The following is a 72,089-nucleotide window of genomic DNA, read 5'->3' on the forward strand; positions in this document are numbered from 1 at the left end:
AATAGAGGTTTGTTTTTTTCCCCCTACACTCCTCTGCCACATTTTTGTAATGATGGCAGTAATAAATAAAAAAAAATTATCTCGGCCAAGGTTGAAAGATTGCTACATCTGAAAAACTTGTGACAAGTATCCATTGGTTTCTAAGGTTTTTTTTTAATGTCATACTAATAGACTCATGTGAATCCTAATGATAGTGGATTTTTTTGTGCTATTGTCATTACATGGACTATTATAACTTTGGGGATTTTGATACTTTTTGGATGTGCATTACCTGTTGTATTGCTGTTCTTTATAAAAAACTGTTATTTGTGAAAATCATTTGCACTCACAATGGATCATGGCCAAGTTTGAAGGAGGACATGGATCTCATTTTTTGGGTGAGAAACCTTTGTATTCTACCTTTCCTTAGCTGACATAGTGTGTCAATGATTTTAAGATATATTTTTTTGATTTTTAAAACTTTTATTGTTTTTGCTTGCATGTGCAATATACTATTTCAGTTTTATTTTTTCTTTCCTTTTTGTATTTGAAGCACATGCCACCAGTATTGAGAACATTTTCTTTAACTTTTTTGATTTTACAGTAATATAAGTTTAAAATATATTTGCTATAATATTAATGCATACCTCAAAAGCTTTAGACTATAAAAATGATGCTATTGATTGTTTAAAAAAATTATGGGACTTTGCTTAATGATTCTATCTGATTCCAGGAGAAGAGAATACAAAAAGAGCCATTGCACAATGCCAAGGAAGCAGAAAGCTAGTTGCATAGTGTCAATCAAGCACAAGGTCAAAGAGACCAAACCAATCCTACCTGGATTGATGGCATTCTGCACAAAGAGTGCAAGGACTTGATCATGTGTGAGACTCGAAGTTGTGGCTGTTTAACCTGTGTTAAATGCAGGTCTTCTTTGTACCACACACTCTTTATCAAATACATAACATTGATTATTCTGGCTTCATCCTGGCTCCCATTTGCTGCTAAAATCTAGTCCCTTTTCTGTCTTTCATAGTGTGGCAAACTTTTTGTAGTCCAGGCTACTAATTGGGTAAATGCATAATTGCTTAAATCCCTTTAATTGGACCCTGATTCAAGAACCTGTTATAGGTTTGTTTTCCTTTACTTAGAATTTTTACACATAAGACTTTGATAACCTATATTTCATCCAGAAGTTATTTTTTTCTCTTTTATTTGGATTTTTTTGATGTTTTTGATTTCTCTTGCCAATTGATTCATATATCTTGTAACTCAGCCATGCATCCCTAAGTGATCCTTGTGTTTTTCAACACTCTCTTCAGGGGGAATGCATTATTATTCTAAAATGCAAAGTTTAAATTCTTTTTGAGAGTAATTTTAGGATAAGAAACATGCTACTCCTCATTTTAGGATAAGAAACATGCTACCTCTCTGAATCCAGAAAATGAACTGTTTGGAGAAGACACCATGAAGATGCTTGTACAGACAACATGCTGCACCAGAAGATCCAAAGTGAACTTTGGGATGTGGTGATTTGAACTGTGTGGGGTCGAAGGCATTTGTTTTTGTATGTATACTCTTATGTCAAAGAGAACTGCCCACTAACTGACTTTTTGTTAATGTGCCTAGCAATCATGGGTTTGTTCTTTCCCCTTTTTCCCCCCAAATTACTGTAATTTAAAAATTGATTATGTTAAATGATCAAATTCAGGAGACTAGCCTCCCAAAATGATCATCAGGTGGGAATGTATAATTGAAAATCCATTACCCTAAAAAAGAACTACATTTCCCGGGAGCCCACTGACTTTCTGTCATTATATACTTCCTGTAGACAGGGGATATTGGGCAGTGATGTAGTGGGTCCAAGCTCCTTACTTCCTGTTGGTGAGCATGGTGGTGGTAATCGAGATTTTGAACTGGTTAATTAGCCATGGGCATCTAATTTTAATTTTTACACATATGAGGAGCTGGAGGTTTGAGAAGAAGAAATAGGAGCAATAGTCCATCTGAAGTTCTAGACACACTCCCATCATTGGCTGGGAAATTGTTTTCATATAGGATATTTGGATTCTCTTAGCTTTGTCTTTGCTTCATTGTGTGACTTTTGCTACATAAAAAACCCCAACTATATGGAATTATTATTTATTTACTTAAAATTTTATCACTAATCTCACCTTAAAAATGAGAATTACCCCTGTTCCTTCCCTTCTGGAATGGTATGGGCCATTAAGGGAAGAGATGAGAGAAGTTCTGATAAGGTTTATGAATGAGCCCCTTTCTCTTGAGGTTTTAAACTGTAGTGATTAAAATAGTGGAAGATATAAATTGTGATAGATATAAGAGAGGGTGAGTAAATTTGACTGCAGAAAATATGTTTCACTACAGTGTCTTGGTTTTAAAATCAAATATAAGGTGGTCGCCAGGGAAATATTCCCAATTATTCAAATACCCAAGTCAACTGGGTTTTATAGAGATTTTTAATTAATAATATAATGAGGAATTAGAGAAAGAGTAGGAAAGGAATAATTATGAAGGGCCTCAAGCTAATATGGCCTAGACCTGAGTCTTAAGAGAGAGAATCAGTCAGTCAGTCTTTTAACACTCACCACAAGGTCTGCCTAAACAAGGATTTTAGTGACACCAGGCCAGCTCCATCTCAGCTGACTTCACCAGATAGCCTTCCAGCCAGAGACTGTTCCAAAGGGCCTCTCTCCAGAGCCTCCAGAGGGACAGAGTCCCCTTAGAGGAGCTCCAGCGAGACCTCCTTAGAGATTGTCCTCCAAGAGCTTCCCTTCTCCAGAGCCTCTCTCAAGAGATTCTTCCCAAGCGGTCCTCATCAGAGATCCTCCAAAAGGATTTTTCTAAAAGGATATATCTTCAAGAGATTCTGCCTTTTCTTATATAGGGGTTTTTCTCCCATGTCACCTCCCCTAAGTCCTTACATCTACCAATCACTGTAGACGTTTTCCAAAGGACTGTCCATCTGAATTGCTGCTAAGTCGACAAATCTCCTCAGTAAGTCTGAACTAGTGAAAACACAGCTGAGTCAACTAATCTCATTAAGACGAAACTTGCCCGACCCTTTTAGGTACCTAGCATCTCATTGTATCAATTCTAAAAACAGGCCTGGCTCAAAGAACTCCTTGCCCCACCATAAGCATGGATCCAAGTAATTTCTTTGTTTAGCAAGGAGTTTTCTCTCCTAAAGCAGTCTTAAGTACGGTTGGAGTAGAGGTCCTCCCATTTCTGATCCTGGCGAGTTCTCACATTAAAATGGGGAATGTTTCTCAGTAGGGAATTTGTTCCAATTAAGAATTCCCCGATGGGGAAATTTTTAACATTCACAAGTCTGAGAGATTTTAAGGTTTACACTAGGCCTCAGTTTCCTCCTCTATAAAATTAGGGAGTTGGACAGGATCACTCTAAGGATCCTTCCATGCTTCTATAATCCTAGAGACAAATACTTTTGGGGAAAAGGTGCTAGGTAATCTCAGGCTATTATCTCCATTGTCCAAAAAGATGACAGAGAACTAGTAAGAGAGTAACCAGATGGGTCAACTTGTTGCTTTTAGTCATTTAGCCATGTGTAACTCTTTGTAACCTCATGGACCAACAGCTGTTCTTTCCCTGCCCCCCTGTCCCCTCCTGTAGCTAATGGGCAATTCCACTGGGTTTTACATGTGTCCTTGATCAAAACCTATTTCCATATTGTTGATATATGTACTAGGTTGATCATTTGGAGTCTATATCCCCATCGATCCATGTGATTAAGCAGTTGTTTTTCTTCTGTGTTTTTACTCCCACAGTTTTCCTCTGAATGTGGATAGTGTTCTTTCTCATAAATCTCTCTAAATTGTTCTAGATCACTGCATTGCTACTAATAGAGAGGTCCATTACATTCGATTGTACCACAGTGTATCAGTCTCTGTGTTCTCCTTGTTAATTGACTATATTAAAAAAAAAACACAACCCTTACTTCTGTCTTAGAATCAGTACTGTGTAATGGTTCTAAGGCAGAAGAGCGATAAGGGCTAGACAATGGAGAGTAAGTGATTTGCCCAGGGTCTCACAGCTAGGAAGTATCTGAGTCAAGATTTGAACCCAGGTCCTCCTGACACCAGGCCTGTTGCTTTATCCACTGTGCTATCCAGTTGCTCTATACTCCATTACTTTCTTATAGAAACTCATTGAAGTAAGAATGTCATGTAGTATGAAGCCCTTTGTTGGTGGGAAACCCTTAATCTAGACCAGAATTATTATTTTTAAGAATTAAATTACATTAAATTTTTATTATCATGCAAATACACTTCCATATTGGTCATTGTTTTAAGAGCACACTCATACAAAACCAAAACCCCCTAATAAAACCATAAGTAAACTGATGTGAAAGATAGTAAGCTTTTGATCTGTATCCACCTGATTCAACAGTTCTTGCCCTGGAGGCAGATAACATTCTGTCATATTTTGAAGATTGTCCTTGATCATTGCATTGCTTAAGGTAGCCAAGTTTTCAGTTGATCATTGTACAATATTGCTGTTAACAATGTAATCATCCAATTGCTGTACAATGTTCTCCTGATTCTGCTTATTTTGCTCTGCATCACTTCCTGTAGATCTTTCCAACTTTTTTCTGAAATTATCTTGCTTATAGCACAATAGTACTCCATCACCAACTCATACCACAACTTGTTCAGCCTTTCCTCAGTTGCCATCTTCTCACTTTCCAGTTCTTGGTCACCACAAAGAGAGCTTCTATAAATATTTTAGAACATAAAGTTTCTTTTCCTTTTTTCTGGATCACCTTAGGAAATAAACCTAATGTTGGTATTGCTGGGTTTAAAGGTATACACATATATAAAGGTATGCATATAGAAAGGTTTTATACTTGTGTATAATTCCAAATTGCTCTCCAAAATGGTTGGATCAGTTCGCAGTTCCACCAACAGTATATTAGTATCACCTTTTCTCCACACCCCATCCAACATTATAAATTTTGTCCTTTTATCATTTTAGTCAATTTGATAGGCATAAGATGAAATCATGGTTATTTTGATTTACATTTCTCTAATCAATAATCATCTAGAGCATTTTCCATATATTTACACATAGCTTTGATTTCTTCATCCAAAAACTATCTATTCAGATCATTTGACCATTTATCAGTTGAGGAATGGTTCATATTCTTATAAATTTGACAATTCCATATATATATTTTTAGATCTGAGAAACTGTCTATAATCCACCCCACCACCTTGCTTTTCTTCTAATCTTGGCTACATTAGTTTCCATGTGTACAAAACTTTTAAATTTAATATATTCAAATTTATACATTTTATATCTTTTTTGCTTGTTTATTCATAAGTGTTTCTCTTATCCATAAATTTGATAGGTAATATGTTCCCCGTTCTTCTAATTTGCTTATTATATCTCCCTTTATGCTTATATCATGTATCCACTTTGATTTTACCTTAGTAGATGGTATAAAATATTGGTTTATATCTAGTTTCTGCCTGACTACTTTTTAGTTTTCTAAAAACATTTTTACCAAATACTGAATTCCTATCCCCAAAGTTGGGTCTTTACTTTCACCAAACATAAGGTTATTCTAATATTTTCCAACTGTTTTGAAATTCCAATTCTTAGACTTCTTTCTACTACCAAATAAACTACTTGGAGAAGGGCACAGAGGAAGAGATGACAGGAGAGGCCTTCTTGGATGGGTAAGAAGCTGGTTTATCCAAGTTTCATTAGTACACTATTCCCAGCAGGCTGTATCTCAAAGCCATTCTGAGTGCTTTGATTATCTCCCTGGTTAGATGGAATATGGGAGGGCAGAAAGAGTAGGTCTGAGAATTGGGAAGAACTGGGATTGAGTTCTACTTAGAACATGGACTAGTTATGTGAGCACGGGCAAGTCATGAACTTTCTCAACACGTTAGGTAACTTCCTCAGACTCTAAGTTGCTGATCACCTGCCCATCTGCACATGTGGAGGGACTTTCTGCACACAGCATCAATTTCTAACCTTGGTGAAATTAGAATTCTGGACCAAATACTCTTCTTGAATTCACGATCACATTTGTGGCCTCTTCAAAGACCTAACACACTCATGAAGGTGGCTCTGGTGATTTAGAGGTGCTTTTGTAGGTCCTCAAATTCCTACCAAAGTAAACTTTAGACATGGGGGGAACTGAAGTGTAATCCAGTTATCACAGTTAACAATAGTATTAGAGGAGTACAGACCACAAATGACACAGCCATCGTGCATCCCAAAGGCACTGCATTTTCTGGCAAAAGCAGTGAAGATGGTAGCAGTATTCACAAGCCCCACAGCAGGTAAGTATGTATGTTCTCATCTGCCCTGGGATGTCAGAACAGGTGATGTCCTAACTGCCTTGGTCCTCTTTTCTCTCCTCCTACCCTTTTCAGGGATGATGGGAGTCCAAAAGAGGGAACAGTCATTCAACCCTGTGCCCATACTGAGAGAGTATAGTACTCTGGAAATCAGAGGCTCAGAAGGCTTCTAGGTTCAGAGGAGTATCTCTCCTCTAGGAGAGGGGACTGGGAGTTGGTGGTTGAGATGGTGGCTATGGATTTCCTTCCTTAGAGCTTGGCATTTGAACCTGGATTTGAAAGCAGCTTCTCAGGTGCATTAGGAAAGCCTCAAAATCTTTGAAGGAAGCAGTCTTTGAGAAATGAGAACCTGCTCAGGGTAGGAACTCTTATAAATATCTAAGTTCTGGAGCCTGTAGTGAGGAAAGGATTAGGGAAGAGGGGTGAGCAAAACAGCTTCCAATGGCATCTTCACAGCAGCAGGAAACTTCATTTCTGGTGAGGGAAGGAAAGAGAGAGAGAGAGAGAGAGATGAGTACAGAGGACATCAGGGTTTCCCCTAAGAATTCTTGGGAAGTTTCAAAACCACTCAGGGTCTCATGGTTGGAAAGTATTTAAGAGGCCATCTTTTCCTACCTCTTCCTGAATATAAATTCTCTTTGTCAGGTATTTAGTAAGCAGCCTTTCAACCTTTTCTCAAAGGCCTGAGTGAGAAGGAACCCACCACTCCCCAAAGTAGGTCATTGTACTCTGGAATACACATTCTGGGATTTATCGAAGACTGGGATATTTGGTGATGCACCTGGTTTCACCTCCAGGAAAATAAGATGCCTCTCTCAAATTAAGCTTATTTCCTCTTATTTAATTAATATGCTATTAGCTTGACTGATATCACCCTCTTAGCCTTCTTTCCCCTCTGATCGGAGGGCTAGAGAATGGAGTACTAAACTCCTCCCAATGCCTTTCTTTATGGAAGGGAGAAGCTGGATGTTTTTAGCTCTTTTTACTATGTACTTGCTTCTCCTCTCACTTTCAAATCCATAGAGCAAGAGACCCCCTGGTACCACCACTGCACCTCTTTCCTGACTCACTCCTTTTGTATGTTCTCTCCTTCCATTAAATTTGTAAGCTCTTTGAGGCAGGAACCAAAAATTAATCACATCCCTAGCATTTAACACAATGCCTGGCACATAGTAGGTTCTTAATAAATGTTGATTGTATTGGATAGCTTTAGTTGTTAGTATGTAAGGTCTCTCTTCCAGGTATTTTATAATTCTTTGAAATTCTTTCCTTACTTCTCCATCTCTTATCTTTACTATTTTCATACCCTTTCCCTTCAATCAAAACCTCTTTTCAGATTCAAGAATCAATTACTGTGTTACCTATTATTAAGGAAGAGTTGTATTCAACACAGGCAAAGCTAGAGAAATGAAGCTTTGACATAAACTAGGTGCTTTAAGATGGAAAGGTTCCTGAACATTTTGAATTCATATAGTCAGCCACCTAATCTGTCTATTCATATGGCTGACTTTGTTTCACAGTGACCTAAGTTGAGAGAAGTTAAAGGGTTTAGAAGATAGTGAATTGTGGAGTCAGGCATACCTACCTTCCGGATGTTATAGATCCAGTTGAGAAAGAAATTGACACGGGTGTACACACTTGGGAAGTTGGGTTGCCCACAGCCAATACCCCAGCTCACTATGCCCACTATTTGCCACTTTTCCTTGTAGTACATCAAGGGCCCACCACTGTCACCCTGGGAGAGAACAGAATGGAGTGAGCTTCCAGGAAGTGTGGGCATGTGAAAGTCTTCCCCACTCCCTGACCAAGCATATTCATTGTTGAGAAGCCTTTTATCTCCAGTTTCCTCCTCACCCTCCCCACCAGCTGGCTGATAGGCATGCAATGGATCCTCTGGGAGACTTGGAGAATCTGTGGGACAGGAGAGGTGTCATGGAAAATCTTATCTCACCAATGTCAACCCCAGTGTCCTCCAAGGATCTCAAAACATAGAGTGAGCCTAGAAAGGCTAGAACTCTTTTGGCTTAGGTTATAGTTCTCACTGGGTGCCTCTCTTTCTTCCTTGAGGTTAGGCAAACAACTTTTTGGAAGATGACTTCTGAATTCCAGGAAGATAAGATGGGTTGCATTAATGCATTTCCATAATTAAGGCATGATATATTCTCTTGAAGTCTCATTGAAGAGCTCCAACTTTCTCTACTAGCCATGAGGTTCAGAGACTGGATCCCTGCCTACATGGTCCAGTCATTCCAATTGCTCTGCAGTCATAAAGTACACTCTAGCCAGTTGTGTCAAAATTGTGTTCCCTAAATCACAAGAAGTACCACAGAGAGTGCTTTTATACCTGTTCCTTTTCTAACCCAGAATCCCCTATTCCTGTTCTGTTTATGCTAATCCTTTCCCCATCCTCCAGAGATCAAGTCCTGCCCCTCCCCTTTCCCCAACCTCAACTCTATGAAACCTTCCCTGAGTAGTAAGCAGGATGGAAGAAAAGTGGCCATGGTGTGGTCAGTGGATAGAGGATTGACTAGACCTGGGATTTAGAAGATCAAGATTTAAATCTTGACTCTCCCATTTATCAAGTTGTGTGACTTTGGGTAAATAATTTCATAGTTTGCCTCTCTCAGCCTCAGCTATCTCATCTATGAAATAAGGAGACTGAATCCGGTTGATCTATAAATTCCCTTCCAACTCTTAACATTGTGTTACACTCTATGACACTCTCCTTCTAACCTCCCCAGAATTTATGATTTGCACCACTCAGAGCACACAATGTCAATTTGATAAGCATTATTTAAATCCCCACTATATGCAAGTTACTGCTCTAGGCTTTGTTTTTTTTTTAAAAACCCTTACCTTTTGTCTTAGTATTAGTTATAGACAGAAGATGATCAAGGGCTAGGCAATTGGGATTAAATGACTTGACCAGGGTCACAGAGCTAGCAAGTGTGTGAGACCAGATTTGAACACCAATCCTGCCAACTTCAGGCCTGATGATCTATCCACTATGTACATGTTCCACATACTTTTTGTTGTCCTCTAGGACACTTCTTTTCCTTCCTCAATCATTTTGGTGCCTAGATCAAAGTTTTTCTTTCTACCCTAAGCCCTGTCATCCTTCTCTTTGTCTACATTGATGATCATTCTAATAACAATCATGTTAGTAACAGCAGCATTTGTTTTCCCTTTTAATACCTCATCCCCCATGTTCATCAATCTGCTCAAATCCTATGACATCTATCACCATTGTGGATGGGAGAGTTACAGACTACACTTCAAGGACTTGGTTTGCAGGAAAACCTCATGCAGGAAGAGAATGGAATATTGTTATCAATGGGGGATGGCCCTTGAACCTCTAGCCAAGAAAAACAGCTGAGCAGTTGGAGAGTGGGTTCTTCTGCCTTTTGAATTGGAAGAGAGAGGAACATCTTGCTGATCTCTACCTGTTGTGATCCCTCATCTTTCTGAAGAAATCAGATTAGCCATCCTTCCTCAGTAGTGGTGGATAGAGACTTTTTCTGTTTGGGGAAGATAAGAGACTATACACACAAGAAGATTTTCAATTGATCTCTTCAATAACTGTACATCTCTCTATATCAGGAAAATACAACAGCCTGACTCCACAATCTCAAAAGGGACTCAGGTCCCCAGACCTGAGTCCTCAACCCCTGAGGGGAATTTAGGACAAAAATAGAAACTAGGGATTTCCTAATTTTCCCTCTAACCGAAACCTACCATTCCTAAATACCAAAAAGAATAAATAGATCTTATGAATCCAGAAGAAACTGATCATCTTATTCATCTAATGTACTAAGGGGATCAGGATAATATCTATTAAGTGAAGAAACCAAAAACCAGAGACTGAAGGGGATTTCCTCTTTACCTTTCAGCTCTGAACTTTGATCAAATCTCTCCCCTTCCCTTGTGTAGCTCTACCTAAGGGAGGAAAAAGTGCTTCTTTTTATCTGTCCCTTCTCTCTCTTAGAACTTTCAAGCTTTGGTTCCTGATCCCCCGCTAGTACACCATCAAAGCCTTTGGCACTGTCAAATGATCCAATAGCAGAAACAGATATGGTTTTGTTAATGGAAATGACACTAAAGATGCATTACCATCTATTTTTCTGCTATTGACCATGAGACCTTCCCATCTAACTTATATCTGAAATCTATAAGCATTATCTCCTACTATTAGTGTGAGATCCTTGAGGAATGGGACTACTTAGGTCTTCTCTTTTTATCTCAGTGCTTGGCACATAAGTTTTTAGTAAATGCTATTTCTGTTCATTTACTCGTTCATTCATTCAATTTTCTCAGTGACTGACTAAATTGCCGCTCACCTGGGTGGTTATTATATACAGGACTATGGCACTGCTTGGCAACAACTTAACTTCTAAGAATTTAAATTCTTTCTTTCTTTTTTTAAATTCTAATTTTATTGAAATGTGTCCCTCTCCCACATGTACAATCATTTTCAAGGATCTAAGAATTTGCTGTATTTTAGAAATCAAATAAATGATTATTGTGTGCTTACCATAGTATCCAACATTGAGGTCTATTCCCAAAAGATACTGCCAATATACTATTATGCTATTACAAAAAACTATTGTATAATTTCAATTTTATTAAGTTTTTTAAGTGGTTATGATTCCCAGAAAGTCCTCTCTGAGTAGGTGCATTTCACAGGGAATATGCTAAAATCAATATTTGTAATGCTTCTTTTGACAACTATGATAATGCTGTTAATGTAAAAGGTCCTTATTGTGCTTATTGTTTAAATTAAAACTCTTATACTCTCAATTATATCTGATAGTGATCATGAGTCTCTGCAGTGGTTAATTTTCTTAACATAAATCCTTAAATAATTTTTCTAATTTGAGCACAACTGGATAACCATTCCATGATTCACCAAGAGATATTAGCTTACATAAAATGCAGAGGGTGCCATGTTTTGTGTAGTGATTTTTTCCTAAAAGGAACAAAATTCGGCTACAAAGTAGAAATAAGTATAAGGGAAATCATAAGTCTGTAAAGTATAAACAAAGAATTTCAATTCTGTAACTGCTCTCTCTGACTACATTGTCTTATCCTTTTACTCCTTCCTCCACCCTAGACCTTTACCTTCTCTTCACTCTCACTGTAATTTCTAGTCCCCTAATCCATATGTGTTCTTTTAATCTTAGGAACCTGGATTTAAAACCATTTTTGTTCTTTTAATCCTACTAAGTGGATCAAACCTTAGAGTTCCTTAGAGGCCTGTTTAACTGAATTAAACTTTTCATTCTACAGATTGGGATATTGAAGCTCAGAGAATTTCAGGGAGTTGCTCAAGGTTATTTAGGTAGTATGTGATGCAGTCTGCATTGGAACTCGAATCCTCTGACTCCAAAACTGGCATTCTTTTCACTATTACATGCTGTATCCCAAGATATCAATTCTGATCTTGGATTTACTTGACCTCAAGCATAAGTAGTGGAATTAAGAATTTAAACTTATATCTCTCCTTTATGCTATGTCCAAGACATTTTATGTCATCTTTAGAACACTGAGACTTTTTAGGAAATATAGCACCTTCTTAAACACCTTACCTGGCATGCATCGACGTTGCCACCAGGCATACCAGCACATAGCATTTTCTTGGTGATATCCCCAAAATATGCATTTTCCTGGTTGCACTGATTTCTGTCAATGAGTTGAACTTTTGCCTCATGTAGGATTTTAGAAACCTTTACTGGGAGGTAGCAAACAAATTTTCATCTTTAAATTTCCAACTACTGACCACCCATTGTCTTGCGGGGTATGGCGAGGTTTCTCTATTTCAGCCCAAATTTCCTGGGTTGGAGGGGACCCTATGAAATCGTCTCATCCATGAGCTTGCGTTTTAGGCAGGGCTACCCTTTCCTCAGTGAAATCTTGGTAGAAGAGAAGGCCATAGCTTCTTTTAGTCACCCATCACAGTTTCATATCCTTCTCTATTGAGAAGCCCTCCCTGAGTTGTCTTTATCTCTCTTGATATTTATAGGGCTACACACAACCATTAAATGGGTACTTCTCACAAAGGTTTGCAGACCTCTCGGGGGCTATGAATCCTCACTCCCCACACCCAGTCCCCTACTCCCAGAAAAGCATTTTGTGAAGATGATCTGCTTTTAGTTTTAGAATTTGTGAAAGCTCTACTAATGGAAGGGCCCAAGAAATTACCTTCTGACTCTTTTATGGAACCCCAGCCTATAACCCAGAGTGTAGTACTTGGAATCAGCTCTTCATCAAAGAATGGCAGACAAATGGGCCTGATTCTATCTGTAGGGGGAGAGACAAGGAGTAAAGGATGAGTGAGGGAGAGATGGAAACAGTAAGACAAAAAGTAACTAGACAGAAAGAGATGTGAGGAAGAAGAGAACTACAAAGAGAAGACAGATAAAAGAGAGAAAGAGAGTAGGGAACAGGGAGAGAGAAATAAGAGGGGGAAAGAAGGGGTAGGATGAAGAAGATATGGGAGAGGGAAAGAGAAAGGCAGTGACAAATGAGACACACAAAGAGGTCAGAAGAGGGAAATAGAAATGAAGAGAAACAGGGAGGAAGAAAGAAGTAAAGGGATAGAGGAGGACAAGATGGGGAGAATGAGAAAGAAACAATGAGGGAAGGAAGATGAAACAGGAAGAAACAAAGTAAAGCCATAGAGAAGAGGAAGAAGAGATCTGGAGAGAGACAGAGTGAAAGGGAAAGTGGGAAGGAGGGAGAGAGACAGGAACAGAGACAAGAAATAGAGAGGAGAGGCAAGTGACAAGGAGAGCAAGAAAAGGTAGAGATTGAGAGAATGAGGCAGAGAGACAGAAATAGATTGAGAGGAGGTAGAAAAAAAAGAGTGAAAAGGATATGGGAAGAATGGAGAGAGACAGAGACAGAAAGACAGAGAGAGAGTCAGAGAAAGAGAAAGAAAGAGAGATGGCTGAGAATTGAACCCTCCAAAGAATATTTGCATTCCCAAACTGACTTTAGAGAAAGTAGGTCCAATATTGTTTCATAGTAGTAATGAACAGCACTCCCCAAAGCACTATCTAGATGCCTTATCTATACCAGTCCTACAGGGTTCACTGGGGAAAAGCATCAAATACAAAAACATGTGTGCTATATGATATGCCACTGAGTGAGCAGAGCTGGGGAAGGTTCATTAGGGAAGGTCTCCAGATAAAGGGGACTTCTGGACAAAAGGACAGGAGGAAGTCACAAGATCTAGAATAGATAAGTAACTCCCAAGGTGATCTGGCTAGTCGTCCCCTAGATGGGCCAAGAAGAACCCGAGGTGTAACTTAAGACAGGTTAAGTGCTTCCCCACAGGAACATAGGGAGTAAGAAACAGAGCCATCAGGAATGTCGCGAATTTTAAAATCCAAATCCAGTTATCTTGCTCCTGTCACAGTGGTCTCTACTGAAATTAGTGGAGAAGAGGCAGGGAGGAGGGATCCTGGGCTGTGCGCTGATTCAGGCCATGGAAGCACTTTGCAAAAGCAGTAAGATGGCGAGCTCCTAGAGGGCAGGACTGAGACCTACACTTCAATAGGACCTACAGTGTCCAGCACAGGCCTTTGGCCCCAGCAGGTGCTCAGTAACAAACCGTTGTTTGACTGTTAGCTTTTCCCATTTCTCTCTGTGACTGTGGTGGATAGAGTGCAGGCCTTGGAGTCAGGAGGACCTGTGTTCAAATTTGACCTTGGACAGCTAACTGTATGACCCTAGGCAAGTCACTTGGTCATGGCTGCCTCAGTTTCCTTATCTGTTAAATGATCTGGAGAAGGAAGTGGCAAACCAATTCAGTATCTTTGCCAAGAAAACCCCAAATGGAGTCATGAACAGCTAGACACAACTAACTGATCTAAACAACAAAAGTTGTAAGGTTAAGAGTCAGAATTGAGCATAGGTACTCTGACTTTAAATCCAGTTCTCTTTCTATTCTAGGTATCCTTCATACAGGAAAGAAGAGCTTTGAGAGCAGCCCCAAATAAGCCAATGGAGGGATTGCAGCTAGGTGGTAAAAGAGATAGATATTCCTGAAACAAATAGATCTGTTTTCCATGGGTTGTTTTATTATACAGATATACTGGACACAGAATAATTCTGTTCTCAGTAATGAGTCAATCAGGAGCTATAGTGAGCCAGAAGTCTTGCTCACTCCCAGATACCTTCATGGTATTCCCTTGCTGACTGTGCTGACCTATCCATCAAAAACTCTACCTAAAGCTGCTCAAGTTGGCTTAAACCAGCCTTGTGGTCAGCCATTGCTACTAGACATCTTGCTTCTGTGTTCTACCAGTCCCTGGAAGAGACTACCCATTTTTTACCCCCAGTCACTGCCCAAACTAGTCTTTGTGGTTTGAAAGCATAAATTGTCTAAATTCCTTGGGTTGTGGGACCTCCATTTTGGATTCCTCTGTATGCATGTCTAAACTTTCCCTTTGAATAAATAATCTTTTAAAGTAAAATAGGATTCCCCTATATTTGAAAAGTGGGTTTTCCATGGTAGACAGAAACATGAAGTCCTAAATTGAAATGCAGTTTCAGACACTTACTTAGCGATGTGGTCTTGGGCAAATCACTTAACCCTATTTGCCTAACTTTCCTCATTTGTAAAATGAGCTAGAGAATGAAATAGCAAACCCCTTCAGTATCTTTGCCAAGAAAACCCCATACTAGATCAACAAAAGTCAGACAGGCCTGAAATGACTGAACTGAAATAAGAACTTGGGCAAAGCATCAATCTCTATCTGCTTCAGTTTCCTCCTCTGTAAAATGGGGATAATAAGAGCACCTGTTCCCAGGGTTATTGTGAGGTTAAAATGAGCCAATATGTGTAAAGTGATCTGTAAACCTTACAGCGCTCTATGAAATTTTAGCTTGTGCTGTTGTTCTGCTGGGATAACTGCCAGTCCCTGAACCCAGTGAAGGTTTAAATCTTTCTGGATTGAAAAGAAAAGTTTCAGTCCCCCCTTTTTATCTCTAGGAACCATCCCAAGGTTCACTAAAGTCCCTCAGAGGAGCTAGTCTGGGGTCGAAGTTCCCATTTGCCATGCTTTTTGTACAACGATCTTCCTGTTCCAGGGAAATAATTTGAGGTTTTTCCTTCCACATCAACTGAGATGCAGATCAGTTAGGTGGGACCAGAGACATTGCAGGCATCCTGAATGAGGAAGGAGGAGTTCTGAACCTGATGAATAGAGATTTTACCCACAGAATAAGCAACCTCAAATTCTGGGATTCTTAGGATTGAATTTTTCAGGGCTGCATCTGCTAATGGGAACAGCAACCCTGGGATCCTCCAGTAGGGAACTGAGACCTTTGGCACTTGTGGGAGTCACTCATGCACTTCAGGCCTCAGTTGGCTCTTTTGTAAAACAGGGCTAATACTTTAGCTGTCTGAAGGCAGGAGGCTAGACCAGATGGTGTCTTGAGGTTTTTTTTTTAAGCTCCAGGATCTGTGACTGAAGTACCTTGAGTTGAGCTGAATTTGGACTAGGCATACTGTGCCTTCTACTTGGTGACTCTCTTTTCTCTAAGCCCATTTCTCAGGTTCTGGGTCTTACCTGACATAACAAGAGGCCTTTTCAGCTTGATCAGGGCCAAGTCATTCTCTTTGGGATGTAAACTGTTGTGCTTGACAATAAAGATTTTGTCCAGGTCCAAGTATGGGGTTCTGGCATACAGGTAGTGAATGCCAACCTTTACTTTCCAGAGGGACACGACAGAAGAGATTCTGAGAAAAGGAAAGAGCAGGAGTCAGGGGAATTCTGACTCTGCCTCAGGATGGGTACCTGGGAGGAGGGAAAGTGGGCACAAGTGTAGCAAGAGTGGGAGCATCATTGCAAGTTGTTGGCAGGGTGAGCAGAACTTTGCTTAATCTAGTTAACTGGCCAGAAAATAGGAAGCCCCCAGATGGGAAAAATGGTGGCTTCATCTCAGGTCAGCTTCTCCCTAGCTCTTTCTTTTCCTCCTGGAAAATTTGAATATTCAGGGCCTGAAGGTGTCACAGGAAGTTTTAAGCAGGGCAATGATGTGGTGATGTCACTTCACATCAAAGTTATTTGTGTCTGAGTCATATTCTGCTACTAGATTGGAAGTTTCATGAGGGCAAGGACTAGGTCTTATCTAAGATTTCATCTCCCCTCCTTGAAGTGTTTAGAACATTCCTGCACACAGTAAATATTTCACAAACACTGGGTCAAACTGAATAGATCTGAGTGAGTTGGTTTGTTATTCTGAGGAGATGATCCTTCCTTGACAATAAGATTACTAGATATAGGAGGACAGAGAGGGAAGGCAGAACCCTAACTGAAGAGCAAGGAGCCCTGCATTTTGGAAGAGATGGGGCCTTACCTGAAGCAGTGGGAAGCAGTTAGGATCCAGTAGTGGTCAAGGATGGAGCCACCACAGATATGACTCTTCTTGTACTGAATGCTGACCTGCCAGGGCCAGCTCTTCACAGAACTTTCATGCCCGCCCACCACCCGGGAACTATACAGGCTCCCTCCACAGTCTGTATCCACTCAGTGAAGGTCCAGAGGAGAAAGGGAGAAGAAGGATAGAACATGGCATCATCAATCTGGAGGTAGAAAGGACCTGAGAGATCATCCTAGTGAATCCTCTTCCCACCCCCAACCTACACTCCCTCTTTCCCCCATTGTACAGTTGAGGAAGGGAAGACCTATTGAGATGAAGTGACCAAATCCATGTCTGTGATTCCAAATTCAACACTTTTCATTATACCACAGATGTGCTGATGAGTGAAAAACCTACACCCTGTTATAGACAGGACTTAGCTCTTACTGCTTCTCAATATGAATACATGCTCCTTCTTGGTCCCCATTCTTCCCCTTCTCCAATAGCTAGTCAGTTGCTAGCGTCTCTAGAGCTGTCCTTCATCATGAGTCTACCATTTGTCCTCTCTCTTCCATTCCTACAATTACTACTCTGGTTCCAAGTTCAGGAGTTCATCACTGCACCCTGAAGTTATTTCACTAAGCTCCAAACTCGTCTCTCCACATCTTCTTCCTCTAACTCACCCTAATTCCCTGCCTAGCTTCTGTGTCCTAAAATACATATTGTTCCCTGGCTCTTCAATTCCCCATTAAAGAGTTCCAGTGCTCCCTACTATCTATGGATGAACTTCCAAACTCCTTCACCTGGCATTCAAAGCTCTTCAGCATCTGTCTCCACTTTTCTCCCTTGCTCTGGCCAAATGTTCTAGTCACCATTCTCCTCATCCTCTCTTAGCTTTGCTCTTGGGTGTTCCAAGAGGTGGAAATGGCTTCCAACCTTTAGGTTGCTTACAAGTCTTGCTCATCCTTGAAGGATCAATTCAAGTTCCAGTCCCTCTAGAGTTCTCCTAGTTCTTCAGCAGTTACCTTGCCTTCTTCTGTAGCCCTGAACCACCCACTCCACTAGCCACTTAGCATATGCTGCCTTGTATTGAAAAAAAGTCTAGCTTTATCTATCCTATTTCCTCAAATACCTTATAAGACCTGGAGGGCCTGGAATATGTCTTATACTCCATTTGTGGTGTCTAACATCATCAGCATCAGCATCATTATCACCATCATCATCATTAACATTTCTATAGATTCTACTATGTGCCAGGCACTATGTTCATATAGTGAGTATTTAAAATAACTCCATGAAAGGAATGTGGATAATCCAGTGGAATATAATTTCTTCAAGGGCAGGGAGAGAAGGTCATTTTTTGTCTTTGTATCTATCCCAGGCACCTTGCACATAGCAGGCATTTAATTAAGGCTTAAATGCTGGTCAAACTTGAATTTGCATCTAACCCTGAGTAACTGAAAGTTGACAGGAGCAAAGAAGATGTGTCTGTGCTGCTGGCCTGTGAGCCTCACTGTGCCCTCCTCAGCCTCCAAAGCTCCTCACCAGCCTTTCCTGAATGTGGGATGTGGAGTACTTACTGGAGTACTTAGCATGAAGCATGCAGAGAAACTTTGCCTGGCAAATCCCCAATCCCAAAGAAACCACATTAGAATTGTGGGAGAACTGAGAATGGAAAAAATGGAATATTCTCACTTCTCCTTTGGGAAGTCATGACTTAACTTTTTCTTCTTCTGACCTCTTAAAGAGAGGTGACCATACTCACCAGTACAGTGAAGGGCAACCAGGGCCATTGAGAAGCAGGGCCTGGAAAAGAGAAATACATGGGTGGGATTTGGCTTTATGCCTTGCCAGGCCAGATGTAGAGGCCAAGGTTTCCAGGCTCTCTTAGATTTAGTCCCTTCAGACCTTGAGAGGATCTTAATATTGGAAGTGATCCCAGATGCTAATACATGACTGTGCCATCTCCAGTGAAAAGTTCTTCAGGTTTTACCTACAAACTTCCAGTGATGGATAAACTCACTTCTTTCCAAGATAGCTCCCTTCCACTCTTGGATGGCTGTTAGCTTCTGCCTATGCCCTCTGGGCATGGGAGTACTGATTTAGCACTTGAAGGCATCTTAGGAGCCATTAAATCCAATCTTCTTATTTGAAAGATGAATAAAATAATGTTCCTAGAAGTTAAGTGAGTTGTCCAAGGTCACATAGGAAGTAATGAAAGAACCGGAATTGAAAGCCAGGTGCTCTGATTCCAAATCCAATGTTATCTTCCTTCAAGTAGATAACTTTTTGAAGAATTCTAGTTAACCTTTCTAGGACTCAGTTTCCTTATCTGTAGAGGATGCCTTCTGAAATTAACCAAAGCTTTGAAGTATAATCCTACAAGAAATTACCCTTGTAATATATGCAAAATAATGATAATAAGGAGGAATATATGCAAAATAATGATAATAAGGAGGAATGCAGAACCTGGAGAAATATATTTGGAATGCTCCCTAAGTTACCAATAGGAAAGTGAACACATAACTTTTAAAAAAAACAAACAAAAAAGAAAACAAACCCAACTATCCTTACCTTCTGTCTGAGTATCAATACTAAGTATTGATTTGAAGGCAGAAGAGTAGTAAAGGCTAAGCAATGGGAGTTAAGTGACTTGCCCAGGGCCATATAGCTGGGAAGTGTCTGAGGTCAGATTGAACCCAGGACCTCCCATCTCTAAGCCTGGCTTTCTATCCACTGAGCCACCTGACTGCCCTGAAGATGTCTTTCAAAAAATATTTAATGCAAATTACCAGACTAATTTTATCCTTTGCAGCTTTAAAATTTGATCTTTGGAGAAGAGTTAGGCATAGGCACAACCCATTTATCACTGAATAACAGCAAGAAAAAATAGAAGTATCAATAAGACTTATTTTCAATAATTCTCTGTTAGTTAAGTATATATCAATGTGACTTTGTGTGTGTGTGTGTATGTAAGACTCTAAGACAGAGACACAGAAACAAAAAGACAGAAGGAGACAGAGGGAGAGAAAGAAAAAGAGAAGATAAAAGAGGGACAGGAGAGAGAAACATAAAGAACTGGGAAGAGACACAAGACAGAGACAGGGAATAGAGATATGCAGAAGACCCAGAAGACCCAGAGAGAGGAGAGACAAAGAGACAGGGAGGGAGGGAAGAAGGGAAAGAGAGAAAGAGACAGAAGCAGAGGTAGAGATCAAGGGAGGGAAGGAGGAAGAAAAGTGGAGACATAGAAACAGAAATGGAGATAGGGAAGAGAGAGAGAGACAGACAGACAGACAGACAGACAGAGAGACAGAGAGAGAGAAAACAAGGGCATTTATCTATATGTCTCTATATGTCATGGTCAGAATTGGGGTGTATGTATATTTCTATGCCAGTACTAGAGTTCATCTATATGCATGTTGTTTCCTATACAGAAAGGAAGATTGGGACCTATTTAATGGAATCTTTCCACCAACTGCCAGGATTGGGTGGCTGACCACAGGATGGTTCCTATGTCCATGCACCCTGACCAGACAGTGTCCCAGTCTGTGGGTGAAGCTAGGGAGGAGTGAGGAGTGAGTGCAGTTGGGTTAGTGTGGGTCCTGAGAGGCAAGGGCCCTTATGTTTGTGATCACTCATAGGACAGTGGATTCCCAGGCCAGAGGGAAGAGTTGATCCTTGCAACCTCAGGGGGACCAGAAAGAGTAAGAGCATTTCCTTGTGATAACTGCATTGCAGGAGGCCTTGCTCAATGTTCAGGGGGTGGTAGTACCTGAAGGCACTGATAGACTGAGGCATGAGCCAGGGATGAGGGACCACACTTGGCTTTGGATTATTAAAATTGGAAGAACCATGAGGTCAAAGGCCCCCAGAGAGCTCAGGAAATAACAGCATAAAAATCTTAAAACCTGAGACATCATCCCCTGTATCCTGGGAGCAGAACCCATTATAAAATTAACAATTAATAAATAGGCTGCCAATTAAAAAAAAAGAATAAGGAAAAGAGAAAGAACCTAACCATAGAGAGCTACTATTATGATAGAAAAGATCAAGGCACACTCAGAAGATAATGAAGTTAAAACCCTTAATTCTAAAATCTCAAAGAAAAATGTAAAATGGACACAAACCCAAAAACTGTTCTTGTGAGAATTTAAAATGGAGTTTAAAAGCCAATGAGAGAAGTCAAGAAAAAAATTCTCTTTAAAAATTAGAACTAGGTTGGGGAAGCTAATGACTTCTTAAGTTGTCTCTCCTGGAATGATTTTCTAAATCTTACATTTTGTGAAGGAGATGCTTAATATTTTCCTCAATTTTTTCATTCTTTAGATTTTGTTTTATAGTGTCCTGCTGCCTTGTGAATTCACTTGATTCTAGTTGTATTCTAATTCTTAAAGACTGGATTTCATCCCTGGCTTTTTGGTCATCCTTCTCCTTCTGGTCTGATTTTCTTTGAAGGTCATCTTTCATCTTCTTTACCTCATCTTTTATCTCCGTTGCCTCATCTTTCATCTTCTTTATCTCATCTTTCATCTCCTTTGCTTCATTTTCAAGCTGGTTGATTTTGGCTTTCAAGACACTATTTTCTCGTTTTAGTTCAAGTGCCTCTGTTTCCAGATGACTTATCTTAGTTTTTAAGTTCTTTTCCCAATTGTCTTCAGCCTCCCTTAATTGTGTTTTGAATTGTATTTTGAGTTCTTCCAAAGCCTGTGTCCAATTCACTGGGTTTTCTGTTTTATTGCTTGGTGTTCCCTCCTCCTCTGTTTCGTTTACTCTTTGTTCATTGCCTGTGTAGAAGCTGTAAATTGTAATTTCTTTTTTCTTTTTCTGTTGTTTGCTCATATTTACCCCCTCTTTACTCCCTGCAGTTGTCTGTGCTCTTGTTCCTCTTATTTATTTATTTATTGGTTTGGGGCTTTTCTGTCAGTCTTCCCTCTTGGAGTTTTGTCAGCAAGCCTCTCAGTGCAGTCTGTGTGGGAGGGGTGTTGGAGCTAGAGCTTCCCTGACCTCTGAAGACTGTTGATAGGATTAAATCCAGCTGGATTGGGCTGGATGTGCCCTGAGGCCAAAACCTCCTGGAAGGGGGGAGCAATATGGAAGGTCTCTGCTGCTGCAACTAGGCTACCTGCTCTGCACTCCTTCTCTAACTCCTTCCCCACTGCCTGTGTTTGACACTCTGAGCCTGGTACAGCTTTGCCCACAAGGTACTACCTCCAGACCAGCACCTTTGCCCACCCAGAGGTTCCAGCTGCCACTGGAGGCTTAGTGATCTAGGTGGGGGAGGGGTTCTGGGATCTTCCTTCTCCCTTCCCCTTAAACCAGAGTATTCTTGAATTCTGGCTTTTGGGGGGCATACCTTTTAAATTGAGTCCAGCAGGAGGGGTTCCTTGGCTCTGTCTTATTGTTAGGTTTGATTTTCAGTCCCCTAGCAGCATTTAGTTTGTAATTGGTAAGGAAGGGTTTTCAGAGGTTTGAACTTTCGGTGCCTCTATACTGCCATCTTGACTCTGCCTCCAAGCTAATGACTTCTTAAGACAATAAGAAATAATAAAACAAACTCAAAAGAATGAAAATAGAAGAGAATAGGACACATCTCATTAAAAGCAACTGACCTGGAAAACAGATTGAGGAGAGAAAATTTAAGAATTTTTGGAATACCTGAAAATTGTGATAAAAAAGAGTCTAGATACTGTACTTCAAGAAATTAATAAGTCAAATTGCCCTGAAGTTTTAGAACTAGAGGGTAAAAATAGAAATTGAAAAAATCCACTGATTACCACCTGTAAGAGACCCCAAGATAAGTTTTGCTAGCTCCCAAGTTAAGGAGAAAATACTAAAAGCAACTAGAAAAAATAATTTAAATACTATAGATCAACAGTCAGGATAACACAAGATTTAACAGCTTAAACATTAACAAGGGTCCCCAAACTATGGCCTGCAGGCTACATGTGGCCCCCTGAGGCCATTTATCTGGCCCCCACCATACTTCCAGAAGGAGCACCTGTTTCACTGGTGGTCAGTGAGAAGAGCACTGTATGTAGCAGCGCCGCAAAGCACAGTGTCGCTCACATACAGTACTACTTCTGGTGATATAATCTTTTGCGTGGTGCCTTGTTCTGAGAGTAACTGAAGAAGAACGAGGCTTCGTGCAAAGGATTATGTGGCTGAATAATGGAAGACATCAGCATGGTGAGTGGCAATCTGGGGGAGGGGATCCCACATCGTATATACTGCTGCCCTGTATAGTGGTAGCAGTGATGGGCCTGTGCAAGGTGTGACAGGCCCATCACAGCCAGTTCTATAGCCTCCACTTTCCCAGACAGCAGTATACAGATTTGTTCATAGTGTTTTTTATAGTCTGGCCTTCCAATGGTCTGAGGGACAGTGAACTGCTCCCCTGTGTAAAAAGTTTGGGGACCCCTGCATTAAAACAACAAAGGCCTTGGAAAATATTTCAGAGAGCAAGGGAGCTGGGTTTACAACCAAGAATAACCAACCTAATGAAACTGAGTATAATCATACAAGGGAAAAACCCCTGAATATTTAACATAATGAAATTTCATGTATTCTTAAAAAAAACCAACAACAAACCCTAATCTTATGTCTTAAAATTTATACCAGGTATTGGTTCTAAGGCAGATGAGTGGTAAGAGCTAGGTAATGGAGGTTGCCCAGGGTCACACAGCTAGGAAGTGTTGGAGGCCAGATTTGAACTTAAGACCTCTCATCTCTAGGCCTGGCTTTTTATCTACTTAGCCACCTAGTTGCCCCCACTTTCATATATTCTTGAAGAACTGGCTAGAAAATTTGATATATAAGAATCAGAAGAAACACAAGAAAGTAAACATAAAAGATCAATTACAAGGGATTCATAAATTCAAACTATTTGCCTCTAATATGGAAAAATATTATGTGTAACCATTAAAAATGACATCTTAACTTGGGTAGTTTGAAAGAGTATATATACACAGAAGGCTTGGGATTGAGTTGAATATACTGGAATGAGTTAAAAAAATAAAGCTAAAATTGTTGAGTTCTGTCTTTCCTTCTCTAAAAGTTAGGAGGGGGCCTGCTTATGTAAATAGTTGTCTTATCTGTACTGTCTTATCTGTGCTTTGTGTTAATCTATGTTGATAGAGGCTTCCAAAAAGGTTAAGTGTAGAATTTCTTATAAGAACTATATTTAAGATAATAGGGGAAAATACTTATACAAAAATATTCATAACTACACTCTTTGTGGTGACAAAAAATTGGAGAATGAGGGGGTGTCCATTGATTGGGGAACGGCTGAACAAATTTTGGTATCTGCTGGTGATGGAATACTATTGTGCTGAAAGGAATGATGAACTGGAGGAATTCCATGTGACCTGGAACGACAACCAGGAATTGATGCAGAGCAAAAGGAGCAGAACCAGAACATTGTACACAGAGACTGATACATTGTGCCACAATCAAACATAACAGACTTTTCTACTAGCAGCAATGTCTGGGCAATTTGGAAATTGTGATTGACCCCTGTGAAGAAGGGAAGGGACAAGAAACCACCATAAAAGGCCCTGAATTTCTGGGGCTGGGAAGGTCAGCTTCAAGAAGTAGGCCAGCTTTAAGAAGAAAGTCAGCTTCAAGAAGAAAGCCAGCCTCAGGAGTCATCTTCAGCTCCAGTCATCATTTTGACCTCCTTCTTGAAGGGAACTTAGGTGAGTGAATAGCTGGCTTTCCTTTCCCATCTTCTAGAGAGAGTTTAATTCTGGCTGAGGTCAACAAGTCTTGGCTGAGTCAAGTACCAGAGAAATATTTAAATAGTTAGGGCTAAATGTCTTTATCTTTCTGGATTTCTCTACTTTCACTCTTTCTACCTCTTTTGTAAATAAAAGCTATTAAAAAGTCATTTCAAATTTGAGCAATAATTGACTACCATATTATTGATAATTTTTATATATTTTAGTTAAACCTTTTAAATTTAATATCTACAAAAAAAAGACTAGATAAGAAACTCCAAATTTCCTTTTGATCCCTAAGGTGTACAGCCTCTCCTTTTGGCCTCTTTTGAAGATTTGTTAGTGGTGCTGATATGTCTGAAGCTTGGGGGAAAAGAATATGAAGCTACTTCTTTAAAAAGCCTCTAAAGCAGATCACAGAGATTTTGGGGGTTGATTATTGATAAAATGGAACTTTTTCCTTTCTTTTTGGAGTGTTAGTTTTTTTTAAGCTACTTTCATAAATTAAGACTTAAGAGGGCAGCTGGGTAACTTGGTGGATTGAGAGCCAGGCCTAGAAATGGGAGGTCCTAGGTTCAAATCTGTCCTCAGACACTTCCTTAGCTGTGTGACCCTGGGCAAGTCACTTAACCCCCATTGCCTAGTGCCTTACCACTCTTCTGCCTTGGAACCAATACACAGTATTGATTCTAAGAGAGAAGGTAAAGGTTTTAAAAAATAAATTAAGACTAAATGTTCATTATTGATAATATATCCAGATTTAACTTGATTCTAAAACTAAATCATACTGTGCTCTCATTTCTAGTGAAGTATGTTTTCTTATTGGGTTATAATTTTTTTGAATCAGAACTCAGCATAACTAATATTAATGATGATACAGACATTTGTTACTTGGCATTTTAAAAAATGATAATTGTAAGAAATGCATGGATTCAGAAGCCCAAGTTAAAATCCAGTCTGTGTAATTTTATCATCCTGTTTGGCACATAGCATAAGTGTTAAATATTGTTGTTATTATTATTTCTTTGACTGAATATGAACTCTGTATAAAGTAATGTAAATGATAACAATAAATAATAATAAGTATAAGCAATTCTGTGTAAGGTCTTTTGAAAATTTGGTAATGTAATAAATTTTATTTCCCATTTAAAATTTTTAATATTGTTTGTGGTAAGGGACAAATTGGTAGACTGTTGGAAAATATACTATTAGAAAAATAATTCTCTTTAATTATGAATTAAACTTTTAAAAGAAGATGAAAAGAAGTTGTTCATATATATTTGGAAAATTTTGATGTTATTTTTAAGCTCTGTTATTAATGTGTTGTACTAATATAAGACATTGTTCTGAATTTTAATTCTGAAACTGGTTCAACAATCTAATTTTGAAGCATTAGGTTTTATTTTAAAATTATTTGATTATTCTTTATGCAAATGATAAAATAATTTGATAAGGTTATTTATATTATTGATATAAAACTCATCAAATATCTAGTTGACTATATCTTTAAATGAGAAAGTTGAAGAGATCTGTTTAAATCTCCTTGTTTGCTTGAGATTCACAATAGTAATTAAAAATTCTTATCCCCTTCTTCATTATAACCACTCCTTAATTAGAGGAGCAGTTATTATCAGAGGAGGGAGGGTATTTGAGAATTTTTTCTCTAATGGAACGTTTCATTGTGAATTATGAAGTACTTTTTGGCAGTGGAATTATAATTTGGATCTGCGTATGTGTTTGTGTGTATGCGCATGTGTGTATATAGTCTGAGGATTTATCCCACTTGGCCAGTTTTTTATAGACTTTTGAGAAAGTTATCCTGTATTCACTATGTGGAATGTTAAAATGCAATCAATTCCTTGATTTCTTTAATAAAAATGATAATCTGATTTTACAATTATGCTTGCATGAAATTACTTTGAAATAGATTAATTTGGTATCATTTGGCTAAAGTAAATTTAGCACCTTATATATTAAACTGCTTAAAGATAGCAAGTGTGTTTGAAGGAAAACTATTAAATATTCATCCTGGCATGTGGCAAGATGATTATTAAAATGTCAAAGGAAATTTAGAAATATTTTCCCATTGAATTCTTATCACCTGGCTAAGCATAAGTTTCATGTTTTTAATGTGTCATATTGCATTTGAATTATTTTCTCTTGTATTCTATAATTTGAGAAGGGCTGTTAGCTCAAGTTACTTCCTCTTGTAATCTGAATATTGTTAGTTTATAAATGTATCTGTCATAAGGATATTTCTCTATGTTTTAAAATTGCTGTTTGATTGGGAATATTTTATTTTAAATTAAGGAAATATTAATGATGTTTAATTACTATTGGTAAATTCTTCTTAGACCTTTTCCTGTGATGTTTGTTAGATCTTCCTACTTAAGCTACATCATCCGATATTATTGGTCATTTCTGATAGTGTTGTGAAACTTGGAATATTGCAGTTTGAAAGACCTAGAATTTTTTTTCTCTCTGTTTCATAGGAGAACTTTATGAATTAATCTTGCATGAGAAATAAGTTTCATTTTGGATCTAGGGTATCATACAACTGGAACATAGTGAAGCTATATTTTTGAATTTATTATTCACTGTGAAAGTTTAGGTTGTAATTATTTATATGTAAAGATTATGACATGAAGAAAATAATGATAATCTGGCCCTAAAGTGTAAATGATGAGGATTTTGCTTTTATTTTTTTTTTAAACCCTTACCTTCTGTCTTAGATTCAGTACTGTGTATTGGCTCCAAGGCAGAAGAGTGGTAAGGGCTAGACAATGGGGGTCAAGTGACTTGCCCAGGGTCACACAGCTAAGGAAGTGTCTGAGGCCAGATTTGAACCTAGGACCTCCCATCTCTAGGTCTGGTTCTCAATCCACTGAGCTACCCAGCTGCCCCCAAGGATTTTGCTTTTGAGGAAAAGTTTTTGAGTTTTAATCTGCTGCTATTCTAAGTTCTGATTTTAGATATAAGAGTCTAATACCTCCCTGTCCTCCTCTCCCTCAGTAAGGTCACTACTTCTTCATTAAGGGGAAATGCCATAAACTACTACATTCCTCAGAATGGTCCTGGGAAACTTGAGAGAATGACTTTGAGAAGGAAAAGATAGGATTCTCTTAATTCACTTTCTCTATTATTGTACTTCCTTTTTGAACAAGAATGTTTCCCACCTGGTTAAATCTTGAGTCTGGCTTGGCATCATTGAAATGAAAGTGGGACTTTCTATGGAACTTAACTGTGACTCCTTCCTAAAGTCAAACAAAGCTAAGGGTACTTTAACCTGGCAGTCACATGTTGAGTCCTTCTGTGCCCTTAGGCTTAAGCCTGAAATATCAGTTTTGATTCGGTTTTCTAATCATCTCCATGATTTTTCCCTATATAGCAGCTCTCTATAATTAGGGCAAGTGATTAATGGAATGTATGTACATAATATTAAATTCTTATGTAATAGATTAAAGCTGAAAATACCTAATCTACCAGTTTGTAACATCAAAGCTATTCAACCTGAAATTGTAATGCTTTGAATACCCCTGAGCACTACCTAAATAGATGAATATTTGGCCCTGTTATCTGTCATTAATTATTTATAGTCCTTCTTATTATATTATTATATTTATATATATATATTATAGTGGCATAGGAATAGTTAGACATTTAGGCAATGATTTGTAATCAGTATAAAACCAGGATATAATACCATTGTTTAATTAGATTACATCAGAAACATGTTCCATTTTGTGTTAAAAGAATTTTGTGCAATTATCTTTGAGAAAAGTGATTCAAGGTCTATCTTTTATTATCTTTAAGAGACATCTAATTCTACTTAAAACTTATTATTTGTTATAAAACCAATACTTTTGTATAGCATATGCTCTGTAATTCAAGCAGATTATACAAGGATTAGGAAGAAGATCTAAAAACATCACTCTATGTGAGTGTAATATCTAGGTTAACAGTTAGAAACTTAATATATTTTGCTTGGATAATTTATTTGTACAATGTAGAATAATTTGCCTAGATTCTCACAGGTCCTATCCTGTGAATTTCAAAACTATTCCACCCCAATCAGACCATTCTTTAGAAGATGTGATTTAGTTATTTCCTGATCAGTAACAATGGAGATACTTGGAATAACAGAATCAGGTCTTGGAAACTCTACATTCTCCACCCTACTCAGTTTGACAAGATTTTTGAGGTCTACAACAAAAACAAGATCTAATTTGTCTGAGGAGATGGCCTTCAACAGTCATGTGCAAAAAAAAGGACAGACCTCTGGGCTGTCCTAAGTCAAGCTAGGTCATCATTGGTACAGATGAGATGCAGAAAGATGATGTAAAAACGTCCATATAAGGATGTCACTTCCTGCCTCATGTCTCTTTCCCTGGAGAGACGACTCTGGCTGGCAGTGTGCTAAGCATAACATCTTGGAGTGTTGGATGGTGAGTTTGCCCTGGAGCTGATTTCAGGTTTGGGCATCTTAGCTAAGCCTCTTTGGAGGTCAAGCTGATTCTTTCCTCCTTCACACTTAAAACCCTTACTTTCTAGATCTCCTATTTTCCTGCCTGGTATTAGCCCCTTCTTTCCTCCTTCTTCTTAAAATCTTCTCTACTATATCAATTAAACCACCATAAAATTTGGCAACTGACTTGGGTATTTAATTATTTGGTATTTCCTTTGGTGACCACTTAAATTTAGATTTTTTTTCAGTCTCAACCATAATTTCACCCTTTACAATCCCAAGTCTATTGTTATAATAAAAGAGTAAAACATCTTTTGGATAAATTTATTCATGTAGCCTTCAAGCTTAGGTATAGAAGCCACAAATTTGCAAAACATGTTGTCATCTATCACTCATGTAAAAGATAAGATTGTTAGCAAAATCTCATCCTCCTGAGAACATTTAACTTTGAGAAGATGAAATTAAATAATGAATAATTGAATAAATAGTAATAGTGAGAAATAATAATAGATAATAAAAAGATCAGATAATTATATATGCACATATAAAATATAAGTGTTTCTAAGGCATTGATCATGTGCTAATACTAAGTTGTATAAATCAGATATATATCAAAAATTTTAAACTAGAGAAACTAATTCTAAAGGTTAGATTCTCATAGATTCTTTTGAATTTCCTTTCAATCTGTTATTGGTAGTTTCCAAGCAACTACCTTATTTAGGTAGAGGTAGAGAGAATCAAGAAGTTTAGGAGATGTACTTTCTCTAATGCAGAGGTTCATAATTGGATATGTTATATTAATTAGATCAGAATCCTAAGGTTTAAGTTAGCTCACACTATCTGACCTAACTATTGGCAATGGAAAAATTTAGTAACTATTAAATTGTATTAAGATCTATTTTTCAAGCAATTTTAGGGAAAGATGAAATCTGTGACTTGGTCTGGGAAAAGCAGATCTGTTGGAGAAGCTTCTCTGAGAACCAGCATGATTCCAGAAAACATGAGAAGAGGAAGGTGGCAGCAATAGAAGATGTCCCTAGAAGTCAGACATCTGCATCATGAGACTTTTAGTCCTTGTGTATGATGGATTAGACAGCAGGGGTTGCATCACCTATCTCTTTCAGGTTTCTCCCATGTGCTGTTATTTTATTTTGTTTGTGATACCCTTGTGTCAGGAGAGCAATATCTAATTGCTACTATCAATGTGTCTGTCAATCATTTTTGACATTATATTAAGAAACACCTGGGCATTATAGTTAGACCTTCTAGGTAATGTATAGTACTTTCAAATTCATATGTATTCTGGCAAATTAATCCTAAAATTTTTAAGGATCATGTTTGGGGTGACTTATTAGGGAAACTGAGGTTCAATTTCCCCAAGAATCAGAGGGGGCAGATAGCGAAAATTTATTTTTATATACTGTGCTATTCTATGTCAGGGTTCTGGATTAGGGAACATCCAGTCAGTTTCTGAACTTTTAAATTCTTTTTGTTCTAAGGAACTCCAAGGAATACTTTTCCCAATAAAATCTTATTAATAGATAAAGTTCTTCCTGTTAGGTAGGGGACATCTATGGAGGTGGGACTCATTTCCTGTCATTATGTGCTGTCATAGACAAGACAATTCAGTGGAGTTCTATGTATAGCTCTCTTTTCCTTCCTGTCAGCGACTTTGGTGGAGTGGAGAGTTTCTGAGCAGGTAGAGAACTTAGTCATGTAAGGTTCTGTTTTGTCAGATAATAAACTTTATAAAAATAATACTTGAAGAATTGGACATTAATTTAACTCTTAAACACTCATTGTCTAAGTTACTGGCTATGAATTTCCATCTGCTCCATTTCTCACCATTTGTTCTCCATTTTCTTTCTTTCTGCCATATCTCTCCCTCAAATGTCAAATTTTATTTGACCAATATCTCTTCAGTACACATTGCTTCCTAAAAATTCTCCTTTATTCTCTGCCCTTGCCCTCCTACTTCCAAATTGGCTCACCTTTTCATAGGTCACTCCTTTATATCTTCCCCCTTATTAATTATTATTCTATCCACCTTTCCCTAGAGCCCCTTTTTTATCCCCCAATTGTGCCTTCCTACTTCTTTATTCCTTTATTCTCTCACCTTACCCTACTCCCACCTCTTGATATGTACTCCCCTCTAGGTATCCTTCCTTTACCTCCCTTACCTCTTGTCCTTTCTCTTAACCCATCCTTCCTTCTCTTATTCCCTCAGTCCCCACTTCCCCCTCCCATCCCAACTGCATTCCCTTCTGTTTCTTAATTTCCTGTTAAGAAAATTTTAACCTTTCTAATTGTATATGCTGTTCTCTCTTTATCCCAGGTCTGGTGAGAGTTGGGTTCTAGTACTCCCAACCCTCTACCTCCTCATCCCTTTCTCCATGACAGTTCCTCCACTTATTCCTCCTCTTCCATATGAGCTAGCCGTTCTACCCTTCCTCTTCCTATTCTATTCCACTACCATTTCAGCTTATTCCATTACATTCCCTTAACCTTGAATATTTCATCCATACACACACTTTCAAAATACTCAGGCAATAATGCCATTCCCAGGGGTCATAGATGACATCTTCTTATACCAGAATAAAACAATTTGACTTTTTGGGTTTCTCATGATTAGTCTTTCATGACATTTATATGTTTCTTATAGATCAAATTTTCTGCTGAGGTCTGTTTTTATTTTTTCAGGAATAGTTGAAACTCCTTTATTCATTAAATATCCTTTCATAATTATACTCAAATCTTTGCTGGATATGTTATTCTTGGTTGTAAGCCCAGTTCTTTTGCTCTTCAAAATGTTGTGTTCTATGTCCTATGTTTTTTTAAAAACATTGCAGCTGCTAAGTCTTGTGTTATTTTAACTATAGTTCCTAGTATTTAAATAGTTCCCCCCCCCCCTTATTGCTTGTAGTATTTTCTCTATAATGTGGAGGCTGTGGAACTTAGCAATGATGTTCTTGTGCATTGACATTTTTAGGTATCTTTAAGGTAGCAATTGGTAGATTTCTTCAATTTTTATTATATAAACTTTTCCTATAATTTCCAGGCATGTTTCCTTGATGATTTCTTGAAGTATGGTGTCTATATTTTTTTTGATGATAACTTTCTGAGAATACAACTAATTCAAAGATTGAGGCTTAGAAGCAGCAGAAGTTCAGACCTCTGAAAACCTTTCCTTACTGATCACAAACTTACTACTCCTAGGAGATTGAAAATCAAACCTAACAACAAGACAGAGCCAAGGAACACTCCTGCTGGACTTAATCCAAAAGGTATGCCCCCCAAAAGCCGGAATCTGAGAACACTCGGGTTTAAGGGGAAGGCAGAAGGAAGGTCCCAGGACCCCTTCCCCCATACACCTAGAGTACTAAGCCTCCAGCAGCAGCAGGAACCTCTGGATGGGCAAAGGCACTGGACTGGAGGGTGTACCTTGTGGGCAGGGCTGTGTCAGGCTCAGAGCATTGAACACAGGTGGTGGGGAAGGAGCTGGAGAGGGAGCACAGAGCTGGCAACCTGGACAGAGCTATGAAGACCCTCCATATTGCTCTAGCCTTCCAGGAGATTTTGACCTCAGGGCATAATTCAGCCCAACCCAACTGAATTTAATCCCATCAAAAGTCTTCAGAGGTCAGGGAAGCCCAAACTCCAACAACCCTCCCTCATAGACTTCTGGACTTTAATTTAATTCAATCAAAAGTCCCCAGAGGACAGGGAAGCTCAAACTAAAACACCCCTCCCTCACAGACTTCAGGGAAAGACCTTCTGTCAAAGCTCCAAGAGGGGAGACTAACAGAAACCTCCCAAAACAAAAAATGAGAGGAGCAAGAGCACAGACAAATTATGGGGAGCAAAGAAGAGGTAAATATGAGCAAACAACAGAAAAAGAAGAAAGAAATTACAATAGACAGCTTCTGTATGGTAACAAACAAAGAGTGAACAAAACAGAGGGGAAGGGATCAGCAAAGGAAAAATCAGAAATCCCAGTGAATTGGATACAGGCTTTGGAAGAACTCAAAATGCAATTCAAAACACAATTAAGAGAGGCTGAAGAAAATTGGGAAAATAACTTAAAAACTAAGATAAGTCATCTGGAAACAGAAAATAGTGTCTTGAAAGTAAAAATCAACCAGCTTGAAAATGAAGGAAAGGAGATGAAAGATGACCTCCAAAGAAAATCAGACCAGAAGGAGAAGGATGACCAAAAATCCAGGGACAAAATCCAGTTTTTAAGAACCAGAATACAACTAGAATTAAATGATCTCACAAGACAGCAGGACACTATAAAACCAAACCAAAAGAATGAAAAAATTGAGGAAAATATGAACCATCTCATTCACAAAACAGAAGATTTAGAAAATTGTTCGAGGAGAGACAATTTAAGAATCATTGGTCTACCAGAAGGCCATGACAAAAGTAAAAGCCTGGACATAATATTACAGGAAATTATTCAAGAACACTGCCCTGATATTCTAGAACAAGAGGGAAAAGTGGAGATTGAAAGAATCCACAGATCACATCTCGTATTTAATCTGCAACTGACAACACCCAGGAATATTATAGCCAAATTCAAGAACTATCAGACCAAAGAAAAAATATTACAAGCTGCCAAGAAAAAGTCATTCAGATACCATGGAACCACAGTGAGGATAACACAGGATCTGGCTGCATCTACACTGAAGGACCAAAAGGCATGGAATATGATAGTCCAGAAAGCAAGGGAACTAGGTCTACAACCAAGAATCAATTATCCAGCAAAATTGACTATATTCTTACAGGGGAAAGTATGGTCATTCAAATAATAGAAGAATTCCAAGAATTTGTAAAGAAAAGACCAGACCTGAACAGAAAATTTGATGTCCAACCATAGAACTCAAGAGAACCATAAAAAGGTAATTTAAATAGAGGCAAAAAAGAAAAACAAAGCAAAACAAAATAAAAAACCCTTTTTTAAAAGAGACTCAATAAGTTAAACTGATATGTATTCCTATAAGAAAAGAGGTCATTGGTAACTCTTAAAAACTGCTGTTATCACCTGGACAGCTAGAAGAATTACACTTAGAGGGAACAGTGACATACTGTATAGGATGAAATAACAAGACATAAATATGTATATAGATATATGTATGCATAAATACATATACATGTATATATATACACAAACACACATATATATGTATATAGGTATATATATACCCACAACTAGAGCTAAAAAAGGTTAATACTAAAAGAAATGGGAAAAGAAACAAAAAGGGGTAAATTTTTATGTCACAAAGAAGCTCATGGTGGGGGGAGGGAGAACATCAATACACTGGAAGGGTAAAGAGGTTGGAGACAGGAAATACTCAACTCTTACATGCATTGAAATTGACCCAAAGAGGGAAGAACAATTCAATCCATTGGGGTAGTGAATAGATTTGCGCCCTTTAGGGGAGTAGAAGGATAACAAACAGACTGGTGGGGAGGGAAGCAGTATAAGAGAGGGAGAAGGTGGGGGGTAGTATTAAAAAGACTGCAAAGAAAATAAGGGAGGAGAATAAGAAGGGAGGGAGGTAGAAAGGGAAGTAAAATAAGGGTGGGAACTAGGGGGACTGACTATAAACAAACATTGGTATAGAAGGAAATAGTGAAAGAAGAAAAGGCAGGACTAGGAGTAGAAATAAAAATGATGGGAAATACACAGCTGGTAATCATAACTCTGAAAGTGAATGGAATGAACTCACCCATAAAATGCAAGCGAATAGCAGAGTGGATTAGAATCCAAAACCCTATCATATGCTGTCTGTAAGAAACACACATGAGGAAGGTAGATATGCATAGGGTGAAAGTATGAGGATGGAGCCAAATCTATTGGGCATCAACTGATAAAAAGAAGGCAGGAGTCGCAATCAAGATATCAGACAAAGCCAAAGTAAAAATAAATCTTGTTAAAAGAGGTAGGGAAGGTAATTTCATCCTGATAAAAGGCAGAATAGACAATGAGGAAATATCAGTACTCAACATGTATGCACCAAATGGCATAGCATCCAAATTTCTAAAGGAGAAACTAGTGGAGTTCAAGGATGAAATAGATAGAAAAAGTATACTAGTGGGAGACCTGAACCTTCCTCTATCCAGAATAGATAAATTAAGCCAAAAAATAAATAAGACAAAGGTAAGAGAAGTGAATGAAATCTTAGAAAAATTAGAGTTAGTAGATATGTGGAGAAAAATATATAGGGACAAAAAAGAATATACCTTCTTTTCAGCAGCACATGGTACATTCACAAAGATTGACCATGTATTAGGGCATAAAATCATTGCAAACAAGTGCAAAAGAGCAGAAATAATAAATGCAACTTTCTCAGATCACAATGCAATGAAAATAATAATTAGTAAGGATACATGGAGAGGTAAATAAACAATTAATTAGAGATTAAACAATACAATTTTCCAAAACTAGTTAGTCAAAGAATAAATCATAGAAACAATTAACTTCATTGAAGAAAATGACAATGATGAGACATCCTTTCAAAACCTAAGGGATGCAGCCAAAGCAGTACCCAGGGTGAAATTTCTATCCTTGAGTTCATATATTAACAAATTAGGGAGAGCAGAGGTCAATGAATTGGGCATGTAAATTAAAAAAAACTAGAAAGTGAACAAATTAAAAATACTCAGATGAAGACTAAATTAGAAATCCTAAAAATCAAAGGAGAAATTAATAAAATTGAAAGTCAAAGAACTATTGATTTGATAAAGAAGACTAGAAGCTGATACTTTGAAAAAACAAATAAAATAGACAAAGTACTGCTGTCTAATTAAAAAAAGGAAAGAAGAAAACCAAATTGACAGCATCCAAGATGAAAAGGGAAACCTTATGTGGCAACAAATATGGCAATCTTGGTGATATGAATGGTGATATGGAATTGATTACTTACAAAAATATAAATTGCCTAGACTAACAGAGGAAGAAATAGATTACCTAAACAACCTCATATCGGAAAAAGAAATTGAACAAGCCATCAAAGAACTCCCTAAGAAAAAATCCCCAGGTCCAGATGGATTCTGTGGGGAGTACCAACTCCTTGATACTCCTATAGATAAGGGATTCTGACCATTAGTAGGAGGCACTGGGGGCTACAGCATCGCTAGAAAAGGGGGGAGCATACCAGGCATGTTAGCATCTGGGAAGTATGATTTATGTATTGATATTGTATTATCAGACACATGGTCAGACCTCTTGATGTTCATTGTATAGAAAGGGACAGTCTGAAGCTCTAGCATAGGCTGGGCCTTGGCGGCCACGCTGCCTTGGCTTGGAGTACATTCATTTGCAAAGCACAGATTGGATTAATCTCTACCTCTTTGATCTTGTCATTGTCAATTCAACCAATGTTAAGACCTATGTCATATTATGTATTCGCTGATCTCCTCCCAATCCACATTCCTAAAACCTTCAAAAAATACTGGGGAACTACCCTGAAACTCACTCTTACTAGCTCTCTTACTTTTACTCTTACTTTCCCTCTCTTCCTCCTCATCTCTTCCTCTCTCTCTCTCTTCCCCTCCTCTCCTCTTACCCTCTTGCTTCACTGTATCTCTTTCCTAGCAATGTGGTCGCCCCCAGTGCCTCCTACTAATGCTCAGACTCCCTTGTCTATAGGAGTATCAAGGAGTTGGTACTCCCCACCTATTCTTTTATTCCTCTTATTTCCTCGGAGTTTGCTTTACTCCCCATGTGTTTGAACCTGCTGTCTTTGAGTTTGTATTATTTTCCCATTTCCTTAGTATCCCTTCTCCATCTCAGATTATTACCCACAGATAAATAATATAGGACTCCCGCGGGGGTTGTTATAACTGGTGCCCAACATGTGGCAGCAGGCCGGATCTCTATAAATTCACAAGTGAATTCTATCATAGGTTCAAAGAACAACCAACCCCAATATTATACAAACTATTTGACAGAATAAGCAAAGAAAGAGTTCTACCAAATTCCTTTTATGACACAAATATGATACTGATCCCAAAGCCAGGCAGGTCAAAAACAGAGAAAGAAAACTATAGACCAATCTCCCTAATGAATATAGATGCAAAAATCTTAAATGGGGTACTAGCAAAAGACTCCAGCAAGTCATCACAAGGGTTATTCACTATGACTAGGTAGGATTCATACCAGGAATGCAAGGATGGTTCAATATTAGGAAAACTATCCACATAATTGACCATATTAACAAGCAAACTGGCAAAAATCACATGAATATCTCAATAGTTGCAGAAAAAGCCTATGATAAAATACAACACCCATTCCTATTGAAAACACTAGAAAGTATAGGAAAAGAAGGGCCTTTCCTAAAAATAATAAACAGTGCATATCTAAAACCATCAGCAAACATTATCTGCAATGGGGATAAACTAGAAGCCTTCCCAATAAGATCAGGAGTGAAACAAGGATGCCCATTATCACCTCTATTATTTAACATTGTACTAGAAACAGTAGCAGTAGCAAGTAGAGAAGAAAAAGAAATTGAAGGTATTAACATTGGCAATGAGGAGACCAAGCTATTACTCTTCGCGGATGATATGATGGTCTACTTAAAGAATCCTAGAGAATCAACCAAAAAGCTAGTTGAAATAATCAACAACTTTAGCAAAGTCGCAGGATACAAAATAAACCCTCATAAGTCATCAGCATTTCTATATATCTCCAACTCACTTCAGCAGCAAGAATTAAAAAGAGAAATTCCTTTTAAAATCACCCTAGACAATATAAAATACTTAGGAATCTATCTCCCGAGACAAACACAGGAACTATATGAACACAACTACAAAACACTTTCCACACAATTAAAACTAGATCTAAACAATTGGTGAAACATTGATTGCTCATGGGTAGAATGAGATAATAAAAATGACAATCCTGCCCAAATTAATTTACTTATTTAGTACCATACCCATTGAACTACCAAAAAACTTCTTTACAGAATTAGAAAAAAACATAACAAAGTTCATTTGGAAGAACAAAAGATCAAGGATATCCAGGGAAATCATGAAAAAAAAATGCAAAGGAAGGAGGATTTGCAGTCCCAGATCTCAAACTATACCATAAATAAAGCAGTGGTCATCAAAATAATTTGGTACTGGCTAAGAGACAGAAAGGAGGATCAGTGGAATAGACTAGGGGTAAATGACCTCAGCAAGACAGTCTATGATAAGCCCAAAGATCCCAGTTTTGGGGACCAAAACCCACTATTTGATTAAAACTGCTGGGAAAATTGGAAGACAGTATGGGAGAGATTAGGTTTGGATCAACATATCACACCCTACACCAAGATAAATTCAGAATGGGTGAATGACCTGAATATAAAGAAGGAAACTATAAGCAGATTAGGCAAACACAGAATAGTATACTCGTCAGATCTTCGGGAAAGGAAAGACTTTAAAACCAAGCAAGAGCTAGAAAAAAAATCACAAAATGTAAAATCAATAATTTTGATTATGTCGAATTAAAAAGTTTTTGTACAAACAAAACTAATGCATCCAAAATTAGAAGGGAAGCAACAAATTGGGAAGCAATCTTCATTACAAAAACCTCTGACAAAGGTCTAATTACTCAAATTTATAAAGAACTAAACCAATTGTACAAAAAATCAAGCCATTCTCCAATTGATAAATGGGTAAGGGACATGAATAGGCAATTTTCAGTTGAAGAAATCAAGACTATTAATAAACACATGAAAAAGTGTTCTAAATCTCTCATAATCAGAGAAATTAAAATCAAAACAACTCTGAGGTATCACCTTACACCTAGCAGATTGGCTAACATGACAGCAAAGGAAAGTAATGAATGCTGGAGGGGATGTGGCAAAGTTGGGACATTAATTCATTGCTGGTGGCGTTGTGAATTGATCCAACCATTCTGGAGGGCAATTTGGAACTATGCCCAAAGGGCGCTAAAAGACTCTCTGCCCTTTGATCCAGTCATAGCACTGCTGGGTTTGTACCCCAAAGAGATAATGAGGAAAAAGACATGTACAAGAATATTCATAGCTGTGCTTTTTGTGGTGGCCAAAAATTGGAAAATGAGGGGATGCCCTTCAATTGGGGAATGGCTGAACACATTGTGGTATATGTTGGTGATAGAATACTATTGTGCTCAAAGGAATAATAAAGTGGAGGAATTCCATGGGGATTGGAACAACCTCTAGGAATTGATGCAGAGTGAGAGGAGCAGAACCAGGAAAACATTGTACACAGAGACTGATAACACTGTGGTACAATCAAATGTAAATGACTTCTCCATTAATGGCAATGCATGTAATCCTGAACAACTTGAGGTATCTATGAGAAAAACCACTATCCACATTCAGAGGAAACACTATGGGAGTAAAAACACCGAAGAAAAAAAATTGCTTGAATACATGGGTCGAAGGGATATGTTTGGGGATGTAGATTCTAAATGAACATCCTGGTGCAAACAATAACATGGAAATAGGTTCTGATCAAGGACACAAGTAATACCCAATGAAATTGCTTGTCAGCTGTGGGAAAGGTGGGTGGAGGGGAGGGAGGGAAATAAAGTGAGTATTGTAACCAAAAAAAATTTTAAAAAAGAAAAAAAAGAATATAACTAATTCTTATATTGTCTCACCTTGATCTATTTTCCAGGAAAGTTGTTTTTGCGATAAGATTGTTTTATATTCTTTTATTATTTCATTCTTTTAATTTTGCTTTATTATTTCTTGTTGTCTCAGGAAATCATTAGCTTCTCCTTGTCCAATTCTCATTCTTAATACAATATTTTCTTCTGTAAGTTTTTGGATCTCTTTTTCTATTTGGGTGATCTTTCATAGCTTTCTTGATTTCATTGCATTGCTCTTATTTAAAATTTTTTTCCTCTATCTCTCTTATTTGATTTTTGCATTATTTTTAAAGCTTTCTCAAAAGCTCTTTTTTTAGTTTGTGGCCATTTATTGTATTCCTTTGCTGTTTTGGATGTAGGTGTTTTTACTTCACTATCCTCTGAATTTGAGTCAAGATTTCCTCTGTCTACATAATAGCTATCATTAGTAGGGTTCTTTCTCTTTTGAAACTAATTTAAATTAATTAATTTAAATTTTAGCAGCCAGGCCAATAGACTTAATAATAGGCTTTCCCCTGGGGTCCTAGTATTTCTATTGTATTGATATATATTATCTCAGGTTTCAGGATTGTGTGTGTGTGTGTGTGTGTGTGTGTGTGTGTGTGTGTGTTTTCCTGTGTCCTATTTAGTTATTGGAGTTTTTATAGTCTGAATTCAGGCATACTCCCAGTCACGTGCTCAAGTCCCAGTCTGTGTTCAGGTGTTCACATCAGAGCTTGTGGGAAGTTCAGCCACTATAACTCCAAGCAGTTAGTCTGCCTCCCACTGTGGCAGCAAGAAGGGACTCCACTTTCCTGGGAGTGACCAGAGCTGACAGGACCTTAGACCCTTAGCAAACACACCTGTAGTGTGATCTCCTTCTACAACTGCAACTCTGGGTAGAGCAGGTGTCCAGTCCATGTTCCTTGGGCCTCCAAAGTTCCTTGTTTGTTAACAATGAAGCTTGAATTCTTGCTTCTAGGGCTTGGTGCCCAATGACTCTGAGGTGTTCACTCCTTCAGTTCTCAGTTGTGGTCTATCTGGGTCCCTGGAACTGAGCCTACAACAGACTCAGCTGCTCCCAGTGCCCTCTGCCTGGGGATTCAGATTCCAGTGGCGAAATTCTTGGTGGACTGTTGGGGATTCAGACTCCTCTGGCTCAGCAAACAAGGTGAAATTGCTGATCCTGTACTCTGGGGCTGCCTTTGGATTCCTTCTGTTTCCTATGGTTCTACTCCCAGGGTCGATAGTGCCGGAACTGAGGCTAGGGTAATAATAAATCTTTCCCCCTAGTTGTACCTGGCTGTTTAGTTTCACTCTCAAATCCTATCTGTTTTTGCATCTTTAGGGTTGATTTTAGGGAGTTATTTTTGATTGTTCATGGGGTTTTTTGGGAGGGTAAGAAAGCTTCACACTCTACTCTGCCATCTTCTCACAAGGTATCCCAGGAAATATATTGGGTTAGAGTCTTAATGGATATCTTCTTTTTGAATAATTCACCAATAAGAGATGTCTTGGGAAGCCCAAGAGAGGGACTGAATAATAAACTCCCACATTGTATTTATAGACCACTGTGAAAGTACTTCCTCATCTTTGGTCATTGAGAGGATCACTGACATTAATTTATTGGTTAAATATCAGCCTATTCAATAAATTGATATTTTTTCCCAAAAATCTGTCTCTCAAATATAATTTTAAACCCTTACCTTCTTTCTTAGAATACACACTATGTATTCATTCCAAGGCCCAAGAGTGGTAAGGGTTAAGTTGACTTGCCCAGGGACACCCAGAGAGGAAATATTTGAGGCCAGATTTGAACCTAGGATCTCCCATCTTTAGGCTTGGCTCTTAATCCACTGAGCCACCTAGCTTCCCCCATAGAACATTTTTAATTGTTTTATTTATATTTATATATATATATATATATATTTAATTGTAACAATTACATATACACATTTTGGTCAAATGACATGTTAGGGTGGGGAGGAGAAAGACGGAGGGAGATACCTGGGAATGCTAATGTAACAAACAAATGAATAAATAAATTTAAAAGAAAAAGTGAAAAATAATGTTCAACAACAAAAAAGAAAAAGCTGGATGGCCTTTTTTTGGGAATAATATAGTGGGGATTTTTGGTTAGGTATGACTTCTGACATCCTTCCCCAATCTGAGATACTGTGATTCTGCTAATTGGTGTGAGATCAAAGTTTCAGATTTTTTTTTCTTTGAGATCTTAGAATGCTGAAGAGGCTTTTACTTGTAGGTCTACCTAAGATAATCAATGACTAGAACTGTTCAAGGAAAATGAAAGATTTATGGAGTTTAGTAAGGATCATGAGGCAGTTAGAAAATGTGTAATTTTCTACCATCATGGATGATGAATGAAGACCAACTACCTTCAGGTAAGATGGCACATTACCCAGCTTATGTGGATGGGTGAATAGCATATTAAAAAAAAACAAAAACAAACTACCAGTAATGCGATTCCACAACCTCCCAGGACTGAATAATCTGATTGGACAGGTCAGGCCTTCCTGTGATCTAGATTAAATTCCTCTTAATTTAGCTGTACAAAAGCCCTGCCATAGATATCCACTGCCTGACTCTTTGAAGATTCCTCTCACTTACCTTGAGAAATCCCACACTTGGAGTTCCTGGTCTATGACTGTGATATGACTGACAGGCAACTGTTGCTCTGGGTCAATCTTCACAGGTTGGAAAATTGGCTTCATGCTGGAACTGGAAGAAGCCATGTGTTAGGTGGAACAGGAACATAGAGAGTGATAATGGGGACCTAGTCCTCCCTCTCCCAATTGGCATATGTAGGGTCTGAATGATGTGGAGTGGGGTAGGGAACAGGAGGCACTCTCTGAGTCTTCATCCTGGTATGGATTTAGCAGAGCCACATTCTAGCCACTGTCACTGTTCCTTGGGCAGGAAGGGATGGAGGTAATGGCCTTAGGTTTTTGCATTTTGCTCTGGTTAATATGCAACTAAGGTGGTGGCATGTGCCTTCCCTATAAAAAATAATAACCAGGAGAAGTCCTAACATTTTCTACCTTGAACAGCACCTAGCACACCTAGCAAACACTCAAGAAATGTTTATTTATCTTGAAGTGCTAGAGATGCTTTTCTTTAAGAACATCCTAATCCTTCTATCACATGATAGGGTTTGTTTATGTTTACAATGTCTTTTCCCAACTCTCAACTCCATTTCCATTCTCAGCTGCATCTAGGTCCTCACTCACTCATTCCATGTAGCATACCAGGCATGTTCGCATCTGGGAAGTATGATTTCTGTATTGATATTGTATTATCAGACACATGGTCAGACCTCTTGATGTTCATTGTATGGAAAGGGACAGTCTGAAGCTCTAGCATAGGTTGGGTTATGGCGCTGCCTTGGCTTGGAGTACATTCATTTGCAAAGCACAGATTGGATTAATCTCCACCTCTTTGATCTCGTCATTGTCAATTCAACCAATGTTAAGACCTATGTCATATTATGTATTCGCTGATCTCCTCCCAATCCACATTCCTAAAACCTTCAAAAAATACTGGGGAACTACCCTGAAACTCACTCTTACTAGCTCTCTTACTTTTACTCTTACTTTCCCTCTCTTCCTCCTCATCTCTTCCTCTCTCTCTCTCTCCCCCTCCTCTCCTCTTACCCTCTTGCTTCACTGTATCTCTGCTGTCACCCCCAGTGCCTCCTACTAATGCTCAGACTCCCTTGTCTATAGGAGGCACCAAGGAGTTGTGACTCCCCCCTTTTTTCTAACGATGCTGTCACCCCCAAAGCAGACTCCCTTGTCTATAGGAGTATCAAGGAATTGGTACTCCCCACCTATTCTCTTATTCCTCTTATTTCCTCGGAGTTCTCGTTACTCCCCATGTGTTTGAACTTGCTGTCTTTGAGTCTGTATTGTTTTCCCATTTCCTTAGTTTCCCTTCTCCATCTCAGGTTATTACCCACAGATAAATAATATAGGACTCCCGCAGGGGTTGTTATATTCCATTTCACAGCAGTGCCTTTGGTCCACTGGAAAAGAGCAGCGAATGGACCCAGGTGATGTAAGAGGCTTATCTAATTGGGGGATATCAGTTCTTCAAACAAGGAATTTGGTTGGATGAAAGTTTGAGGAGGTTTTCTTTCATTAGAATGTAAGGTCCCTGAGGGCAGGAATTGTTTTGTGCCTTCAGCCTTGAGCATTTGGCACATATTAAGTGATTACTACATTTTTTTTTTAGCCCTTACCTTCTGTCTCGATTCCGAGACAGAAGAGTGGTAAGGGCTAGGCAATGGTGGTTAAATGACTTGCCCAGGGTCACACAGGTAGGAAGTATCTGAAGTCAGATCTGAACCCAAGATCTCCCATCTCTAGGCCTGGCTTTCTATCCACCAAGCCCCTGGCTGCTCCCCTAATTACATTCTTGTTGTTCTGTTCTATAGTGATGCTGTCTATAGAGGAGGTAGAGCAGGACCATGACCTATTCCTAAATGGCCTTGGATTAAGATTCCCTTCAGCTAAAATGCCCTTTTCTCTTCTCTGTTGAACTCTGTGCCTGACCTTTCCTTAATCCCAGATGAAACTTACCTCCTCTAATTGTTATCCCTGATTTATTCTATCTTTTGGTTTCTTCTTTTGTCTCCTCTTTGCTCAGTCACCTTCTCCAGTGCCCAGAAAAGATCATTTAAAAAAAAACAGAGGAATAGGTTCAATCTATAGATACTATAGTATTGACTGATTGGTTCGCAAAATTGATATTCATAGAATTAACTGAATGGTATTCCTTCCGGAATGGGTATTGTAATCACTCCTTGGGTTATCTGGCAGGGTAAGAAGGGGACCACCTAAGGTGAGAAAAAAGGATGAGAAAATTAGGAAACAAGGCAGAAGAAATCTAAAGCAAAGTGTGCAGGTGGGTAGAGAAAAGAGGAAAAGATCAGACATGTGGCTTTGATATGCGGCATCCAAGAACCAAAGTAGGAAGGGGTTTCTGAGAACTCAGGAAAGAAAGATTCCAGGGTTCCACCAGGGTTCCAGACAGCAAGATGATTCTGTTAACTAACTGATGCCCAGGCTGACTACTGTGCATGGGAATGGGTGCTGGTGTCTAACCTGGATTTCAGAATTGTAGAGTAGAGAGAAAAGCCGAGGTTCACACTACCCAGTGCAGAAGGATGGATGTGGAGGTGAGCTAGAGGCAAAAGATAGACTTAAAAAATGAATCTGGGTGTGTGGTAAGAGAGTAGGTTTAAAGGCTTTAGGGAGAATTCTCCATCATTGTTGTGGGGCTTATAACAAACGAAAGGCTTTGGAAGAATGTGGTATCATATGGTAAAAAAAAAATGTATGGGATTTAGATTCAGAGAATCTGGTTTTAGATCTTTAGTATAAGCATGACTTTGGAAAAGTTGATTAACTCTTCTGGGCCTCACTTTTCTTATCTGTAAAATGAGGGTTTTAGACTAAGATTCTCCTCCAGTTTTAAATCTTTCTTGTGTTTGCTGCTGCTGAGTCATTTTTAGTTGTATCTTCTTTTGTGACCCCATTTTGAGGTTTTCTTGACATAGATACTAGAGTTTCTTGACATTTCCTTTTCCAGTTCATTTAACAGACGAGGAACTGGGGCAAATTGGGCCAAATTACTTGCCCAAGGTCAAACAGCTAGAAAGTATCTGAGGCCAGATTAAAAACTTAGGAAAAATATCTTTCTGGTTCATTGTGCCATTTAACTGCCCTTATGATTCTGTAAATACAAGGTGGGTAAAGTAAGAAATACTTTTCCTCTTCAGAGACTCCTGGAATATGTGGTTGGAGAACTTCAGGGGAAATATGTATATATTTCCCCTGAATATATAAATTATATTTCCCCTGAATATATAATTTTTTTAAAATTTTGTATTAAAGGGGAGAGATCAGGAATAAGGAGATCAGATCTCCTGGCCATTTTGTCTAGCATCTTAATATTATGGAAAAACTGGGAAGGTTATCCCACATTGGAAATGAACAGAGATGCTCCCATGTTTATCTATTCCAAATAGATGCATTGTATTAGAAAAATAGAATTATTGAGTATTAGAGACAGAAGGAACCCCTAAGTCTAATTCCTTTCATTTTATCAACTAGAGAACCAAGACCTAGAGAGGGGAAGTGGAAAGGGCCTTAGAGGTCATCTAGTCCAATATCCCCAGTTTTCAAATGAAGACACAGAGGAATGCCATAAAAGTGTGATGGCTTTTGCCAAGGCCACTTTGCTAGTTAGTGTTAGAACTGGGAGTCTCTCAGGTGTCAAGACTGCAGATGGCCAGGCCAATATTTGATCCACTACAAAGTCCATAACTCAGGATTTTGCAGCCAGTTTGAAATACTCTGAGCAGATCTGGAAGGGTTAGATAGGACTAAAACATCCCAATAAAACTAAAGCCCATTGAAAGGGTTATTTGACTCCAAAGGGCTTTGGTTGCCAGTAAGGAGGAGAAAGGCGAGAAAGGGTGATAGAGGGGAAAAGGGGAGGCATGCAAGGGGTCAAAGAGGTGCAGAAGATGAAGAGAGAAGAAATAAAGGAGACAAAAAGTACCTGTTATAGCCCATCTCAGAGCAGGCAATTTCAGCCCAGGCTTCTAGGAAGTTGTCAAAACAGACTGAGAACCAGAGTTGTGTCTCTCTGTGTATCACCTGTAGAGTGGACCTGTCCTTGGAGAGCCGGACTAGGAAGGGAGAGACTTGGGTCAGGTTGTGAGAAGTAAGTCACCCTCCTGGACTTACCTGTACTTCTCTCTGCTAATACCCCAAGATACTCTGAGACTAGCTTCACCTCATGTCTTCTGGGAAGGAATCAAAGAGTGCAGCTTAGGGGTATGGGAGAGAAGCAAGTTGAGGAGAACATTAGTGAAGGGATGGATTCTGCAATCTCAGGAACATCAAGAAGGCCATTCTATTTGGATTTAAGTGGCTGGGCCCAAGGTCTCCTCAAAATTCCACTAACCTCCAGACAACTCAAATTCTCCGGTCTAGAAGTTTAGCCTCTTGTCCCCTGCCACCACCCCATCCCTTTGAAATGAACTTCCATCTGTTTTCTGCCCAATTAGAAGATGAAGTCATAGAGAGAAGCGACTTTTTGTTCCTTTTCTTCTATTTCTGACACTTAGCACAGTGCCTGGTACACAGTGGGTGCTTAATAAATGGTTGTTGACTCAATGGTATTTATGTAGTACTTGAAGTTTTGAAAAATGTTTTACATGCTACCTTATTTGATTGTCCCTATAACCCTGTTGAGTTAGGTGCTATTATTACCCTCATTTTATAGATGAGGAAACTGAAGCTTAGGGCTGTCAAATGACTTGCCCAGGGTCACACAGCTATGAAATGTCTGAGGTCAGAACTGAATTCAAGAAGAGCTTTTTTTTTTCTTTTTCTGATTCCAAGCCCAGTGCTCTATCCATTGGACAACCTAGCTACCTTAACCTCTGACTCCTGGTAGATTGGTAGACTCCTAGTGCAAATGGGGAACTGCCAAAGGTCAAGTAATAAGAACAATACTAACAATTCATATTTTAATTGTGTTTTTAAGGTTCAAAAAGGGCTTTCCTTACAATAGTGTAGTGGAAGTATCATGCTCATGTTACAGACAAGGAAATAGGCTGAGAGAGGCTGTGACTTGTCTAACATTGCACAGCTAGAAACTATGCTAGAACCAAAATTTAAATCCATTTGTCTTGGTTTCAATATCCTATGCCCAAATGTCATGTGGCCCACATTGTCTTAACGTCTAACCACACGGTTAGATCCCAAAGATCACTAAAGCATTTTCTCTGCTTTAAGTCCACTTTCCATTATGTCTGTTGCTCTTATCCATCCCTTAATGTCTTGGACTTCAAGGTCAGTAAGCAGACCCTGTTCTCTCTACCTGCTGGGCACTCACCTCCTACCAGGGGCAAGTCTTCATCATTGGCGATGCTCTCTACACAATGCTGCTCGTCTTCTCCAAAGGCACAATCCTTGTGTCCATCACACACCCTATTTGTTGGGATGAACTTATAGGTGTTTGCACAGTAAAAATAGTACTTCTGCAGGATTAGTATGGCTGCAAATACAGTGGGGTGTCAGGAATAATGGATTAGTAGCTAGCAAAGGTTGTCTTTTTCTACTCTCTCCCATTAAAAGATTTGGAGCAATGACCCAATGCAATTAATTACTTCTAATTCAAAGAAGGATTTCACCCATCAAATGGTAGGAAGCCTGAGTGTTCTCTGACAGAATGTAAGAGCTAGAAATCATCTAATTAAACACTCTTATTTTACAGAAGAGGAAAATGAGGTCCATTCAATGGAATTTATTTCTATACTATGCCCAAAAGATAGGAATAACAGATCTCTGCCTGGTGACAGAGTATGCCAGATTAGAATTGGTAAGAGTGTATTTTCCTGAGGTCTTGTACTTCTAATAAAAAAGGCTTTGGCATTGAAAAGAAAGGAGTAGGAATAGCCTAGGTAGTTCAGTGAATAGAGCAACAGGAACTGGGAGGACCTGGTTTCAAAACTGACCTCAGACACTTCCTAGCAGTGTGACAATGGGCAAGTCACTTAACTCTGATTGCTTAGCCCTTGGAATTGATACTAAGACAAAAGATAAAGGATTTTTTTTTAAAGAAAGAAAAGAAAAGGAAGTAGGGAGGAGGAAACTGTCTGGTATATCCACTAAGCAAAATTCCATAGAGAACAGCAACAATATAGGGAGAACAGGAGTAGCCTAGCAGAAATTCACCAAATCTAAGAAAGGAGCCAATAATCCATGGTTTCAGGTGTTTATATACAAATGTTCCCAGTATCAACACTAAGCAAAGTGAATGAGTGATAGTGAAAAGAGTCAAAGTTGGCCCGTGTATAATGTGACCTGGTAGGACAAGCCTTAATTGACGTTTGGTCAGTAGTCTAATCAAATCATGTCAAATCAAAGGTCTAGGCTTGAATCATTTTCATACTCTCCTGGTGATGATGCACACTTGCTGTATCTTATCTGTATTACACTAGCTAGAATTTATATAGTACTTTACAAATATTATTTCATTTGACCCTTACAACAATTCTATTCCTATTTTACTGATGAGGAAATTGAGCCAACAGATGTTAACTAATTTGCTCAGAGTAACCAGCTAGTAAATATCTGAGACAAGGTTTGAATTCAAGTCTCCTTCTAAGGTATGTGTCCTATCCTTTGGGCCACTTAACTGACTCGACATCTTTCTCACTGTAAGATTAAAATTTAATATCCAAATACTACAAGTATTATATTTAATGAGATTTATTAATAATAACTTGAAATAAAGGAAAAGAAAAAGCTAGAACAAAGATGGAGTTAACCCAGTCATGGTTGATGGAAAATACAGAAAAAAGGTGGAGTTATAGAACTTATAAACAATATATAAGAAGCTATATGGATGAAAGGAAAAGGATTCTGGGAGATGAACTCCAAAGGCTCAAGATTTTCTAATTTTTCTAATTACACATCACTCAGTTCTTCCATTCCTCATATGGGGAAACTGAAGCCGTTGAGTAATAAAGAGATGCTGAAGCTCAAAGAGCTACTTCACAGAGTAGTCATATCTAGCACCAGGTTTTCCTCAGACATAATCCAAATTCTTTCCACTGTTCTAGGAAACAGCGTTCTTTTTCCTAGAAGAAGTAGTGGAAAGAGAGTTAATGACCCATCGCATGATTGACTGTGAAGTCTTTAAAAGCCAGCATTCCACAAAGGCTAAGGATTATGACTTCCCAAGCTTGAATCTATACCCCAAAGTTCTATGGCCCAGGAAGTACTCACAAGAGGTTCCTAGGTCTGGGCTCGGTACATTTAGCTTTCAAATGAAATAGCTTTTGGTTGGACAATCTACACATAGCCCAAATTTTCTTGCACTTGACTTACTTTAAGAGAGACCAGACTGGAAACCTAGTAGGGTTGTGGTGACTTGAACTATCTCCCTGATCCTCATTCAAAACCATTGTTGATGTCATGGAACTGAGCTAAAGGCATATGTAGATGGGTTTGGATGCTCTCCTTTTAGCCCAATGTTATTCAAAGTTTGTTAATTAACCATTGAGTACTTCACTATTTCTAGCACTTTGCTAGGTATTTGGGAGAATATAAAGAAATATAAGAAATGGGTCCTCCCTGCCAAGAGCATTGTAATCTTGTTAGAGAACAAAGATGAATTGCCACAAAAATAGATATTAATTAAAGGTAGCATTAGTATTTATGCATGTGAAAAATTTTAAGACCTGAAAGAATTTAGAGAAGAGATAGGTAATAATATTTCAAATTTACATAGTCTTTTAAGTTTACAAAATACTTTCTACACATGAAGATGATGATGATTTGATTCTCAACAACCCCAGAAAGTAGCTATTATAGGCATTTGTGGCATATTAATAGTGCAATGGATTGGGAATCAGAGGATTCCACCATGTGGAAATCCTAGCTCAACCCCCTATTACTCTTGTGAATTTGAGGTCATTTCTCCATTATGGGCCTCAGTTTCCCAATAAATAAAAGGAAGGGGTTAGATAACCTCTAAATTTTAGATTTTCCATTTCTAAATCTGTAATCCTATGAAGTGAGGGGAAAGAGGGAGAGCTAAGAAATGCTGACCTGGTAGTTAGAAATTATAGGTTGTTCCTAGCTTGTTCTGTGCCCTCTCGTAACACATTTTTTTACCTGGTAACCATGAGTGAGACATGCTATTGTGGGTATGGGTTGGATTAGGTCTCTGTTGGTGAACCTATGGCATGAGTGCCAGAGGGGGCTGTTCCTCTCCCCCCTCCACAATGCCTGAGGACATTTCATCATCTGCCCATCTGCCCAGCATACCAATGCTTCCTCCCTCCCCTATTTGGGGTAAGACAGGGGGCTCACGTGCAGCACGAGGGTTGGAGTTTGGGCACTCATTCTCTAAATGGGCATTCGTTCTTTAAAAGGTTCACCATCACTGGACTAGATGGTTGCTTCAATTCCATTAGATCTCTCATGAAACCATGAATTTCTTGAAAGTAGGGGCTATCTTTAATCTTTCTTTATCTTCCCAGAACATACCCTAATGCCTGGCACTTAATAAATATTTTTTGATTGACTGTGGTCTTTCTAGATCTGATTTTTTTACCCTAAAAATAGATCAAGATTACATTACTTGCCTTGTCAACACTATAAATGTTAATGATTCTCATTAAAATTGTTGGATAATAAAAGTGAGGGAGGATTGCAACTTATTAATATTATTGTATGTTGATATTAAGTGTGGGGTGAAGGAAGTAGAGAATTGAATGAAATATAACTGAGAAATACCCTTGGAGTTAGGTCCAGGGTGAAGGGAAAGAATGGAGGCAGAAGGGAGGTAGAGATAGTGTCACCAGCGAAAGATTCATTCCTTGACTTTGGGTGGCATCTGAGAGTGGAAAGGAAAGTTGGTATAGCCTTGGTATGAGCTCTTGGAGTTCAATCAGTCTCCTAAGGGAAGGTGGAATGGATAAGCATGATTACAGGAACTTTGGGAGCCTCTGTCAAAGCAAAGTTTTGTGTAATTAAATTTTCTCTTCCTTTAGTGATTTGGAGGGCCAAATATAGGAGTAATGGACTCCTTCACTGGAGGAGAGTTTCTTAATGACCCTCAAAGCAAGAGATAGGTGTATGTTGGCCCAGGCTTATGCAAATCTTTATGCATATCAACAAGGTGAAACTTGATCAGGGGTCTCAGGATCCCTTCCCTATCTCTTCTCTGAAGTACCTCTTCCTTCTTGAGAAGGAAGTCTGAGCTGACAGTATGAAGGGGGATCAGAAATCTTATAGTCAGAAGACAGAAGACAACCTGTGTAGCTCTTCCATATTTTGGTCTGAATCCTCCCTCCTCTCATTCAGAAGGCAGTGAGAATGTGGGGCTTTCATGGAGTTGGGAAAATAGGAAGGAGGGACCTAGGGAAGTTGAGGAGATGACACTTACTCAGTGTGATTCCGCCAGTGATGATCAAGAGAAGTATCACAGTACAGGAGACTGCTGCCCATAGATGTTTGTTGGATGCCATTTGGACATATGCACTGATGAGAAATCTGCAAGAAAATTCCAGGCTGTGTGAGGCAGAGGATCCTCCAAACTCCCTATCCTCCCAGTTCAAGTCCTTGGCAGCAGACAGAGCCCTTGAGTTAGTCTGGAATGTGTAGAATTTACCTCTTCCAGGCTTCTATGATCCCTTCCTCAGTGGAGATTGTATTGGGGCTAAGGCTGAAACCTAACTTTGGTAGCTTGGAAGTCAGTACCTTGGGCACATCAGCTTCTCTTCTCTTATTTCAAGGAAGCCTCTGATTATACATTCATAGACTTAGAGTCGGAAGAGACCTTAGAAATGCTCTTGTTCAACTTCCTTGTTGAAACAGATCCAGAAACAGTTTGCTCAGTGTCAGACTTGTATTGAGCAGCAGAGCTGGGAATTGAACCCAATTCCCATGGTCTTGAAGCTGTAAGGAATTTTGGAAGTCATTTTTATTCTATGCCCTTAATTTTACAGATGAAGAAACTGAGGCTCAAGGAAATTGAAGGGTTTTTCTGCTTAACTAGAACCACAGGTCATCTTTCCTTTGCCTCTAGTCTGAGGTCTGAGATGACTTAGATGAGATTTCCCTTGTCCTCCAGTGAAAACCAACATATTCTAGGGGCACCTGGAAAGTCTTTTCCTAGAGTTTTGTAGATTAGCCCACCACACTTAGCCAGTATCCTGCATTCATCCTACTTGTTGATGTCAATCTGTGAGTGCCTACAGCCAAGCATCTCGATTTATCCAAAGGACTGGAGCATGGTGGTTATGTATCATGAGGTAAGTGATGTAATCTTGACAATGCCTTTACACCCTTCTTTGTTTCCTCTTGTGCCCCCTGTGTCGGAGGTCAAGGGATCCCAGCTGTTATAATAGGGCAGACAATGAAACACTTGATCCTGCTGGCATCAACCCTGCCAGGGCTAGGCCAGAAGGGAATGTGGGGGGGATTTTTAAACTGGTTCCTTAGGGAAGCAGGAGGAGAGGCTGGGCAGGATTTGGGGGAAAGATTAGACTGTCCCTTCATTTGAAGGGAGCCTACTATCCATCCCACTTTTTTTCTTGGGCTCAGAATACCAATCCCTACTGTCCCAGGATTCCATATTTACTGAAAGTTCTCTTTTCATTTTCCTATCAGTGGAATGAGGAGAGTAAGGTTTCCTATGGACATTCTCAGACCAGACCATTAAGCACTGTTGGAAGGTTATACCTTGTTTCTCCCTTGCCTTAAAAATCTGTACCTCATATATTTCTTATGCTTTGAATCTTTCATTGAATGATGCAATTTGACTTATTACAAAATAGATCCTTATGTGTCCCGAGGGAAGAATTTTCTAGCATAGGTTTAAAAAGCAATATAAAAAAGAATCCTTGGGGACAGCGGGTGGTTCAGTAGATTGAGAGCTAGGCCTAGCAATGGAAGGTTCTGGGTTCAAATCCGGCCTTAGACACTTCCTACCTCTGTGTTCCTGGGCAAGTCATTTAACCCCCATTGCCTAGCTCTTACCACTCTTCTGCCTTGGAACCAACACTTCTTATTGATCTAAGACAGAAGGTAAGGGATCTAAAAAAAAGGATCCTTCTATGTTTTCCAAAGTGTGTTGCTTCCCAGGCCAGCTACTAAACTTCTTCACCCCTAATCTTGGCTTTCTGCCTTATACTCTGCAAAGAAGGAAGTATGGCACAGTAGAACGGCTACTAGATTGAAAGCCAGTAGAAGTATTGGATTTAAATCTTGCCTTTTCCTCTTTTTACCAGTGTGACTCTAGGGGTTATTTAACCTCTCTGGGGTCCAGTTTATTAATTTGTAGAATGCAGAAGTTGTACTGAATGGTCTTTAAAGTCTCTTCTAACCTGGTTGAGGATGGGGAGGGTGTCTCCTTGTGACTTCACCATCTTTTGAACTAATGGGTAAGATGAATTATTTTAGGCCAGGCTTCTGCCTAGGATGGCTGATTTTGGGAGAGTACTGGACACACTTTTTTTTTAAACTGACAGAATCAATACTGTGTTTTGATTCCAAGGCAGAAGAATGATAAAGGCTAGGCAATAGGGGTTAAGTGACTTGCCTAGGGTTACATAGGTAGGAAGTGTCTGAGGTCAGATTTGAACCCAGGACCTCCCATCTCCAACCTTGGCTCTCAATCTACCACACCACCTAGTTGCTCCCAATGGATACTCCTAAGATGTCTCTGATGCTCTGTTGATGACTCCCTTTATTAGAGAGCAGAAATTCAAACTAGGATCCTTGCAGGTTTCTTTTTCAATATTTACTTTCTATCTTAGAATTAATGAGAAATATTGGTTCTAAGGTGGAAGGGCTATAAGGGCTAGGAAACCGGGCTTCAATGACTTGCCCAGGTTCACACAGCTAAGAGATATCAGGTCAGATTTGAACCTAAGACTTCCCTTCTCCAGGTCTAGCTCCCTATCCACTGTGCCACCTCATTCTCCCCTCCTTTCTGGGTTCAATGCCCATTTGTTTCCTTCAATGATCAGAATAACACCAAGATCCCCTCCTCTAGTTAACTGGGGAGCTTAGTATTGGGTTTCTTCTCCAAGGGTCTCTGTGGTCTGAGCTCTTATTTCACTTAAGACACACTTGACTTGGTAGGCAATGTGCGATCCCCTCAAGGGGAGGGTTACCTTCTTCTGTTTCTGTGTCCTTGGAGATTCTAATCTGGGGATGGGCTCAGAGTAGGCACTCAGTCAACTGGGTCAATATTTCTTGAATAGGTGTAGGAGAAACCTATTGTTAATGGGCAGCAGCCTGTGGAGCTCTGCAGAGGAAGGGACTTACCAGAGGGAATGAACTGCCATTTAGCCTGGTTTTCATTAATAGGAAATAATAGGCGTATGGAAAGAGATTGATTTGGAGGTGGGCTCATCGGGCATGAAGCCAGGGTGTCCTGATGGTTGTGGCACTGCTGTCCCTTTGGAGATTCAGGACTTTTTCTTTCGCTCTATCTCTTGGTTTCCCCATTATAAACTTGTTAATAATGCTGAACTCTATGCTGAGGCAGGTTGAATTTCAGCCTAGATCCCATGAGGTGGGTTTAGGTTCTGGCTATTCCCTTGAGTTCCCATAGGCAAGTTCCTTCTTGCTTCTGAGTCAGATGACCCACCCCCCTACTGAGGTCTTATTCCCTGGAGCCTTCCAGCCTCTCTCTGGAGAAGTTTAGAAGAGGAGGGTTTGGGGGACCTGTTTCTGTCAAAGCTAATCCTGACCCCTTTTTTCTTCTAGTCCATTCCTCTTAAAACAACTCAGCATGCTGGAGTAGGAAAAACATACACCTGGCCCTGGAGTCTGAAGCCTTAGGTTCTTATCCTAGTTCAGCCAATAGTTACTTACGGAAGTTCAAGCATGTCATTTACCTTCTCTGGACTTCTGGTGAATCTAATACTAGGGAAGGAGAGAATCATAAAATTCAGTCTTCTTGGCAGTTATTATCCAACCACTATTTGAATACTTCCAGTGCCAGCGAACTCATTACCTAATAACACCGCCCATTTCCATGAATTTAATTATGATCTCTGAGCAAATGACTGACAGATCTATATATTCATGCCCACTTGTTCGCATGAATTTTGGCCCCTCATCTCCCAACAACTACTGGATATTTTCAACTGGATGTCCCATGGAGATCTCAAACTGAGTGTCCAAAACTGAACTCATGTTTCCCCCTAAACCTTCCCCCTTCTGAACTTCTGTTTCTGTCAAAGGCACCATTCTTTCAGACCTCATCCTCTCAGTCAAGTAAGCTTAGCCTTAATCTTGACTTCTCACTCCTTCATCTGCAGTCATCTCATCAGTTGGCAAATCTTTCTGTTTCGAGACTCCACAATATCTTTCACATCTAATTCCTTCTCTCCAATCACAAAACCAATAATAGAATTTAGGCCCTCATTACTTCTCACCTGGATTATTGCTGCAGCTTCCAAATTGGTCTCCCTCCCTCCCTCTAGTCTCTTCTCACTTTATTCCGTCTTATACAACTGCCAACATGATTTTCCCTGGGAACAGATTTGACCATGTCCCTCCCCACTCCATCAACTCCAGTGGCTTTCTTTTGTCTCTAGGATAAAATAGAAACTCTTCTGATTAGCTTTGAAAGCCTTTCCCATCCTGACTCCAACCTGTCTTTCCAGCCTCACTGGATGTTCCATATTCCTCTCCCTCCCATATTCAAAGATACTGTATAGCAAAACTCGTGCCTCTTTCTTCTTTGCACATGATGTTCCATCTCTAGTCTCTGTGTCTTTGGACCAGCTGCCTCCTCTCCCTGGAATGAACTCTTTTGCCTTGTGTCTTCCCTCCAAAATCACCTTGTAGTTAACCATTTTATGTTTATTCATATCTATTCTCTTTATATTAATTCTGTATAGACTTGTTATCTCCTCTATTAGAATGTAAGCTTCTTGAGAGGAAGCATATTCTTTTTCTTTATATTTGTATCTCCAGAATCTAATATGAAATCTGGTACATGATAGGAACTTAATATAATTGATTAAATGATTTTGGGGGCCACTTTTGGAAATTTCTTCTTTTCCTGATCCAAGATTTTGCCTCTCTATAGCTTACAGTAAGAGATCCTTATTCAAGATTTCTTCAGAATAATTCTGGGATTGGATGATTTTATACAGATATAAATGCTGTCCCTACTTTCTCTCTCCTTTAAGGCCTTAAAGGACCTTAGCTACCTTGGAGTGATTGATGTGTGTATCAAGAACCTCCAGCTGGGATGGACCTGATGGAGTTCTTTTTTGATGCTATTTCCTAGACTTATCTCCTCCTTCTTCCTTCTTGACTTTCTGTTTTTCTCTCTTTCTTCTTTTTCCTCTTTCCTCACCATTCCTTACTTTTTATATAGCAAGTTGAAACTTTTAAGGCCACATAGAATAATATGAAGAGCTTTGGCTTTGGAGTTAGAGGACCTGGGCTCAAATTCCACCTCTGACACTTATGTCTTCTGAGACCTTAGGTAAAATATTTAACCTCCCCAGGCCTCAATTTCCTTTATTGAAAAACTCCCTTAGGTGGTTGGACTAAATGCTCTTCCTTCCCTTCCTTCAAGGACCATAGAAGCCTTCTAGAATTATCTATTTCTGCCATACTTGACTGGTCAAATTTTCTTACCACCAAGCATGATTTGGAGTTGAGGTGGAACATTTTGTGTTTTGGGGAGAGAATAGCAAGTAGGCAATCAAGGAAGTGAGCAAAGATCAACACAATAGTGTCACAGAAACATCTTCCCCTCCATTCTCCTCTCCTGAGAGTACTTTGCTAAAAAGTACTTAAGAAATAGGTGAAAAGGAAATGGGGATGGATTGTAGAATATGAGAAATGGAAGTAACCACAGAGCTGATCTAGTCCAACCTCTCCTTTTTACAGGAGAGGGAGGATAGGACTTGCTCAAGGCAGACCCCATTTTCCTAACTCCAAATGCAGGGTTCTGTTCACCAGACTCTCTGGTCACTGAGAATGAAGGAATTGACTGTTAAGGACTACCTAGGGTTAAACAATGATCTCTGATGCTCTCCAGGCACTATTCCAAGGGTCTTGAGAAACTGGGAACTTGTGTGGATGTGGATTGTGGATTGTTGATGACCGGTCCTCTATTCTTCCTAAGTGCTATCACTTAGTACCACAGAGTCATAGAAGTCTCAAAAAGGAACCTTTTCCAGATTGATTCTAAATTTCCCTATGGCATTAGGTACAGAGCATATTGACCTAGATATATTAGGGGCTTCTATGTGGAGAGAGAGTCTCTTTTCACCTAATTCTAGGAGTTTGTGGCAATCTCATTCACCACGTTGGCACTGTAAACTTCCTGCTGCCTGCTTCTAGCTGCTGACTCCATGGAGATTGAAGGTAGGTAAAGAAGGCCTTCTCTAAGTAAATGCTGATCACAGATTCCCAAGAGGTATGTTCCAAAGGAGATTTATCTTTGGGACAAGCCTCTTGCCCAGAAATTTGGCTTCTCTCTTCCTTTAAGCCTACACGGTTCCTGTTGCTGTATTATTGCAGGAGGCACTTTGGGAGAGAGAGGATAGTCTAAAAAACCAAAACCAAACAATAAACTCATGGGTGAAGTTGCCAAACAGGAACAGTCATATATTGTGTAACCTGACTCCTATCTTTGGGGGTGGAACAAACACCCAGAGTCACCCTTGGGACCCCACAAGCATGGAGAAGGTGACTTGCTTGTGATATTTCGAAGACTTTCCTGCCTGAATACTTTTCACCCAATTGTGTGCTACTTAAGTATAGGGGAGGTGAGCCGGGAGGAAGGATATCAAGGTAACTTCACTGTCTCAATTTCTCTTGCTCTTTTTTTATTCCTGTAATATTTTATTTTTCTCATGTAAAAACAACTTCTGGCATTTGTGTTCTAACATTCTGAGTTCCACATTCTCACTTTTCTTCTCTCCCCTTCCCTCCTCCCACCTTAATACAGTAAGCAATTTGATACTGATTCTACATGTGCTATTATACAAAACATATTTCCACATTCATCATCTTGTGGAAGAAAACACACATATACAAACCCATGAAGAAAACAAAGTGAAAAATGCTCTCCTTCCGTCTTCATTCAAATGCCATATCTTTTTCTGGAAGTTAGCATTTTTCATCATAAATCTTGGGGATTATCTTGGATCATTGTATTGCTGAGAATATTGAAGTCCTTCCCAGTTGTTCATTGTGTAGTATTTATAGTATTGCTGTTGCTGTGTATCATGTTCTCCTGGTTCTGCTCATTTCACTCTGTATCAGTTCATGTATGTCTTTCCAAGTTATTCTGAAATCTTCCTGCACATCATTTCTTATAACACAATCATCTTACATTACAGCCATATGCCACAATTTGTTGAGCCATTCCCTAATTGTTGAGTATTCCCCCAGTTTCCATTTTTTCACTACTAGTCTTGACTTCATTCTGGAAATCTGTGCCCATATGTGAAGGGTAGGAGTGGTTGAGAGAAGGCATCTAGGAGTCAGATTGACTTTAGAAAGATTCCCCTCCCCCAACTTTGCTTAATATCTCAGTTTATTTTCAGTAAAAATTGAATGGAAAGATTATGATCATGTTCAGAAAAAATAGTTGGATTGGATTAGCCAGATGGCTCAGTGGAGACAGAGCTAGACTTTGAGTTGGGAAGATCTGATTTCAAATCTGGCCTTAGATGCTTCCTAGCTGTGTGATTCTGGGCAAGTCATTCACCTCATTTGCCTAGCCCTGTATGTTCTTCTGCCTTAGAACTGATACTCAGTATTGATTCAAATACAGAAGGTAAGGATTTTTTTAAAAAAGCATAGTTGGAACAATTATGGAAAAGCTTGATAGAATTCATATATTAGGGCTTTGGATCCACACTTTTACTTCTTCTCAACTCTTGACCCCATAACAGGGGATATCAACATACATACTGACCATCCCTTGAATATTCTAACCTTGCAACTCCTCATTTCCTGAGACCCATTCCTCTACCCACGTCAACCACAAAATGATCATACACTTGATATTGCCATCACACAAAGTCAAGACATCTGAGTTGTGTAGATATTGTTCTTTCTCCACTGTGTGACTTTTGCCACTGCAGAAAGGTATCTATATCTTAGCTTCTTCTTTTTTAAAAATGTGAATGTGTGTGTGGAAATTTATCCCTGCTCCTTCCTTTCCAGGGATGATATGGGCCATTAAGGAAAAAGATAGAAACTTTTGGTAACGATGGAGGTTGGCAGTAGGCAGTAATGAGCAGTGACAGAAGCAGGACCCTCATGCTCTGAAAATTTGTATTTCTTGACAGTTAGCACTAGTTAAACATAAACTATAAAATCTATAGTTTCAACATTAGTCAAGCATAAATCACAAAATCTGTATCATTAACCAGTTAACTATTCTATATTGTTAATCATCTGTATTGGTTATGTACTGCTCTATTCTGTTCACCAGCTCTGTGAACTGTTTACTATTGGGATTAGTTGTTTTTTTAAATGTTTGATAGAATTAACTTGTGAATCCATTTGACTGTGGAGGTTTATTCTTAGGAAGTTTCTTTTTCTGAGATGGGATTATTCAAGTATTCTATTTCCCCTTTTGTTAATCTAGGTAATTTATATTTTTATAAATATTCAACTATTTCACTTAGATTGTCATATTGATTGCCATATAATTGGGCAAAATAGTTAATAATTATCTTAATTTTCTCTTCATTGGAGGTGAGATCCTTTTCATCTTTGACACTGTTAACTTGATTATCTTGTTTCTTTTTTTAAAATTAGATTAACAAGTACTTTATCTATTTTATTTGTTTTTATTTCAAAGTACCAGATCCTAGTTTTATTTATTAGTTCAATAATCATTTTACTTTCAATTTTATTAATTTCTCATTTATTTTTTAGGATTTCCCATTTCGTTTTTATCTGGTGATTTTTAATTTGTTCTTTTTCTAATTTTTTAAGTTGCAAGCCCAATTCATTGATCTCCTCCCTCTCTATTTTGTTGATATAGGTACTCAGAATACTGCTTTGACTGTATCCCATAGATTTTGATATGTTATGTTTTCTCCTCATTGTCATTCTCTTTAATGAAGTCTATAATTATTTCTATGATTTCTGTTTTGATTCACCAGTTTTGAAGAATTTGATTATTTAGTTTACAATTAATTTTAAATTTTCCTTTCCATGGAGCCTTGTTAATTATACTTTTAATCACATTATGATCTGAAAAAGTTGCATTTATTATTTCTGCTTTTCTGCATTTGTATGCAATATTTCTATGCCTTAGTACATGGTCAACCTTTGTATATGCACCATGCACTGCTGAGAAGAAGGTATATTCCTTCTTTTATCCCTGTTCAATTTTCTCTAGATATCTATTAACTCTAATTTTTCTAACATTTCATTCATTTCCCTTACTTCTTGCTTATTTATTTTTTGGTTCAAGTTATCTAGTTCTGAAAGGGGAAGGCTGACATTCCCCACTAGTGTGGTTTTACTATCTATTTCCTCCTTAAGCTCCTTTAATTTCTCCTTTAGAAATCTGAATGATGTACCATTTGGTGCATAAATGTTTAGTAATGATATTACTTCATTGTTTATAGTACCTTTTAGCAAAATATGATTTCCTTCCTCATCTCTTTTAATCAGGTCAGTTTCTACTTTGGCTTTATTTGGTATCATGACTGCTACTCCTTCTTTCTTACTTTAGATGATGCATAATAAATTCTGCTCAAGTTTTTTACCTTGAATCTATGTGTGTTACCCTGCCTCAAATGTGTTTCTTGTAAACAACATATAGTAGGATTCTGGTTTTTAATCCACTCTGCTATCGACTTCCATTTAATGGGTGAGTTCATGCCATTCACATTCAGTGTTATAATTACTATCTGTGCATTGCCCTTCATCCTATTATACCCTTTAGATACTGCTCTATTCCCTTTCTCTCTGTTCTTCTTCACCAGTATTTTTGCTTTTTGTCACCTCCCCCTCCCCCACTTCTCCCTTCTTCCAATTACCTCCTGCTTCCCTTTTCTTATTCCCCTTCTGTTTCTCTGTAGGGTAAGATAGAATTTTATACCCCACTGATTAGAGTAAGTATATCTCCCACTGAGTATACTTGTTTTTCCCTCTTGGAACCAGTTAAGATGGGAGTAAAGTTCAAGCATTGCCCATCATCACCCTATTCTCCCTTCTCTATAATGATTTTTTCACATCTTTATGCTATATAATTTACCCCATTCTATCTCTCCCTTCCATTTTCTCTCAGTGCAACCTTCTCTTTCAGCTCTTGACTATTTTTTGCATATCATTCATATGCATATATATAATATCATATATACATATTGTTCCATATGATCACATTTACATAAACATCATATCATCACATACATCATATCATCATCAACTTACTTCTCCACCCTGTTTCTGAGTAAATTCCTTCTATCTTCTCTACTATTCAGAATAATTTTTGAGAATTACAAAAGTCCTCTTTCCATGTAGACATATAAGCATTTTGACCTTAATAAGTCCCTTAAATTTTCTCTTTCTTATTTACCTTTTTGAGCTTCTCTTTGGATTTCAAATTTTTTTTTTGTTTAGGTCTGGCTAAGAATGCTTGGAAATTTTCTATCTTATTGAATGTCCACTTTCTCCCCTGAAAGAATATACTCAGTTTTGCTGGATAGGTGACTCTGGCTTGTAAACCCAAATGTTTTGCCTTTCTGAATATCATATTCCATGCCTTTTGATCCTTTAATGTAGAAGCTTATAGGTCCTGTGTGATCCTGATTGTAGCTCCATGGTATTTGAATCATTTCTTTCTCACTGTTTGAAGAATTTTTTCCTTAGCTTGATGGCTCTTGAATTTAGCTATTATATTCCTCAAAGTTGTCATCTGAGGATTTCTTTCTATATGTGATCTGTGAATTCTTTAAATTTCAATTTTACTTTCTTGTTCAAGGATCTCTGGGCAGTTATCTTTGATAATTTCTTGTAATATGATGTCCAAAGTTTTTTCTTGATCATGGCTTTTAGGTAGTCCAATAATTCTCACATTGCCTCTCCTAGTTTCTATTTTCTAGGTCAGTTGTTTTTTCAATAAGGTATTTCATGTTTTCCTTTTTTTATTCCTTTAATTCTGCTTTATTATTTCTTGAATTTTCATGAAATCATTAGTTTCTAGACAGTCAATTCTGATTTTTAAGGCCTATTTTTTCCTGTCAATTTTTGGTTCTCCTTTTTCAATTGGTGCATTTCTTCTTGCATCACTTTCATTTCTCCTTACATCACTTTCCTTTCTTCTTGCATCACTTTCATCTCTCTTCCCCACTTTTACTCTGCCTCTCTTAATTGGGGTTTGAAGTCTTTCTTGAGCTCTTTGAGAATTTGTGTCAAATCCATATTTTTATTTTGGACTTTGTGTATGTTTCCTTTGCTTTCACTGTCCCCTTCTGTGTCTGCAACTTGCTCTTTATCTCTATAAAAATTCTTTAGTGTTAGGTGCTTTTTCGTTGTTTGATCATTTTCCCCATCTAATGATAGGTAGACTCTATTTTATGGGAAGTAGAGGTACCCTTTCAAACTTCAGTCCTTACTTGATGTTATTCTCAGCTTATTTTCTGGGTCTGAGGGCTGAGAGTTCTGGGAGCCCCTCCCTCTGCTGATTCAATTGACCCGTAAGATGTTGATGGCTTAACAACTTGCTTTAGGCTTGGGCATAAGCTTTTGATTTCATTCTGACCTTGATCAGTTCAGGGGCTGATCAGATTCTAGTGTCAAGCTTATGCTCAAGTTTTTGGTCTTACTGTGTACTTGATCTAATCAGGCACACTCTTGATTGCCCTATCATCAAGCTCTGCCCTGAGCTTTAGTCAGAAAGATCAGTACTTAGTACTTAGTATTATCAGTCACCTCAAACTGTGTACTATGTCTTTATCCCAAACTCAGACCGGAAATTCTGGCTTTGCTCTGGGCCCACTCAAATCAGCCCACTTCAGCCCAGATTGCATGAGGTTGGGACTCTGGACTTCTGCATAGATTTGAAATTTCAAGGGTGTGGGTGGCTTGTACCACTATTTTCCCAGGCAGGATCTCCGAGTCTGAATGTTGGTTTGGGCTTAGGTTTGGAATCTGGGACAGCAGATATGGGGTGGCAGGGTGTGTGTGTGTGTGTGTGTGTGTGTGTGTGTGTGTGTGTGTGTGTGTGTGTGTGTGTGTGGCTTGCTCTTGGCTTTTTCTTCCCTCCTTGCTACAGCCTTTTGCTGGCTCTGCTTTCCTCTCACCCCAGTTTCCCAGATGATCTCTGTCTACCTTTTGGGTTTTTCTTTTCTTGAAAGTTCTTTCACTGTCTCCTTATTGTTTCTTTTACTTCTGTATTCATTTTGTAGCAATATTTTAATCTTGGTCAGAGAGGATTCTAATGGTGACATGGAGCAGCTCTGGTTCATTTCTTCATCTTGGTTTCACCCCTGGAACTCTGTGAACTGCTAGGCTATTTTGGGCATCAGTTCTGTGCTGTTCTATATTATTAATCACTTCTATTGTACTGTATTTATCTTAGTTCTAAAATTGTTAGGCATTATTATCTAGAGTGGTCACTGTGTTATGTCCTCCCTATGTTCCTATCTCTGATTAAGGCATCCAGAAGGGTAGTAAGATCTTTCCCACACTTGACAAATGAGGGTAGGTGGGACAATAGGGGGAAACATCTCACACTAAGGGTTCTAGTGGTTCAAGGCCCTTAGTATGCAAACCCTGATCCACTTGGAGGGGGAGCTGCTTTTCCATCAGCTCCAGGACTGTTCCATTAGCCCCAAGGATATTCCAGCAGCTATTAGGCTATTACACTATCTTGAACACCTCTTCTTTAAATAAAACTTTCTTATTTCTGGATTGAATGGAGTTTTGAGCCTTTCATTCTTAGAATGAAGCCCTGCTACAAACTTGGGTTAAATATAGTAGACTAGGAGTTAGCGGACTTGGGCTCAAGTCCTCTGTTTCTTACCACTCATGGATAAACCCTTTTTTCTTTCTTGGTCTGTTTCCTTTTGTATAAAGTCAGGGGATTTGGAGATAATTATTCCTAAGGATCATTCCAAGTTTTTATAATTCTGGATAAAAATGCTTTGGGAAAAAGGTGCAGATATAGATGAGGAAGGCCCGGACCTGTTAAATCAGAATAGCCTTTACTGGCTATCTCTAGAGATGTCCTCCCTTTCAGAATACACCATACGAATGGCTCGCCTAAGTGCCCGAATATTTGGAGAAATTGCTGTCCCCACCGATTCCAAATCCATGAAAGTAGTGAAGTTGTTTAGTGAATAGCCTTTGGCCAAAAGGAATGAAACTTATGACTGGTATCCCCCTCACAACACCTATTTTGCTCTAATGAGGAAACTCCATTTCTTTGGTCTTTACAGAGATGAACATCAAGATTTTAAGGAAGAGCAAAGGTGACTAAAGAAACTTTGTGGAAAAACCAAGCCAAAAAAAGGAGAAGGGAAAAGATCAGCTGCAAAGAAATAATGTTGAACCAATCAGTGACTGAGATGAGAAAGAAGTACACAAACTGATCTTTTTCCATTCTTAATAAGAATACAACTTTCCTAAATTGATGGATTTTGGTACAAGAATCAACCATCCTCCAATGGAGTCAAATCATGCTGAATTAGGATTCAGTTCTTGAACACATTTTGGTCCTTAAGAGTTATTTTAGCTTTGTTATTGTGTGAAAATGCTATGTATTGTATTCTCAAAGAAATTATTCACTTGTAATTATTTGCTGATTTTCTAACAAAGAATAAGATCCTTACTAAATTAGCATCTTCTTTACCCCCCCCCCAAAAAAAAGAAAAAAAAGAAAAAGATGCAAAATAATCTCAGGCTAGCATCACCATTTCCCTAAAGCTGACAGAAGATCAGCAAGAGGGTAACCAGATGTCCAAGTTGTTGCTGTTGTGTCTGACTCTTTGTGACCTCCTGAGCCAGCATCTGTAGTTCATCTAACATGTATATGCAATAACCAAAAATGGTGTCCATCTGATTGTCATACACATCATCTCTTAATTTTTGCCTGGCTATACTATTTTGGGGCTTCTCTGACCTTTTCTCTCATGTCCCAGAAAGCTCATTATTGGGAAAATCTTACCATCTGTGAAGATTGAATCAAACTCTCTTCGTCTATCAATCTGCAACTTTTAAGTTAATAAAAAACTAAACTACCCCTACTTGACACTAAGTAAGAGAGTTCTCAAGTCACTTATTAGAGTAAGCTCACACCTCCAAAGGTCACTGCCCCCCTTGGGCAGTGCTAGGCAAATTGAAAGACTGTGATTGGTTCCCGTAAAGTGGGGGAACAACAGGAAGTGATGTCAAGAAAATTGCTTTAAAAAGGCCAGTTCCAGGATTCAGTGACACTCTCTGTGTTGGTGAACTGGACTGGAGGAGACCTTTTCCCTGGATCCTGAGTGGGCTTGTGGTGGTGAGTGGAGTGATTCCTTCCTTGGTTCTTTGGTGAGGAGACCTTTTCTGCTTGTTGGCACTTTGGTCAGATACTCCCTTCAGCGTGAGTTCTGGGGAGATTCTTGGCAGTCTTAGCCTCATGTGAATTGAAGATTCTTAGTGGATTCTTCAATGTTTCCCAGCTCTTCAGATTTCAGCTTCCTAATTAGGACTTTGGATTCTGGTGAGATTTGCTTTTGGATTCACATTTGCGGTCTGGAGACATGAGGATTAAATTTAGGGCATTTTGTAGCTAGGTAAAGCTGCTAAAAGTCATTTTGACTTAAGCTGTAATATTTTTAAATGGGTGACCACAATATTACTTTAGAATTCTCATATTTAGCATAAAAACTAAATTTAATTTCTTACACATCCTATAAGATCTTGTTAACCTTGGAATTCAACTTTATTACTATCTCTGTGGGAGGGTGGGGCAAGTACTCCAAACCTCCCTTTACAGAGAAAACTCATCTTGGACCTCTCCTTTTTTAGTTTGCTGCACAGTACCTTGGGACCTCTCTGACTTCTTCACCATTATTCCTAGCCCCTACCCAGATAGCCTCTCCTCTCCCACTATGAACTTTTAGCTTCCTTTCCCCTCCCCCACTCATGAATTAGATTATAAACTCCTTGAGGACAGGGATTATCTTTTTATTTTTTATAATCTGTTTCCCTACTCGCTCTCGCTCTCTCTCTCTCTCTCTCTCTCTCTCTCTCTCTCTCTCTCTCTCTCTCTCTCTCTCTCTCTCTCTCTCTCCCTCTCCCTCTTTTTCAGGGACTATCTTTTTAAAAAATATATTTTTATGCCTAGCTCTTAAGACAATGCTTCCACACAATAGGAGTTTAATAAATGTTTATTGACTATTGACTGGAAGGAGCAATACTTCCTGTCAAGTTAAGGAACTCTCCCAATATTACTAGACTGGGTTTTCCTTTTGAACTAAGTGTACCAGGTTTAATCAAATCAAATCAATTTTTACTGGTGTAGTGGGAAGCCACTTGAATTGAGACATGGGAAACCCTAGGTCAAGACCAGAATTATTGCTTATTAGATGTGACTATTGGCAAGTCATCTTTTTTCTAGACCTGTTTCCATATATGCAACATTTAAGTGGGGAATCTTGCCTCAGCTTCTCAACAAAGGAAAGACAGGCCTATTCTATCTGTAAGAGAAATATGGATGTGGCCAAAAGAATGAGACAGAGAATAGAAGGAAGGGGGGAGATGAAAGGACCAGAGAGATATTTTGACTCTGTTGTCTCTGAGGAATCCTTAGGATTCCATCCATTCTACAACTTGAAGGCTCTCATTGGTCCTAGTGATTAACCCCTATAAAGGAAAGCTAAAATGCACTAAAATTAAAGAGTTCATCTCCTTTAGTCAGCCTAATAAAGATTTAGAGTGGAAGATCATCTGACCCATTTTGCTCATTTAACAGATAAGAAAATAGATTCCAAAAGGTGAATTGAGTCATTCAAGGTCACAGGGTAAAGACATGATTAGAATCCAGGTCTTTTGACTCCAATTCTTAAACTTCTTTCCACTACCAAATGCTACTTGGAGAAAGGCACAGAAGAAGAGATGACAAGAGAGATCTTACTTGGATGGGTAAGAAGCTGGTTCACCCAAGTTTTATTAGTCCACTATTCCCAGCAGGCTGTATCTCAAAGCCATTCTGAGTGCTTTGATTATCTACCTGGATAGGTGGAATATGGAGTGGGCTTTAGAATTAGGAAGATCTGGGATTGAGTTCTACTTAGAACATGGACTAGTTATGTGAGCATGAGCAAGTCATGAACTTTCTCAATACATTAGGTAACTTCCTCAGACTCTAAGTTGCTGATCACCTGCCCATCTGCACAAGTGAAAGGGATTTCTGCACATGGCATCAATTTCCAACCTTGGTGAAATTAGAATTCTGGACCAAATTCTCTTCTTGAATTCATGATCATATTTGTGACCCCTAACAGACCTGACATCCTCAGGAAGGTGGTTCTGGTGATTTAGAGGTGCTTTCTTAGGTTCTCAAATTCCTACCAAAGTAAACTTTAGACATGGGGGGAACCTGAGTGTAATCCAGTTATCCCAATGTAACAATAGTACTAGAGGAGTACAGACCACAATGACACAGCCACCATGCATCCCAAAGGCACTGTATTTTCTGGCAAAAGCAGTGAAGATGGTAGTGGTATTCACAAGCCCCACAGCAGGTAAGTATGTATGTTCTCATCTGCCCTGGGATGTCAGAACAGGTGATGTCCTAACTGCCTTGGTCCTCTTTTCTCCCCTCCTACCCTTTTCAGGGATGATGGGAGTCCAAAAGAGGGAACAGTCATTCAACCCTGTGCCCATACTGAGAGAGTAAAGTACTCTGGAAATCAGAGGCTCAGAAGGCTTCTAGGTTCAGAGGAGTATCTCTCCTCTAGGAGAGGGGACTGGGAGTTGGTGGTTGAGATGGTGGCTATGGATTTCCTTCCTTAGAGCTTGGCATTTGAACCTGGGCTCCTCAGGTGTATCAGGAAAGTCTCAAAATCTTTGAAGGAAGCAGTCTTTGAGAAATGAGATCCTGCTCAGGGTAGGAACTCTTATAAATATCTAAGTTCTGGAGCCTGTAGTGAGGAAAGGATTAGGGAAGAGGGGTGAGCAAAACAGCTTCCAATGGCATCTTCACAGCAGCAGGAAACTTCATTTCTGGTGAGGGAAGGAAAGAGAGAGAGAGAGAGATGAGTACAGAGGACATCAGGGTTTCCCCTAAGAATTCTTGGGAAGTTTCAAAGCCACTCAGGGTCTCATGGTTGGAAAGTATTTAAGAGGCCATCTTTTCCTACCTCTTCCTGAATATAAATTCTCTTTGTCAGGTATTTAGTAAGCAGCCTTTCAACCTTTTCTCAAAGGCCTGAGTGAGAAGGAACCCACCACTCCCCAAAGTAGGTCATTGTACTCTGGAATACACATTCTGGGATTTATCGAAGACTGGGATATTTGGTGATGCACCTGGTTTCACCTCCAGGAAAATAAGATGCCTCTCTCAAATTAAGCTTATTTCCTCTTATTTAATTAATATGCTATTAGCTTGACTGATATCACCCTCTTAGCCTTCTTTCCCCTCTGATTGGAGGGCTAGAGAATGGAGTACTAAACTCCTCCCAATGCCTTTCTTTATGGAAGGGAGAAGCTGGATGTTTTTAGCTCTTTTTACTATGTACTTGCTTCTCCTCTCACTTTCAAATCCATAGAGCAAGAGACCCCCTGGTACCACCACTGCACCTCTTTCCGGACTCACTCCTTTTGTATGTTCTCTCCTTCCATTAAATTTGTAAGCTCTTTGAGGCAGGAACCAAAAATTAATCACATCCCTAGCATTTAACACAATGCCTGGCACATAGTAGGTTCTTAATAAATGTTGATTGTATTGGATAGCTTTAGTTGTTAGTATGTAAGGTCTCTCTTCCAGGTATTTTATAATTCTTTGAAATTCTTTCCTTACTTCTCCATCTCTTATCTTTACTATTTTCATACCCTTTCCCTTCAATCAAAACCTCTTTTCAGATTCAAGAATCAATTACTGTGTTACCTATTATTAAGGGAGAGTTGTATTCAACACAGGCAAAGCTAGAGAAATGAAGCTTTGACATAAACTAGGTGCTTTAAGATGGAAAGGTTCCTGAACATTTTGAATTCATATAGTCAGCCACCTAATCTGTCTATTCATATGGCTGACTTTGTTTCACAGTGACCTAAGTTGAGAGAAGTTAAAGGGTTTAGAAGATAGTGAATTGTGGAGTCAGGCATACCTACCTTCCGGATGTTATAGATCCAGTTGAGGAAGAAATTGACACGGGTGTACACACCTGGGAAGTTGGGCTTCCCACAGCCAATGCCCCAGCTCACTATGCCCACTATTTGCCACTTTTCCTTGTAGTACATCAAGGGCCCACCACTGTCACCCTGGGAGAGAACAGAATGGAGTGAGCTTCCAGGAAGTGTGGGCATGTGAAAGTCTTCCCCACTCCCTGACCAAGCATATTCATTGTTGAGAAGCCTTTTATCTCCAGTTTCCTCCTCACCCTCCCCACCAGCTGGCTGATAGGCATGCAATGGATCCTCTGGGAGACTTGGAGAATCTGTGGGACAGGAGAGGTGTCATGGAAAATCTTATCTCACCAATGTCAACCCCAGTGTCCTCCAAGGATCTCAAAACATAGAGTGAGCCTGGAAAGGCTAGAACTCTTTTGGCTTAGGTTATAGTTCTCACTGGGTGCCTCTCTTTCTTCCTTGAGGCTAGGCAAACAACTTTTTGGAAGATGACTTCTGAATTCCAGGAAGATAAGATGGGTTGCATTAATGCATTTCCATAATTAAGGCATGATATATTCTCTTGAAGTCTCATTGAAGAGCTCCAACTTTCTCTACTAGCCATGAGGTTCAGAGACTGGATCCCTGCCTACATGGTCCAGTCATTCCAATTGCTCTGCAGTCATAAAGTACACTCTAGCCAGTTGTGTCAAAATTGTGTTCCCTAAATCACAAGAAGTACCACAGAGAGTGCTTTTATACCTGTTCCTTTTCTAACCCAGAATCCCCTATTCCTGTTCTGTTTATGCTAATCCTTTCCCCATCCTCCGGAGATCAAGTCCTGCCCCTCCCCTTCCCCCAACATCAACTCTATGAAACCTTCCCTGAGTAGTAAGCAGGATGGAAGAAAAGTGGCCATGGTGTGGTCAGTGGACAGAGGATTGACTAGTCCTGGGATTTAGAAGATCAAGATTTAAATCTTGGCTCTCCCATTTATCAAGTTGTGTGACTTTGGGTAAATAATTTCATAGGAGTTTGCCTCTCTCAGCCTCAGCTATCTCATCTATGAAATAAGGAGACTGAATGAGATGATCAATAAAGTCCCTTCCAACTCTTAACATTGTGTTACACTCTATGACACTCTCCTCCTAACTTCCCCAGAATTTATGATTTTCACCACTCAGAGTACACAATGCCAATTTGATAAGCATTAATTAAACTCTCATAGTATGCAAGTTACTGCTCTGCTCTAGGCATTGTTAAAGGCACTTGAGGGACATCATTTGTGTGTATCTTGGATTAATAAAGTCACCTCCCAACCCCTCAAACTACCTGCATGAAATCCTATATTATCTCCAAAGCTGGTCACTCTTTCATTACCCTCAGAGCCAAGAGATATCAACATTTTCCTTGTTTCCTACTATATTTTCCAGTCTCTAGCTTGGCCTCCATCACTCATCAAATCCCACTCTTCTGATGTTTATAGCCATCCCTATATAGTAGGGCCAATTTCTAGGACCAGTTTCTAGGACACTTTCCCTCCTTCCTCAATGGTTTTGGTGCCTGGCTCAAAATTTTTATTTTTACTCTAAGTCTTGTCATCCATCTCTTTGTCTAAATGACTACCATTCTAATAACAAAATTATGTCAATAATAGTAACAATTGTTTGGCACCTTAATACCCTTTATCCTCCATTTTCATCAACCTGCTCAAATATTATGACATTTATCACCACCAAAGTCTTTGGCATTGTCAAATGATACAACAGCAGAAACAGATAAAGCTTTTTCTCTAAAACCCTTACCTTCCATCTTGGAATCAATGCTGTGTATTGGTTATAAGGCAGAAGAGTGGTAAGGTCTAGGCAATGGGGGTCAAGTGACTTGCTCAGGATCACACAGCTGGAAAGTGTCTGAGGCCAGATTTGAACCTAGGACTTTCTGTCTCTAGGCCTATCTCTCAAACCACTGAGATACCCAGCTGTTCCCCCCCCCCCATTTAGCTTTTTAATGGAAATATCACTAAAGAATATGTAATGCCATCTACTTGGCTTCTAAGGACCATGAGTCCTTCCCACCTGACTTGTAGCTGAAATCTATAACTTTTGTCTCTCACTATTAGATGTGAGGTTCTTGAGAAAAAGGACTGCCTTGCTCTTCTCTTTTTTATCTGTAGTACTTAGCACATAGCCATTTGCTCATTCATTCATTCATTCATTCAATCATCTCAGTGACACTGAATCGCCATTCACTTGATAGTTACATAAAACACTTGGGTACCACTTGGAAACTCTAAGAATCTGAGATCTGTAATTGATCTCTTTGTCTACAATGTCCTGTGCTTTAACACTTTCCTCTACTGCAACCATCCTTTACCTTGTCTTTGCTCTCACTGTGATGTCTAGTTTCTGATGCTTTTGTGTTTTGATTTTAGGACTATGGATCAGACCTTAGAGGTCCTCAGAGGTCTGTTTAATTGAGTTAAACTTCTCATTTTACAGATTGGGAAACCAAGGACCAAAGAATTTAAGTGAGTTGCTGAAAGTAGCATAGATAGTGTATGACACAGCCTGCATTGGAATTCAGATCATCTTTAAAAAAAAAACAACCCTTACCTTTTGTCTTAGAATCAATACTGCAAATTGGTTTGAAGGCAGAAAAGTAGTAAGGGTTAGGTAATGGGGATTAGGTGAATTGCCCAGGAGGTGTCTGAGGCAA

The 72,089-nt window shown here is 39.0% G+C and overlaps 2 protein-coding genes and 1 pseudogene across 6 annotated transcripts in view; 1 reads left to right on the forward strand and 2 right to left on the reverse strand.

Moving 5' to 3' along the window:
- Window positions 1–4,276: 4,276 nt before the first annotated feature.
- LOC107648909 (transmembrane protease serine 4-like) lies at window positions 4,277–42,260 on the reverse strand. Its single transcript, XM_016433215.2, has 8 exons — window positions 42,121–42,260; window positions 18,466–18,506; window positions 16,698–16,857; window positions 15,908–16,077; window positions 12,531–12,629; window positions 11,918–12,060; window positions 7,918–8,067; window positions 4,277–6,806 (listed from the first exon to the last, which is right to left on the reverse strand). Exons 1-8 carry the CDS (start codon window positions 42,243–42,245, stop codon window positions 6,801–6,803), a joined length of 894 nt encoding a protein of 297 aa, XP_016288701.2. The 5' UTR covers window positions 42,246–42,260; the 3' UTR covers window positions 4,277–6,800.
- A 20,373-nt stretch (window positions 42,261–62,633) lies between these two features.
- On the forward strand, window positions 62,634–65,104 carry LOC130453754 (28S ribosomal protein S33, mitochondrial-like; annotated as a pseudogene).
- Window positions 65,105–67,713: 2,609 nt separating this feature from the next.
- The window catches only part of LOC100031528 (transmembrane protease serine 4-like), a 22,981-nt gene continuing 18,605 nt past the window's right edge, over window positions 67,714–72,089 (reverse strand). For 3 of the 5 annotated variants that reach the window (XR_008911293.1, XM_056794324.1, XM_007494719.3), the window contains exon 11: window positions 69,375–69,524. Coding sequence is in view for 4 of the 5 variants with exons in the window: in XM_056794324.1 (XP_056650302.1) it covers window positions 69,503–69,524 (22 nt within the window). In the remaining variant the exon portion in view is untranslated. Of the gene's footprint in view, window positions 68,268–69,374; window positions 69,525–72,089 lie in introns of those variants that run through there. The other 2 variants (XM_007494720.3, XM_007494717.3) reach the window with 1 other exon arrangement.

This window comes from Monodelphis domestica, chromosome 4, assembly GCF_027887165.1.
Source record: "Monodelphis domestica isolate mMonDom1 chromosome 4, mMonDom1.pri, whole genome shotgun sequence".
In the NCBI taxonomy this organism is placed as follows: domain Eukaryota; kingdom Metazoa; phylum Chordata; class Mammalia; order Didelphimorphia; family Didelphidae; genus Monodelphis; species Monodelphis domestica.

What these genes read in the sequence shown, in the direction of transcription:
- LOC107648909 (XM_016433215.2), bottom strand. Translation starts at nt 42,245, where the DNA reads ATGGCTTCTTCCAGTTCCAGCATGAAGCCAATTTTCCAACCTGTGAAG. An exon ending in ACTGCTTCCCACTGCTTCAG is followed by an intron (nt 16,078 to 16,697) that starts GTAAGGCCCCAT and finishes TCCTTTTCTCAG; the next exon opens with AATCTCTTCTGTCGTGTCCC. An exon ending in GCAACGTCGATGCATGCCAG is followed by an intron (nt 8,068 to 11,917) that starts GTAAGGTGTTTA and finishes GTTCTCTCCCAG; the next exon opens with GGTGACAGTGGTGGGCCCTT.